This window comes from Oncorhynchus kisutch, unplaced genomic scaffold (genome assembly GCF_002021735.2).
Source record: "Oncorhynchus kisutch isolate 150728-3 unplaced genomic scaffold, Okis_V2 scaffold900, whole genome shotgun sequence".
NCBI classification, from domain to species: Eukaryota; Metazoa; Chordata; class Actinopteri; order Salmoniformes; family Salmonidae; genus Oncorhynchus; species Oncorhynchus kisutch.
The window spans coordinates 5,444-76,605 of record NW_022262845.1 but is presented as its reverse complement, the minus strand read 5'-3'; the positions used below and the strand labels follow the sequence as shown (position 1 = coordinate 76,605).

General features: G+C 47.2%; 3 protein-coding genes, 1 long non-coding RNA gene and 1 pseudogene across 7 annotated transcripts in view; 1 reads left to right on the top strand and 4 right to left on the bottom strand.

Moving 5' to 3' along the window:
• LOC116362910 (polysialoglycoprotein-like) overlaps positions 1–17,650 on the bottom strand; it is a 26,240-nt gene extending 8,590 nt beyond the window's left edge. The window contains exons 1-5 of one of the 4 annotated variants that reach the window (XM_031816922.1): positions 17,518–17,650; positions 17,278–17,343; positions 17,044–17,127; positions 16,678–16,908; positions 2,805–3,023 (exon numbers count right to left, since the gene is read on the bottom strand). In XM_031816922.1, the coding sequence (XP_031672782.1) occupies positions 2,893–3,023; positions 16,678–16,908; positions 17,044–17,127; positions 17,278–17,343; positions 17,518–17,617 (612 nt within the window). In that variant the 5' untranslated portion in view covers positions 17,618–17,650 and the 3' untranslated portion in view covers positions 2,805–2,892. Of the gene's footprint in view, positions 1–2,804; positions 3,063–3,102; positions 3,169–16,649; positions 16,909–17,043; positions 17,128–17,277; positions 17,344–17,517 lie in introns of those variants that run through there. The other 3 variants (XM_031816923.1, XM_031816924.1, XM_031816921.1) reach the window with 3 other exon arrangements.
• A 9,757-nt stretch (positions 17,651–27,407) lies between these two features.
• LOC116362908 (polysialoglycoprotein-like) lies at positions 27,408–30,244 on the bottom strand. The gene is made up of 5 exons (XM_031816919.1): positions 30,112–30,244; positions 29,872–29,937; positions 29,636–29,719; positions 28,556–29,500; positions 27,408–28,202 (listed from the first exon to the last, which is right to left on the bottom strand). Exons 1-5 carry the CDS (start codon positions 30,209–30,211, stop codon positions 27,499–27,501), a joined length of 1,899 nt encoding a protein of 632 aa, XP_031672779.1. The 5' UTR covers positions 30,212–30,244; the 3' UTR covers positions 27,408–27,498.
• Positions 30,245–45,957: 15,713 nt separating this feature from the next.
• Positions 45,958–48,315, bottom strand: LOC116362909 (polysialoglycoprotein). The gene is made up of 5 exons (XM_031816920.1): positions 48,183–48,315; positions 47,943–48,008; positions 47,707–47,790; positions 46,192–47,571; positions 45,958–46,080 (listed from the first exon to the last, which is right to left on the bottom strand). The coding sequence occupies exons 1-5, from the start codon at positions 48,280–48,282 to the stop codon at positions 46,040–46,042; spliced, it is 1,671 nt and encodes a 556-aa protein (XP_031672780.1). The 5' UTR covers positions 48,283–48,315; the 3' UTR covers positions 45,958–46,039.
• A 1,492-nt stretch (positions 48,316–49,807) lies between these two features.
• Positions 49,808–65,514, top strand: LOC116362912 (uncharacterized). Its single transcript, XR_004207804.1, has 8 exons — positions 49,808–50,496; positions 51,144–51,578; positions 51,783–51,986; positions 61,688–61,840; positions 62,640–62,698; positions 63,210–63,400; positions 64,048–64,482; positions 64,687–65,514. It is a non-coding gene; the product is annotated as an uncharacterized LOC116362912 (long non-coding RNA).
• LOC116362907 (polysialoglycoprotein-like) lies at positions 58,692–61,219 on the bottom strand (annotated as a pseudogene).
• Positions 65,515–71,162: the final 5,648 nt, after the last annotated feature.

Genomic DNA, 71,162 nt, shown 5'->3' with positions numbered 1-71,162 from the left:
CAGATTATTCGTTGCAATTGCAAATGTAATAAAATGGTGGTCCGATAGTCCAGGATTATGAGGAAAAACATTAAGATCCACAACATTTATCCCATGGGACAAAACTAGGCCCAGAGTATGACTGTGACAGTGAGTAGGTCCAGAGACATGTTGGACAAAACCCACTGAGTCGATGATGAAAGCCTTTTGGAGTGGGTCTGTGGACTTTTTCATGTGAATATTAAAGTCACCAAAAATTTGAATATTATCTGCTATGACTACAAGGTCCGATAGGAATTCAGGGAACTCAATGAGGAACGCTGTATATGGCCCAGGAGGCCTGTAAACAGTAGCTAAAAAAAAGTTATTGAGTAGGCTACATAGATTTCATGACTAGAAGCTCAAAAGATGAAAACGTCTTTTTTGTTTGTTTGTACATTTCAATTTGCTATCGTAAATGTTAGCAACACCTCCGCGGGATGCACGAGGGATATGGTCACTAGTGTAGCCAGGAGGTGAGGCCTCATTTAACACAGTAAATTCATCAGGCTAAAGCCATGTTTCAATCAGGCCAATCACATCAAGATTATGATCAGTTCATTGACTATAATTGCCTTTGAAGTAAGGGATATGACATTAAGTAGCCCTATTTTGAGATGTGAGGTATCATGATCTCTTTCAATAATGACAGGAATGGAGGAGGTCTTTATCCTAGTGAGATTGCTAAGGCGAACACCGCCACGTTTAGTTTTGTCCAACCTAGGTCGAGGCACAGACACGGTCTCAATGGAGATAGCTGAGCTGACTACACTGACTGTGCTAGTGGCAGACTGGCTAACAGCCTGCTGCCTGGCCTGCACCCTATTTCATTGTGGTGCTAGAGGAGTTAGAGCCCTGTCTATGTTGGTAGATAAGATGAGAGCACCCCTCCAGCTAGGATGGAGTCCGTCACTCCTCCGCAGGTCAGGCTTGGTCCTGTTTGTGGGTGAGTCCCAGAAAGAGGGCCAATTATATACAAAATTCTATCTTTTGGGAGGGGCAGAAACCAGTTTTCATCCAGCGATTGAGTTGTGAGACTCTGCTGTAGAGCTCATCACTCCCCCTAACTGGGAGGGGGCCAGAGACAATTACTCAATGCCGACACATCTTTCTAGCTGATTTACACGCTGAAGCTATGTGGTGATCTCTGACTGTTTCATCCTAATATCGTTGGTGCCGACGTGGATAACAATATCTCTATACTCGCCAGTTTGAGCTTTAGCCAGCACCATCTTCAGATTAGCCTTAACGTCGGTTGCCCTGCCGCCTGGTAAACAGTGTATGATCGCTGGATGATTCGTTTTAAGTCTAATACTGCGGGTAATGGAGTCGCCAATGACGAGAGTTTTCAATTTGTCAGAGCTAATGGTGGGAAGCTTCGGCGTCTCAGACCCCGTAACGGGAGGAGTAGAGACAAGAGAAGGCTCGGCCTCTGACTCCGACTCGTTGCTTAATGGGGAAAACCGGTTGAAAGTTTGTCGGCTGAATGAGCGACACCGGTTGAGCATTCCTACAGCATTACCCTCCAGAAACCGTGAGAAAGTTGTCCGGCTGCGGGGACCGTGCGAGGGGATTTATACTAACGTTACTATCTGTACTTACTGGTGGCACAGACGCTGTTTCATCCTTTCCTACACAGAAATTACCCTTGCCTAACGATTGCGTCTGAAGCTGGGCTTGTAGCACAGTTGTATCCTCACCGTAAGGCGATCGTTCTCCTGTATGAGTACAGCGACTGCAATTAGAAGGCATCATGTTAATGTTACTTAGCTTCGGCTGTTGGAGGTCCTGACGAACCATGTCCAGATAAAGCGTCCGGAGTATGAGGATTCTGTGTTATGCACTATAGCCCGTTACCATATGTGATTTAATATTATCTGCTGTTGGCTTGTGTGGATGTATGTATGTGTTATGCAACATAGCTGACTTGAACCCTTGTTAACAGTTTCAGGGCCATGGGCCTTTCTCATGATGGAAAAATACATAACATGAAGGCCGGACCTGTGCAATGAGTTGGGGGGGGCACATTCAGAACGTAGTGTTGCGAGAACAGTCTTGTTAGATAACAGGAGCCAGGTGCCTGATAACTGCATATCTACACAGCTACAACGACTGACCGCTGAAGCGCTTAGAGGGCTGGGACCAGCCTCTGCGCCAACAATCAACGATTGGGCGTGGTTTAGACTCACCCAGCCTAGTCTCTACTCTGACAGGCCGGCTCGGAAGCAGGAACTACTTCTGTCAGAGTATATTAAATATCTTTGTCAGGAACAAGTCAGTTCTGTTTTGCCCTGCGAGGTGGGACAGAGAGCCCGTATATACGAAAATTGCATTTACCACTTACTGCTTAGCTAATAAAAAATACATAGCATACGTCGGTGCCTCATTTTTATATTTTTCCTGATACCAGATTCGAATTGACGCAACCCTGACACGAGGGGAAAAACCAAAAATATAAACGGTAATTATAAAGTAAAAACCGTAAAGTTGTCATGTAGCAAAGTAGGCAACAAAACACAGCAACACGTAAACAAGTCTGCAAGTTGTGACCGGAAATGGCGTCAAAATGCTGTGTGAGGTATCATGTGATGCTACTAGCATAAATGGACCAACACTGAGCAAATGTAGCTTAAGTCAAATGGTAATTTAAAAAACAGGGGTCAGAGTAATATTGCTGGCGCATGGATATAATGCAAAATAAATGTTGCCATCAACCCAGTTACTCAAGTCAGGTCATAGACCTCAGCTCCAAGTAGGAACCACCAAAACAATACAGAGGACACAAGTATTACAGTTAATGTTTATTTGAGCCAAAACAAGCAAATGCAGTTACACACTGGACTAGAGTACCCGTTAACTATTGCATGTCCCACGTCAGATATCCATGGCGTCGTCGCCAGACGGGCCGGTGGCAGCTTCAGAGGTGGCGTCGTCAGAGGACGGGCCGGTGGCAGCTTCAGAGGTGGCGTCGTCGCCAGACGGGCCGGTGGCAGCTTCAGAGGTGGCGTCGTCGCCAGAGGACGGGCCGGTGGCAGCTACAGAGGTGGCGTCGTCGCCAGAGGACGGGCCGGTGGCAGCTACAGACAGAGGACGGGCCGGTGGCAGCTTCAGAGGTGGCGTCGTCCAGACGGGCCGGTGGCAGCTTCAGAGCGTGGCCGGTGGCAGCTTCAGAGGTGGCGTCGACGGGCCGGTGGCAGTCAGAGGTGGCGTCGTCAGAGGAGGTGGCAGCTTCGTGGCGTCGTCAGACGGGCCGGTGGCAGCTTCAGAGGTGGCGTCGAGGACGGGCCGGTGGCAGCTACAGAGGTGGCGTCGTCGCCGGACGGGCCGGTGGCAGCTTCAGAGGTGGCGTCGTCGCCGGACGGCCGGTGGCAGCTTCAGAGGTGGCGTCGTGGCCGGTGGCAGCTTCAGAGGTGGCGTCGTCGGGACGGGCCGGTGGCAGCTTCAGAGGTGGCGTCGTCGAGGACGGGCCGGTGGCAGCTTCAGAGGTGGCGTCGTCGAGGACGGGCCGGTGGCAGCTTCAGAGGTGGCGTCGTCGCCGGACGGGCCGGTGGCAGCTTCAGAGGTGGCGTCGTGGCAGCTGGCAGCTTCAGAGGTGGCGTCGTCGCCGGACGGCCGGTGCAGCTTCAGAGGTGGCGTCGTCGCCGGACGGGCCGGTGGCAGCTTCAGAGGTGGCGTCGTCGCCGGACGGGGCCGGGTGGCAGCTTCAGAGTGTGCGTCGTCGCCGGACGGGCCGGTGGCAGCTTCAGAGGTGGCGTCGTCGCCGGACGGGCCGGTGGCAGCTTCAGAGGTGGCGTCGTCGCCGGACGGGCCGGTGGCAGCTTCAGAGTGGCGTCGTCGCCGGACGGGCCGGTGGCAGCTTCAGACGGTGGGCGTCTCGCCGGACGGCCGGTGGCAGCTTCAGAGGTGGCGTCGTCGCCGGACGGGCCGGTGGCAGCTTCAGAGGTGGCGTCGTCGCCGGACGGGCCGGTTGCAGCTTCAGAGGTGGCGTCGTCGCCGGACGGGCCGGTGGCAGCTTCAGAGGTGGCGTCGTCGCCGGACGGGCCGGTGGCAGCTTCAGAGGGTGGCGTCGTCCGCCGGACGGGCCGGTGGCAGCTTCAGAGGTGGCGTCGTCGCCGGACGGGCCGGTGGCAGCTTCAGAGGTGGCGTCGTCGCCGGACGGGCCGGTGGCAGCTTCAGAGGTGGCGTCGTCGCCGGACGGGCCGGTGGCAGCTTCAGAGGTGGCGTCGTCGCGGACGGGCCGGTGGCAGCTTCAGAGGTGGCGTCGTCAGCGGACGGGCCGGTGGCAGCTTCAGAGGTGGCGTCGTCAGAGGACGGGCCGGTGGCAGCTTCAGAGGTGGCGTCGTCAGCGGACGGGCCGGTGGCAGCTTCAGAGGTGGCGTCGTCAGAGGACGGGCCGGTGGCAGCTTCAGAGGTGGCGTCGTCAGAGGACGGGCCGGTGGCAGCTTCAGAGGTGGCGTCGTCAGAGGACATGTGCCTCAGCTTCTCCTCAGAGGACAGGGCATCATTTGCCGGAGAACTACCATGGTTTGGAGAAGCTTGGGATTCTACTTCATTGGTCTCTAAATACTCTTGAGAAAAAACAAAAGGAACAGTTGGGTATTCTACAGCAACACATCTGTTCTACACGGTCTAGGCCAAATTGCTAATCGAATTTTGAGCAACATGAAGCCAACAGTTTTCAAAGTATATGTTTCAGGCCGTACCTTCTCTGGTTTGTTTCGCGTCAGACCCTATGGATCGGAGCAAGGCCAGGGCATGCACAATGGAGACGTCATTTGATGACAGCTCTGAAAAATTTAGGTTTAGGTACACAAGCAAAAGGTTTGACAACATTATTTAGACTGAGTTACTCTATGCTGTTGAATGAGTGTCAAACACAGCAGCACCATAGACAGTGACAAAGAACATAGCTAGAAGGGTTGTGGAAAGAAACACTTACCTCCAAGTCTCCTCTGCAGAGAGACTTGATCTTGCTTCTGGGACTTTCCAACAGGGTAACAAGAAACTGAGGAGAAAGTGTTGACAGAAGTTGAGTTCACACAAAATAGCTACATATATTAATAGCAGTGAAGAATAAAAGATGACCAACGCGGAAGATACAGACAGTCAAATATTAATACCCAACTTATAAAGTTAAGCATATTTACCAAACAAATCCCTTAAACATTAGTGAACCAACCTTTGACAACCCCCACAGTCATCACAACGAGCAGCAATTCTCTCACACCTCCCATGATCATGAAAATAGTCTGTGTTATCAACAGGTAATGTCTTCCCATGGCCTGTATGAGGCTTATATAGGCCACTAATGACCGTTTACCTGACAAACATGGCTTAACGATCAATTAACAAGCTTGATTGAGTTGTTACGTTCAGATAGAAATAGACCATGTAGAACACATGTTGATTCTTATCAAGTTGGTGGGCAGGCAATCTTTTCTACTCCATATATTGCATTTATATCTGTAATGATTAACCCTAATGGTCTCAGATCAGCAGTAGAAAGAAGTAGGCCTAATTATTTTAGGTGTAATCTTCAAAGATATTAGGGGGAAATAAACACTGTACCCAAATCCACGTTTTACAATGCTCCTGGGAAATGGGTAGGCCTCCACCTATAGTCCTTCACAGTTTTACAGCTGTGATATATTTATTTATTTACATAGATCACATACATAAATAAATATGATAGCTGTAGGTAGCGTTGAGATAAAATTCCCATATTCTATTGCTACTAACATAAATCCTAATATATCATGTTTTCCTCATTTGCTCTGTAGGAGGTTCGTCATATGAAGGACATTCAAGTGGATGTGACCCCTAACCTGCAATAGGGGCTCAGTGAGGTGACAGACATCCTGTAATGGATCTCCAGCTAGTGTCTGAGGACCTGGAGAAGGCTGTGTCTACAGCTGTGGGGCAGGACAAGCATGGTAACCTAACCTCACTGTATGAAGGATTTTATTGTTATGGATAGTCATCTCCAATCTGTTCAAATATCACTGTTGTTGATAACACACATTACCAAAATGATTCACACTTGTCTTCCTATTTCCACATAATCTGTCATGGTTCCCCACCCCAACAGGGCATAAAACCAACCTCTCTTTATTGCTACTGCTAATACACCCAAATCCAACAGCGTTCGAGAACCCTGCTCGCAGTGCCAACTGTTAGGTTCTAATTCTCAGAGTAAAAACTCGACGGACACTATGAATGCTTGAACCAAGTTTATTCTTCCCAGAGGGTCAAGACAGCTGCATTAGACAAAAAACATATTCACACAAGCACTGATATTTAATCCTCTCTCCTATGCTGAGTCTCCTCCTACACATCTAAACAGTCAATGCATCTCTGTTGCTAGACAGAACCTTAGTGATATCTGTTCTTCCTCACTTCATCTGACCTGACCGCTACCCCAAAGTGCTCACTCCTCCCCAACTCAAGGCTGACATGGTGATTGGTACCAGACTGTGTCTCTTCTCATCCCAGAGGATCCCACCCATAGGATGCCTGATGGCTAACAAAAACATATCCTGACATAATGTAAACGTTATACATTAAGCTCTCTCCCTCAGTGACATGAATTCGTAGATTTCATATTCTCAGAACCCAACAGTAGGTTTTAAGGTGTGGCTGCATGTTTGTCGTGGACGCATCGTCACTCTTGATGTTCTTTTTCCAAGTCTGAACTGGCCGTTCTTCTCTTTCCTCGACTAATTGAAACCTCAGGGACAGACATCCTGAACGAATCTGATGTCAGAGCTCCCATCAGCCCTCTACACCTCGCTGTGAGTAAAGCCTACCTGCTCCTGTAGTGGTCTCCATATGACAAATGGCACCCTATTCCCTATTTAGTACACTACGTTTGATCAGATCCTTATAGGCCCTGATCAAAAGTAGTTCACTACATAGGGAATAGGGTGCTATCTGGGATGCAAGCATGGTGTAGATTTTCCACAGGAAGTTGACTGTCCAGACAGACTCACACACCATATTCCGATCTATTCCTGATTAGTGTAAAATACATGCATATTCTACACAGTGATGATGAGGATGATTTCCTTATTTTGCCATTTGAGTTAATCAACCTCAGAGGAGAAGTAGAGTGTTTGTTTCTCAATCCCACGCTTGACAGGAACCTCCGATGTTTATGCTGGGCAGGAGCAAAAATGGGCTCCCGATTGAAAGACTCTGGTCTACTTTAGAGGTCTAGCACTGTATTTCTGTTCAGGTGTACCACTGGTCTACTCTAGGACATTGATTATATTAAGAGTGAATATCTATTCATGCGTACCACAGTCACCACCATGCTATGGAGGTCCTGGTTCAGTCTCTGCTGGATCTAGACGTGAGGGACAGCCAGGGGCGCACCCCTCTGGACCTGGCTGCCTTAAAAAGCCTTGTGGAGTGTGTTGACGTCCTCATCAACCAGGAAGCCTCCATCCTGGTTAAAGACTTCACTCTGAAGAGGACCCCCATCCACGCTGCAGGTAGACATAAGGATATCACATAGAGCTTCTGTAATTAAAAAGTTTTCCTGACCAAGATGGCCATTTGTTTGGTCATGTTGCTAGGACGACTATGTCCACTCTAGGGATGGTATCGTGTGAAAATGCCCACGAGACACTGATCTAAGGTCATTTTTTGTCATGTTCTCCACTAATGATTGAGGATCTAGGGAGGGTAAGCTGATCCTAGATCAGTGCACAGGGGAGACTTCTATCCAGAGCCAGGTACACAGCTAGCAAGTGACAGGCTTCAATGGCCTCAGCCCCAAAATTCTTTATTATCTGCTGTGTTAACATCATGAGGATGTCATCTACCAACACCACTGTTCTTGAAATCTGTCTGTTCATGTGAAGGTTATAGTCGTCCAGCAATCTGCTCATATCCTCTCTGTTGATCCTCCTCTAGCTACCAATGGTCAATCATCTGACATTCTTATATCCTCTTGTTGATCCTCCTCTAGCTACCAATGGTCAATCATCTGACATTCTTATATTCTCTCTGTTTATCCTCCTCTCGCTACCAATGGTCAATCATCTCACATTCTTATATCTTCTCAGTTTTTCCATCTCTAGCTACTGAAGGTCAATCATCTCACATTGTTATATCCTCTCTGTTTATCTTCCTCTAGCAACCAACGGACATTCGGAGTGTTTGCGTTTGCTGATTGGAAATGCTGACATCCAGAGTACAGTGGACATTCAAGACGGAATAGTCACTTGGGTTTTGGATACAATTCCTGAAATAAAGAGATTTTGAAACTGGGGCTGCATCCAAAATGGCAACCTGTACCCTACTTGGTACAGTACTTTAAACCAAAGTCCTATGGGCTCAGGTCAAGAGTAGTGTACCATATAGGGAATAGGTTGCCATTTGGGACTCAGCCTGGTTACTACCAGTTTGTAATATGACCTGTTGTCTTGTGTATCAGAACCCCTCTGATGCTGTCGGTGCTGAGCGGACACAGACTGTGTGTACTCCCTGTTCAACAAGGGAGCAAGCGTAGAAGCCAAAGACAAATGGCACAGAACAGCTCTACACAGAAGGGTTGTGAGGAGAGTTGGCTGTACGCGCTCACACACAGAAAGAGAGGGGGAGGCTTGTTCTGATCTAGGGATGGGGCCATTGAAATACTAGGGATGGCTTTGGTGTGGGATCTAGCATGGAATATAAATTATGCCCAAATATACCTATTATGATTCCTTATTATTTAATTGATTATAAATTATTCAAATCCATTCTTGTCTCCCCTCCCTTCCCTTCCTCCTAGGCGGTGACTTTTCACGAGGAGTGCAGCACAGTGCCAGCTTCCTGGTTCGGGAAGGTAAGGGGCGGAGCCATGTCCACCTGGTGGCGGCGTCCGGACACATCGGGATACTGGGGTGGCTCCTACACACCGCCCAGTCAGTGTGGACCCTCCCCGTCATCACAGACAACCAGGGCTACACGCCACTACACTTGGCCTGCTACAACGGTATGTACTGGACAGAGGGACAGCGAAGTGGGCCAGAGGCCACAAACAAATACACACATAAACATAGCGTGTCTTAAATCACCACAGCCAGCTTCAGGAGGGCACGAACCGAGACAGTCCGCACAGGAACCTTAAGAGTCCCTCAGACAGAGAGAGAGAAGAGGGAGGGATAGGGGGAGGCACAACAGGCCCACACTCATCCTCTCATACCACCAGGTTCCCTTCCAGCAGATACTGCACTTCAGAGGAACTGCTGCTGCTATACCCCATCTTTACCTTTACCCACAAAGGTCCTAAACGGTAGAAAGTGTCCGGCCAACAGACAGACGCACACCTTATGACGGCAATAACCTGTAGTCCAAGGGGATAGTAGCACTTCACTGAGAGCAAAACAGACAGGGACCAAAAGATGTGGAAGAAGCATTTTCAAAACCTGTTTTGACTGTAGAAATTGGGCTGAGTGTTTGTGCTGAGAAAAGACATAAGGAGTGATGTTTCATTTAAGTTTCATGAGAGTGATTGTCATGTTTATCCGCACACTAAGACAGTCAGAACGCACCTAGCCTCTTGTCTGTAATCCATGTGGGAGGAGGGGAAATCATACATTCTGTATGAACAAATATTTTTATAAAATCATTCATGTCTTTTTTTATTCCCACAGGCTCTGTGGGAATAAAAAAAATGGTAGCATTTGCTCTGATGAGTAATTGTAAAGATTTAATGCATCCCAAAAGGAACCCTATACTGAATAGTACACTACTGTTGAACAGGGTCCATAGGGTTCTGGTCAAAAGCAGTGCCATTTAGGATGCTGGTATGTGAACAACAGGACTTTTTGATGGGACATATTACATTATTAAACCTACCTGTCCTTTGGCCTCTAGAAAGTAAATGATTCATTAATGTATTCTTTCTTGTGATATTTATGTCATCATTTTGTGCCTTCGTTAGTTACTGAGGGGAGGTTAGGAGAGTAGGGGCACCTGTATGAGCGACGAGAGCTGGTTTTACATGTAAGTATTCACTAATAGGAAACCAAGTCAGTTAGGAGAGAAGACTAGTAGACACCCAGCAGAGTAATTGAAATGCAAGTTGTCAACCGTGATATTAGTTAGCACTGACACCATACCCCGATTCTAGCAACATCCTCATATGTACCAACCCCAAACACTCAGTTACACAACCATCAAGTTAAAATGAACTAGAACCCATTCCACATCATGTCAAATCAAAATAACATCAAATGTATTTATATAGCCCTTCGTACATCAGCTGATATCTCAAAGTGCTGTACAGAAACCCAGCCTAAAACCCCAAACAGCAAGCAATGCAGGTGTAGAAGCACGGTGGCTAGGAAAAACTCCCTAGAAAGGCCAAAACCTAGGAAGAAACCTAGAGTGGAACCAGGCTATGTGGGGTGGCCAGTCCTCTTCTGGCTGTGCCGTGTGGAGATTATAACAGAACATGGCCAAGATGTTCATAAATGACCAGCATGGTCAAATAATAATAATCACAGGCAGAACAGTTGAAACTGGAGCAGCAGCACGGCCAGGTGGACTGGGGACAGCAAGGAGTCATCATGCCAGGTAGTCCTGAAGCATGGTCCTAGGGCTCAGGTCCTCCGAGAGAGAGAGAGAAAGAAAGAGAGAAAGAGAAAATTAGAGAGAGCATACTTAAATTCACACAGGACACCGGATAGGACAGGAGAAGTACTCCAGATATAACAAACTGACCCTTGCCCCCCGACACATAAACTACTGCAGCATAAATACTGGAGGCTGAGACAGGAGGGGTCAGGAGACACTGTGGCCCCATCCGATGACACCCCCGGACAGGGCCAAACAGTAAGGATATAACCCCACCCACTTTGCCAAAGCACAGCCCCCACACCACTAGAGGGATATCTTCAACCACCAACTTACCATCCTGAGACAAGGCCCGAGTGTAGCCCACAAAGATCTCCGCCACGGCACAACCCAAGGGAGGGCGCCAACCCAGACAGGAAGATCACATCACCCCTCCTAGGCACGGTATGAAAGAGCCCTAGTAAGCCAGTAACTCAGCCCCTGTTAATAGGGTTAGAGGCAGAGAATCCCAGTGGAAAGAGGGGAGCCGGCCAGGCAGAGACAGCAAGGGCGGTTCGTTGCTCCAGAGCCTTTCCGTTCACCTTCACACTCCTGGGCCAGACTACACTCCATCATATGACCCACTGAAGAGAAGGTTGAGACCGGGTTTGCGTCTCTCACATGGGTAGGCAGACCATTCCATAAAAATGGAGCTCTATAGGAGAAAGCCCTGCCTCCAGCTGTTTGCTTAGAAATTCTAGGGACGATTAGGAGGCCTGCGTCTTGTGACCGTGTAGGTATGTATGGCAGGACCAAATCAGAGAGATAGCAGTAAAACCTTGAAATCAGCCCTTGCCTTGACAGGAGGCCAGTGTAGGGAGGCTAGCACTGGAGTAATATGATATATTTTTTGGGTTCTAGTCAGGATCCTATTTAGCACTAACTGAAGTTTATTTAGTGCTTTATCCGGGTAGCCGGAAAGTAGAGCAGTAGTGCATTGCAGTAGTCTAACCTAGAAGTGACAAAAGCATGGATACATTTTTCGGCATCATTTTTGGACAGAAAGTTTGATTTTTGCAATGTTACGTAGATGGAAAAAAGCTGTCCTTGAAACAGTCTTGATATGTTCTTCAAAAGAGAGATCAGGGTCCAGAGTAACGCCGAGGGCCTTCGCAGTTTTATTTGAGACGACTGTACAGCCATTAAGATTAATTGTCAGATTCAACAGAAGATCTCTTTGTTTCTTGGGACCTAGAACAAGCATCTCTGTTTTGTCCGAGTTTAAAAGTAGAAAGTTTGCAGCCATCCACTTCCTTATGTCTGAAACACATGCTTCTAGCGAGGGCAATTTTGTGGCTTCACCATGTTTCATTGAAATGTTCAGCTGTGTGTCATCTGCATAGCAGTGAAAGTTAACATTATGTTTTCGAATGACATCCCCAAGAGGTAAAATATATAGTGAAATCAATCGTGGTCCTAAAAACGGAACCTTGAGGAACATCGAAATTTACAGTTGATTTGTCAGAGGACAAACAATTCAGAGAGACAAACTGATATCTTTCCGACAGATAAGATCTAAACCAGGCCAGAACTTGTCCGTATGGACCAATTTGGGTTTCCAATCTCTCCAAAAGAATGTGGTGATCGATGGTATCAAAAGCAGCACTAAGGTCTAGGAGCACGAGAACAGATGCAGAGCCCCGGTCTGATGCCATTAAAAGGTCATTTACCACCTTCACAAGTGCAGTCTCAGTGCTATGATGGGGTCTAAAACCAGACTGAAGCATTTCGTATACATTGTTTGTCTTCAGGAAGGCAGTGAGTTGCTGCGCAACAGCCTTTTCTAAAAATGTTGAGAGGAATGGAAGATTCGATATAGGCCGATAGTTTTTTATATTTTCTGGGTCAAGGTTTGGCTTTTTCAAGAGAGGCTTTATTACTGCCACTTTTAGTGAGTTTGGTACACATCCGGTGGATAGAGATCTGTTTATTATGTTCAACATAGGAGGGCCAAGCACAGGAAGCAGCTCTTTCAGTAGTTTAGTTGGAATAGGGTCCAGTATGGATCTTGAAGGTTTAGAGGCCATGATCATTTTCATCGTTGTGTCAAGAGATATAGTACTAAAACACTTGAGTGTCTCTCTTGATGCTAGGTCCTGGCAGAGTTGTGCAGACTCAGGACAAATGAGCTTTGAAGGAATACGCAGATTTAAAGAGGAGTCCGTAATTTGCTTTCTAATAATCATCTTTTCCTCAAAGAGGTTCATGAATTTATTACTGCTGAGGTGAAAGCCATCCTCTCTTGGGGAATGCTGCTTTGTAGTTAGCTTTGCTTTGCGACAGTATCAAAAAGGAATTTCGGATTGTTCTTATTTTCCTCAATTAAGTTGGAAAAATAGGATGATCGAGCAGCAGCAAGGGCTCTTCGATACTGCACGGTACTGTCTTTCCAAGCTAGTCGGAAGACTTCCAGTTTGGTGTGGCGTCATTTCCGTTCCAATTTTCTGGAAGCTTGCTTCAGAGCTCGGGTATTTTCTATATGCCAGGGAGCTAGTTTCTTATGAGAAATGTTTTTAGTTTTTAGGGTTGCAACTGCATCTAGGGTATTGCGCAAGGTTAAATTGAGTTCCTCAGTTAGGTGGTTAACTGATTTTTGTCCTCTGGCGTCCTTGGGTAGACAGAGGGAGTCTGGAAGGACATCAAATAATCTTTGTGTCATCTGTGAATTTATAGCATGACTTTTGATGTTCCTTGGTTGCGGTCTGAGCAGATTATTTGTTGCAATTGCAAATGTAATAAAATGGTGGTCCGATAGTCCAGGATTATGAGGAAAAACATTAAGATCCACAACATTTATCCCATGGGACAAAACTAGGCCCAGAGTATGACTGTGACAGTGAGTAGGTCCAGAGACATGTTGGACAAAACCCACTGAGTCGATGATGAAAGCCTTTTGGAATGGGTCTGTGGACTTTTCCATGTCAATATTAAAGTCACCAAAAATTTGAAGTAGGCTACATAGATTTCATGACTAGAAGCTCAAAAGATGAAAACGTCTTTTTTGTTTGTTTGTACATTTCAATTTGCTATCGTAAATGTTAGCAACACCTCCGCGGGATGCACGAGGGATATGGTCACTAGTGTAGCCAGGAGGTGAGGCCTCATTTAACACAGTAAATTCATCAGGCTAAAGCCATGTTTCAATCAGGCCAATCACATCAAGATTATGATCAGTTCATTGACTATAATTGCCTTTGAAGTAAGGGATATGACATTAAGTAGCCCTATTTTGAGATGTGAGGTATCATGATCTCTTTCAATAATGACAGGAATGGAGGAGGTCTTTATCCTAGTGAGATTGCTAAGGCGAACACCGCCACGTTTAGTTTTGTCCAACCTAGGTCGAGGCACAGACACGGTCTCAATGGAGATAGCTGAGCTGACTACACTGACTGTGCTAGTGGCAGACTGGCTAACAGCCTGCTGCCTGGCCTGCACCCTATTTCATTGTGGTGCTAGAGGAGTTAGAGCCCTGTCTATGTTGGTAGATAAGATGAGAGCACCCCTCCAGCTAGGATGGAGTCCGTCACTCCTCCGCAGGTCAGGCTTGGTCCTGTTTGTGGGTGAGTCCCAGAAAGAGGGCCAATTATATACAAAATTCTATCTTTTGGGAGGGGCAGAAACCAGTTTTCATCCAGCGATTGAGTTGTGAGACTCTGCTGTAGAGCTCATCACTCCCCCTAACTGGGAGGGGGCCAGAGACAATTACTCAATGCCGACACATCTTTCTAGCTGATTTACACGCTGAAGCTATGTGGTGATCTCTGACTGTTTCATCCTAATATCGTTGGTGCCGACGTGGATAACAATATCTCTATACTCGCCAGTTTGAGCTTTAGCCAGCACCATCTTCAGATTAGCCTTAACGTCGGTTGCCCTGCCGCCTGGTAAACAGTGTATGATCGCTGGATGATTCGTTTTAAGTCTAATACTGCGGGTAATGGAGTCGCCAATGACGAGAGTTTTCAATTTGTCAGAGCTAATGGTGGGAAGCTTCGGCGTCTCAGACCCCGTAACGGGAGGAGTAGAGACAAGAGAAGGCTCGGCCTCTGACTCCGACTCGTTGCTTAATGGGGAAAACCGGTTGAAAGTTTGTCGGCTGAATGAGCGACACCGGTTGAGCATTCCTACAGCATTACCCTCCAGAAACCGTGAGAAAGTTGTCCGGCTGCGGGGACCGTGCGAGGGGATTTATACTAACGTTACTATCTGTACTTACTGGTGGCACAGACGCTGTTTCATCCTTTCCTACACAGAAATTACCCTTGCCTAACGATTGCGTCTGAAGCTGGGCTTGTAGCACAGTTGTATCCTCACCGTAAGGCGATCGTTCTCCTGTATGAGTACAGCGACTGCAATTAGAAGGCATCATGTTAATGTTACTTAGCTTCGGCTGTTGGAGGTCCTGACGAACCATGTCCAGATAAAGCGTCCGGAGTATGAGGATTCTGTGTTATGCACTATAGCCCGTTACCATATGTGATTTAATATTATCTGCTGTTGGCTTGTGTGGATGTATGTATGTGTTATGCAACATAGCTGACTTGAACCCTTGTTAACAGTTTCAGGGCCATGGGCCTTTCTCATGATGGAAAAATACATAACATGAAGGCCGGACCTGTGCAATGAGTTGGGGGGGGCACATTCAGAACGTAGTGTTGCGAGAACAGTCTTGTTAGATAACAGGAGCCAGGTGCCTGATAACTGCATATCTACACAGCTACAACGACTGACCGCTGAAGCGCTTAGAGGGCTGGGACCAGCCTCTGCGCCAACAATCAACGATTGGGCGTGGTTTAGACTCACCCAGCCTAGTCTCTACTCTGACAGGCCGGCTCGGAAGCAGGAACTACTTCTGTCAGAGTATATTAAATATCTTTGTCAGGAACAAGTCAGTTCTGTTTTGCCCTGCGAGGTGGGACAGAGAGCCCGTATATACGAAAATTGCATTTACCACTTACTGCTTAGCTAATAAAAAATACATAGCATACGTCGGTGCCTCATTTTTATATTTTTCCTGATACCAGATTCGAATTGACGCAACCCTGACACGAGGGGAAAAACCAAAAATATAAACGGTAATTATAAAGTAAAAACCGTAAAGTTGTCATGTAGCAAAGTAGGCAACAAAACACACAGCAACACGTAAACAAGTCTGCAAGTTGTGACCGGAAATGGCGTCAAAATGCTGTGTGAGGTATCATGTGATGCTACTAGCATAAATGGACCAACACTGAGCAAATGTAGCTTAAGTCAAATGGTAATTTAAAACACAGGGGTCAGAGTAATATTGCTGGCGCATGGATATAATGCAAAATAAATGTTGCCATCACCCCAGTTACTCAAGTCAGGTCATAGACCTCAGCTCCAAGTAGGAACCACCAAAACAATACAGAGGACACAAGTATTACAGTTAATGTTTATTTGAGCCAAAACAAGCAAATGCAGTTACACACTGGACTAGAGTACCACGTCAGATATCCATGGCGTCGTCGCCGGACGGGCCGGTGGCAGCTTCAGAGGTGGCGTCGTCGCCGGACGGGCCGGTGGCAGCTTCAGAGGTGGCGTCGTCGCCGGACGGGCCGGTGGCAGCTTCAGAGGTGGCGTCGTCGCCGGACGGGCCGGTGGCAGCTTCAGAGGTGGCGTCGTCGCCGGACGGGCCGGTGGCAGCTTCAGAGGTGGCGTCGTCGCCGGACGGGCCGGTGGCAGCTTCAGAGGTGGCGTCGTCGCCGGACGGGCCGGTGGCAGCTTCAGAGGTGGCGTCGTCGCCGGACGGGCCGGTGGCAGCTTCAGAGGTGGCGTCGTCGCCGGACGGGCCGGTGGCAGCTTCAGAGGTGGCGTCGTCGCCGGACGGGCCGGTGGCAGCTTCAGAGGTGGCGTCGTCGCCGGACGGGCCGGTGGCAGCTTCAGAGGTGGCGTCGTCGCCGGACGGGCCGGTGGCAGCTTCAGAGGTGGCGTCGTCGCCGGACGGGCCGGTGGCAGCTTCAGAGGTGGCGTCGTCGGGCGGTGGCAGCTTCAGACGGACGGGCCCGGTGGCAGCTTCAGAGGTGGCGTCGTCAGAGGACGGGCCGGTGGCAGCTTCAGAGGTGGCGTCGTCAGAGGACGGGCCGGTGGCAGCTTCAGAGGTGGCGTCGTCAGAGGACGGGCCGGTGGCAGCTTCAGAGGTGGCGTCGTCAGAGGACATGTGCCTCAGCTTCTCCTCAGAGGACAGGGCATCATTTGCCGGAGAACTACCATGGTTTGGAGAAGCTTGGGATTCTACTTCATTGGTCTCTAAATACTCTTGAGAAAAAACAAAAGGAACAGTTGGGTATTCTACAGCAACACATCTGTTCTACACAGTCTAGGCCAAATTGCTAATCGAATTTTGAGCAACATGAAGCCAACAGTTTTCAAAGTATATGTTTCAGGCCGTACCTTCTCTGGTTTGTTTCGCGTCAGACCCTATGGATCGGAGCAAGGCCAGGGCATGCACAATGGAGACGTCATTTGATGACAGCTCTGAAAAATTTAGGTTTAGGTACACAAGCAAAAGGTTTGACAACATTATTTAGACTGAGTTACTCTGCTGTTGAATGAGTGTCAAACACAGCAGCACCATAGACAGTGACAAAGAACATAGCTAGAAGGGTTGTGGAAAGAAACACTTACCTCCAAGTCTCCTCTGCAGAGAGACTTGATCTTGCTTCTGGGACTTTCCAACAGGGTAACAAGAAACTGAGGAGAAAGTGTTGACAGAAGTTGAGTTCACACAAAATAGCTACATATATTAATAGCAGTGAAGAATAAAAGATGACCAACGCGGAAGATACAGACAGTCAAATATTAATACCCAACTTATAAAGTTAAGCATATTTACCAAACAAATCCCTTAAACATTAGTGAACCAACCTTTGACAACCCCCACAGTCATCACAACGAGCAGCAATTCTCTCACACCTCCCATGATCATGAAAATAGTCTGTGTTATCAACAGGTAATGTCTTCCCATGGCCTGTATGAGGCTTATATAGGCCACTAATGACCGTTTACCTGACAAACATGGCTTAACGATCAATTAACAAGCTTGATTGAGTTGTTACGTTCAGATAGAAATAGACCATGTAGAACACATGTTGATTCTTATCAAGTTGGTGGGCAGGCAATCTTTTCTACTCCATATATTGCATTTATATCTGTAATGATTAACCCTAATGGTCTCAGATCAGCAGTAGAAAGAAGTAGGCCTAATTATTTTAGGTGTAATCTTCAAAGATATTAGGGGGAAATAAACACTGTACCCAAATCCACGTTTTACAATGCTCCTGGGAAATGGGTAGGCCTCCACCTATAGTCCTTCACAGTTTTACAGCTGTGATATATTTATTTATTTACATAGATCACATACATAAATAAATATGATAGCTGTAGGTAGCGTTGAGATAAAATTCCCATATTCTATTGCTACTAACATAAATCCTAATATATCATGTTTTCCTCATTTGCTCTGTAGGAGGTTCGTCATATGAAGGACATTCAAGTGGATGTGACCCCTAACCTGCAATAGGGGCTCAGTGAGGTGACAGACATCCTGTAATGGATCTCCAGCTAGTGTCTGAGGACCTGGAGAAGGCTGTGTCTACAGCTGTGGGGCAGGACAAGCATGGTAACCTAACCTCACTGTATGAAGGATTTTATTGTTATGGATAGTCATCTCCAATCTGTTCAAATATCACTGTTGTTGATAACACACATTACCAAAATGATTCACACTTGTCTTCCTATTTCCACATAATCTGTCATGGTTCCCCACCCCAACAGGGCATAAAACCAACCTCTCTTTATTGCTACTGCTAATACACCCAAATCCAACAGCGTTCGAGTATCTTATTGCTTTTCTTCTAACCCTGAATGGCAACATTTTATCCTAGTACACAAGCATGTCACTTTATCAATCCACACCCACTCTACTGCCGCATGGCCACTGCGGCTGAGACTTTCACCCTCTCGTTACAGGTATAGCAGGTAACCAACCCCACCCGGGTCTTACCCCCTAGGACTTACCCTTTGCAGGTACCTGCCTGCTCGGGCTTACCTTCTGGGACTCAACCTATTCCGGGACTCGACCGGTCGTAATACAATGGGACTACTGAATAAGCTCAGGCTTTCTAGGTTCGTACCCTATAATTGGTTCAGCCTACGACTCTCATCTCCCCAAGATGCCAGAATTAGTGATAACGGGTGTAGGAACTGTGCCTACCTTGTTTCTGTTTCACTGATTCGGAATCTCTAGTTCGACTGCAAATCGCGGTGAACCCTGCTCGCAGTGCCAACTGTTAGGTTCTAATTCTCAGAGTAAAAACTCGACGGACACTATGAATGCTTGAACCAAGTTTATTCTTCCCAGAGGGTCAAGACAGCTGCATTAGACAAAAAACATATTCACACAAGCACTGATATTTAATCCTCTCTCCTATGCTGAGTCTCCTCCTACACATCTAAACAGTCAATGCATCTCTGTTGCTAGACAGAACCTTAGTGATATCTGTTCTTCCTCACTTCATCTGACCTGACCGCTACCCCAAAGTGCTCACTCCTCCCCAACTCAAGGCTGACATGGTGATTGGTACCAGACTGTGTCTCTTCTCATCCCAGAGGATCCCACCCATAGGATGCCTGATGGCTAACAAAAACATATCCTGACATAATGTAAACGTTATACATTAAGCTCTCTCCCTCAGTGACATGAATTCGTAGATTTCATATTCTCAGAACCCAACAGTAGGTTTTAAGGTGTGGCTGCATGTTTGTCGTGGACGCATCGTCACTCTTGATGTTCTTTTTCCAAGTCTGAACTGGCCGGTCTTCTCTTTCCTCGACTAATTGAAACCTCAGGGACAGACATCCTGAACGAATCTGATGTCAGAGCTCCCATCAGCCCTCTACACCTCGCTGTGAGTAAAGCCTACCAGCTCCTGTAGTGGTCTCCATATGACAAATGGCACCCTATTCCCTATTTAGTACACTACGTTTGATCAGATCCTTATAGGCCCTGATCAAAAGTAGTTCACTACATAGGGAATAGGGTGCTATCTGGGATGCAAGCATGGTGTAGATTTTCCACAGGAAGTTGACTGTCCAGACAGACTCACACACCATATTCCGATCTATTCCTGATTAGTGTAAAATACATGCATATTCCACACAGTGATGATGAGGATGATTTCCTTATTTTGCCATTTGAGTTAATCGTAATTGGCTGTACGCGCTCACACACAGAAAGAGAGGGGGAGGCTTGTTCTGATCTAGGGATGGGGCCATTGAAATACTAGGGATGGCTTTGGTGTGGGATCTAGCATGGAATATAAATTATGCCCAAATATACCTATTATGATTCCTTATTATTTAATTGATTATAAATTATTCAAATCCATTCTTGTCTCCCCTCCCTTCCCTTCCTCCTAGGCGGTGACTTTTCACGAGGAGTGCAGCACAGTGCCAGCTTCCTGGTTCGGGAAGGTAAGGGGCGGAGCCATGTCCACCTGGTGGCGGCGTCCGGACACATCGGGATACTGGGGTGGCTCCTACACACCGCCCAGTCAGTGTGGACCCTCCCCGTCATCACAGACAACCAGGGCTACACGCCACTACACTTGGCCTGCTACAACGGTATGTACTGGACAGAGGGACAGCGAAGTGGGCCAGAGGCCACAAACAAATACACACATAAACATAGCGTGTCTTAAATCACCACAGCCAGCTTCAGGAGGGCACGAACCGAGACAGTCCGCACAGGAACCTTAAGAGTCCCTCAGACAGAGAGAGAGAAGAGGGAGGGATAGGGGGAGGCACAACAGGCCCACACTCATCCTCTCATACCACCAGGTTCCCTTCCAGCAGATACTGCACTTCAGAGGAACTGCTGCTGCTATACCCCATCTTTACCTTTACCCACAAAGGTCCTAAACGGTAGAAAGTGTCCGGCCAACAGACAGACGCACACCTTATGACGGCAATAACCTGTAGTCCAAGGGGATAGTAGCACTTCACTGAGAGCAAAACAGACAGGGACCAAAAGATGTGGAAGAAGCATTTTCAAAACCTGTTTTGACTGTAGAAATTGGGCTGAGTGTTTGTGCTGAGAAAAGACATAAGGAGTGATGTTTCATTTAAGTTTCATGAGAGTGATTGTCATGTTTATCCGCACACTAAGACAGTCAGAACGCACCTAGCCTCTTGTCTGTAATCCATGTGGGAGGAGGGGAAATCATACATTCTGTATGAACAAATATTTTTATAAAATCATTCATGTCTTTTTTTATTCCCACAGGCTCTGTGGGAATAAAAAAATGGTAGCATTTGCTCTGATGAGTAATTGTAAAGATTTAATGCATCCCAAAAGGAACCCTATACTGAATAGTACACTACTGTTGAACAGGGTCCATAGGGTTCTGGTCAAAAGCAGTGCCATTTAGGATGCTGGTATGTGAACAACAGGACTTTTTGATGGGACATATTACATTATTAAACCTACCTGTCCTTTGGCCTCTAGAAAGTAAATGATTCATTAATGTATTCTTTCTTGTGATATTTATGTCATCATTTTGTGCCTTCGTTAGTTACTGAGGGGAGGTTAGGAGAGTAGGGGCACCTGTATGAGCGACGAGAGCTGGTTTTACATGTAAGTATTCACTAATAGGAAACCAAGTCAGTTAGGAGAGAAGACTAGTAGACACCCAGCAGAGTAATTGAAATGCAAGTTGTCAACCGTGATATTAGTTAGCACTGACACCATTAACCCCGATTCTAGCAACATCCTCATATGTACCAACCCCAAACACTCAGTTACACAACCATCAAGTTAAAATGAACTAGAACCCATTCCACATCATGTCAAATCAAAATAACATCAAATGTATTTATATAGCCCTTCGTACATCAGCTGATATCTCAAAGTGCTGTACAGAAACCCAGCCTAAAACCCCAAACAGCAAGCAATGCAGGTGTAGAAGCACGGTGGCTAGGAAAAACTCCCTAGAAAGGCCAAAACCTAGGAAGAAACCTAGAGTGGAACCAGGCTATGTGGGGTGGCCAGTCCTCTTCTGGCTGTGCCGTGTGGAGATTATAACAGAACATGGCCAAGATGTTCATAAATGACCAGCATGGTCAAATAATAATAATCACAGGCAGAACAGTTGAAACTGGAGCAGCAGCACGGCCAGGTGGACTGGGGACAGCAAGGAGTCATCATGCCAGGTAGTCCTGAAGCATGGTCCTAGGGCTCAGGTCCTCCGAGAGAGAGAGAGAAAGAAAGAGAGAAAGAGAAAATTAGAGAGAGCATACTTAAATTCACACAGGACACCGGATAGGACAGGAGAAGTACTCCAGATATAACAAACTGACCCTTGCCCCCCGACACATAAACTACTGCAGCATAAATACTGGAGGCTGAGACAGGAGGGGTCAGGAGACACTGTGGCCCCATCCGATGACACCCCCGGACAGGGCCAAACAGTAAGGATATAACCCCACCCACTTTGCCAAAGCACAGCCCCCACACCACTAGAGGGATATCTTCAACCACCAACTTACCATCCTAAGACAAGGCCCGAGTGTAGCCCACAAAGATCTCCGCCACGGCACAACCCAAGGGAGGGCGCCAACCCAGACAGGAAGATCACATCACCCCTCCTAGGCACGGTATGAAAGAGCCCTAGTAAGCCAGTAACTCAGCCCCTGTTAATAGGGTTAGAGGCAGAGAATCCCAGTGGAAAGAGGGGAGCCGGCCAGGCAGAGACAGCAAGGGCGGTTCGTTGCTCCAGAGCCTTTCCGTTCACCTTCACACTCCTGGGCCAGACTACACTCCATCATATGACCCACTGAAGAGAAGGTTGAGACCGGGTTTGCGTCTCTCACATGGGTAGGCAGACCATTCCATAAAAATGGAGCTCTATAGGAGAAAGCCCTGCCTCCAGCTGTTTGCTTAGAAATTCTAGGGACGATTAGGAGGCCTGCGTCTTGTGACCGTGTAGGTATGTATGGCAGGACCAAATCAGAGAGATAGCAGTAAAACCTTGAAATCAGCCCTTGCCTTGACAGGAGGCCAGTGTAGGGAGGCTAGCACTGGAGTAATATGATATATTTTTTGGGTTCTAGTCAGGATCCTATTTAGCACTAACTGAAGTTTATTTAGTGCTTTATCCGGGTAGCCGGAAAGTAGAGCAGTAGTGCATTGCAGTAGTCTAACCTAGAAGTGACAAAAGCATGGATACATTTTTCGGCATCATTTTTGGACAGAAAGTTAGATTTTTGCAATGTTACGTAGATGGAAAAAAGCTGTCCTTGAAACAGTCTTGATATGTTCTTCAAAAGAGAGATCAGGGTCCAGAGTAACGCCGAGGGCCTTCGCAGTTTTATTTGAGACGACTGTACAGCCATTAAGATTAATTGTCAGATTCAACAGAAGATCTCTTTGTTTCTTGGGACCTAGAACAAGCATCTCTGTTTTGTCCGAGTTTAAAAGTAGAAAGTTTGCAGCCATCCACTTCCTTATGTCTGAAACACATGCTTCTAGCGAGGGCAATTTTGGGGCTTCACCATGTTTCATTGAAATGTTCAGCTGTGTGTCATCTGCATAGCAGTGAAAGTTAACATTATGTTTTCGAATGACATCCCCAAGAGGTAAAATATATAGTGAAATCAATCGTGGTCCTAAAAACGGAACCTTGAGGAACATCGAAATTTACAGTTGATTTGTCAGAGGACAAACAATTCAGAGAGACAAACTGATATCTTTCCGACAGATAAGATCTAAACCAGGCCAGAACTTGTCCGTATGGACCAATTTGGGTTTCCAATCTCTCCAAAAGAATGTGGTGATCGATGGTATCAAAAGCAGCACTAAGGTCTAGGAGCACGAGAACAGATGCAGAGCCCCGGTCTGATGCCATTAAAAGGTCATTTACCACCTTCACAAGTGCAGTCTCAGTGCTATGATGGGGTCTAAAACCAGACTGAAGCATTTCGTATACATTGTTTGTCTTCAGGAAGGCAGTGAGTTGCTGCGCAACAGCCTTTTCTAAAAATGTTGAGAGGAATGGAAGATTCGATATAGGCCGATAGTTTTTTATATTTTCTGGGTCAAGGTTTGGCTTTTTCAAGAGAGGCTTTATTACTGCCACTTTTAGTGAGTTTGGTACACATCCGGTGGATAGAGATCTGTTTATTATGTTCAACATAGGAGGGCCAAGCACAGGAAGCAGCTCTTTCAGTAGTTTAGTTGGAATAGGGTCCAGTATGGATCTTGAAGGTTTAGAGGCCATGATCATTTTCATCGTTGTGTCAAGAGATATAGTACTAAAACACTTGAGTGTCTCTCTTGATCCTAGGTCCTGGCAGAGTTGTGCAGACTCAGGACAAATGAGCTTTGAAGGAATACGCAGATTTAAAGAGGAGTCCGTAATTTGCTTTCTAATAATCATCTTTTCCTCAAAGAGGTTCATGAATTTATTACTGCTGAGGTGAAAGCCATCCTCTCTTGGGGAATGCTGCTTTGTAGTTAGCTTTGCTTTGCGACAGTATCAAAAAGGAATTTCGGATTGTTCTTATTTTCCTCAATTAAGTTGGAAAAATAGGATGATCGAGCAGCAGCAAGGGCTCTTCGATACTGCACGGTACTGTCTTTCCAAGCTAGTCGGAAGACTTCCAGTTTGGTGTGGCGTCATTTCCGTTCCAATTTTCTGGAAGCTTGCTTCAGAGCTCGGGTATTTTCTATATGCCAGGGAGCTAGTTTCTTATGAGAAATGTTTTTAGTTTTTAGGGTTGCAACTGCATCTAGGGTATTGCGCAAGGTTAAATTGAGTTCCTCAGTTAGGTGGTTAACTGATTTTTGTCCTCTGGCGTCCTTGGGTAGACAGAGGGAGTCTGGAAGGACATCAAAGAATCTTTGTGTCATCTGTGAATTTATAGCATGACTTTTGATGTTCCTTGGTTGCGGTCTGAGCAGATTATTTGTTGCAATTGCAAATGTAATAAAATGGTGGTCCGATAGTCCAGGATTATGAGGAAAAACATTAAGATCCACAACATTTATCCCATGGGACAAAACTAGGCCCAGAGTATGACTGTGACAGTGAGTAGGTCCAGAGACATGTTGGACAAAACCCACTGAGTCGATGATGAAAGCCTTTTGGAATGGGTCTGTGGACTTTTCCATGTCAATATTAAAGTCACCAAAAATTTGAATATTATCTGCTATGACTACAAGGTCCGATAGGAATTCAGGGAACTCAATGAGGAACGCTGTATATGGCCCAGGAGGCCTGTAAACAGTAGCTAAAAAAAAGTTATTGAGTAGGCTACATAGATTTCATGACTAGAAGCTCAAAAGATGAAAACGTCTTTTTTGTTTGTTTGTACATTTCAATTTGCTATCGTAAATGTTAGCAACACCTCCGCGGGATGCACGAGGGATATGGTCACTAGTGTAGCCAGGAGGTGAGGCCTCATTTAACACAGTAAATTCATCAGGCTAAAGCCATGTTTCAATCAGGCCAATCACATCAAGATTATGATCAGTTCATTGACTATAATTGCCTTTGAAGTAAGGGATATGACATTAAGTAGCCCTATTTTGAGATGTGAGGTATCATGATCTCTTTCAATAATGACAGGAATGGAGGAGGTCTTTATCCTAGTGAGATTGCTAAGGCGAACACCGCCACGTTTAGTTTTGTCCAACCTAGGTCGAGGCACAGACACGGTCTCAATGGAGATAGCTGAGCTGACTACACTGACTGTGCTAGTGGCAGACTGGCTAACAGCCTGCTGCCTGGCCTGCACCCTATTTCATTGTGGTGCTAGAGGAGTTAGAGCCCTGTCTATGTTGGTAGATAAGATGAGAGCACCCCTCCAGCTAGGATGGAGTCCGTCACTCCTCCGCAGGTCAGGCTTGGTCCTGTTTGTGGGTGAGTCCCAGAAAGAGGGCCAATTATATACAAAATTCTATCTTTTGGGAGGGGCAGAAACCAGTTTTCATCCAGCGATTGAGTTGTGAGACTCTGCTGTAGAGCTCATCACTCCCCCTAACTGGGAGGGGGCCAGAGACAATTACTCAATGCCGACACATCTTTCTAGCTGATTTACACGCTGAAGCTATGTGGTGATCTCTGACTGTTTCATCCTAATATCGTTGGTGCCGACGTGGATAACAATATCTCTATACTCGCCAGTTTGAGCTTTAGCCAGCACCATCTTCAGATTAGCCTTAACGTCGGTTGCCCTGCCGCCTGGTAAACAGTGTATGATCGCTGGATGATTCGTTTTAAGTCTAATACTGCGGGTAATGGAGTCGCCAATGACGAGAGTTTTCAATTTGTCAGAGCTAATGGTGGGAAGCTTCGGCGTCTCAGACCCCGTAACGGGAGGAGTAGAGACAAGAGAAGGCTCGGCCTCTGACTCCGACTCGTTGCTTAATGGGGAAAACCGGTTGAAAGTTTGTCGGCTGAATGAGCGACACCGGTTGAGCATTCCTACAGCATTACCCTCCAGAAACCGTGAGAAAGTTGTCCGGCTGCGGGGACCGTGCGAGGGGATTTATACTAACGTTACTATCTGTACTTACTGGTGGCACAGACGCTGTTTCATCCTTTCCTACACAGAAATTACCCTTGCCTAACGATTGCGTCTGAAGCTGGGCTTGTAGCACAGTTGTATCCTCACCGTAAGGCGATCGTTCTCCTGTATGAGTACAGCGACTGCAATTAGAAGGCATCATGTTAATGTTACTTAGCTTCGGCTGTTGGAGGTCCTGACGAACCATGTCCAGATAAAGCGTCCGGAGTATGAGGATTCTGTGTTATGCACTATAGCCCGTTACCATATGTGATTTAATATTATCTGCTGTTGGCTTGTGTGGATGTATGTATGTGTTATGCAACATAGCTGACTTGAACCCTTGTTAACAGTTTCAGGGCCATGGGCCTTTCTCATGATGGAAAAATACATAACATGAAGGCCGGACCTGTGCAATGAGTTGGGGGGGGCACATTCAGAACGTAGTGTTGCGAGAACAGTCTTGTTAGATAACAGGAGCCAGGTGCCTGATAACTGCATATCTACACAGCTACAACGACTGACCGCTGAAGCGCTTAGAGGGCTGGGACCAGCCTCTGCGCCAACAATCAACGATTGGGCGTGGTTTAGACTCACCCAGCCTAGTCTCTACTCTGACAGGCCGGCTCGGAAGCAGGAACTACTTCTGTCAGAGTATATTAAATATCTTTGTCAGGAACAAGTCAGTTCTGTTTTGCCCTGCGAGGTGGGACAGAGAGCCCGTATATACGAAAATTGCATTTACCACTTACTGCTTAGCTAATAAAAAATACATAGCATACGTCGGTGCCTCATTTTTATATTTTTCCTGATACCAGATTCGAATTGACGCAACCCTGACACGAGGGGAAAAACCAAAAATATAAACGGTAATTATAAAGTAAAAACCGTAAAGTTGTCATGTAGCAAAGTAGGCAACAAAACACACAGCAACACGTAAACAAGTCTGCAAGTTGTGACCGGAAATGGCGTCAAAATGCTGTGTGAGGTATCATGTGATGCTACTAGCATAAATGGACCAACACTGAGCAAATGTAGCTTAAGTCAAATGGTAATTTAAAACAGGGGTCAGAGTAATATTGCTGGCGCATGGATATAATGCAAAATAAATGTTGCCATCACCCCAGTTACTCAAGTCAGGTCATAGACCTCAGCTCCAAGTAGGAACCACCAAAACAATACAGAGGACACAAGTATTACAGTTAAGTTTATTTGAGCCAAAACAAGCAAATGCAGTTACACACTGGACTAGAGTACCCGTTAACTATTGCATGTCCCACGTCAGATATCCATGGCGTCGTCGCCGGACGGGCCGGTGGCAGCTTCAGAGGTGGCGTCGTCGCCGGACGGGCCGGTGGCAGCTTCAGAGGTGGCGTCGTCGCCGGACGGGCCGGTGGCAGCTTCAGAGGTGGCGTCGTCGGAGGACGGGCCGGTGGCAGCTTCAGAGGTGGCGTCGTCAGAGGACGGGCCGGTGGCAGCTACAGAGGTGGCGTCGTCAGAGGACGGGCCGGTGGCAGCTACAGAGGTGGCGTCGTCAGAGGACGGGCCGGTGGCAGCTACAGAGGTGGCGTCGTCAGAGGACGGGCCGGTGGCAGCTACAGAGGTGGCGTCGTCAGAGGACGGGCCGGTGGCAGCTACAGAGGTGGCGTCGTCAGAGGACGGGCCGGTGGCAGCTACAGAGGTGGCGTCGTCAGAGGACGGGCCGGTGGCAGCTACAGAGGTGGCGTCGTCAGAGGACGGGCCGGTGGCAGCGTCAGAGGTGGCGTCGTCAGAGGACGGGCCGGTGGCAGCGTCAGAGGTGGCGTCGTCAGAGGACGGGCCGGTGGCAGCGTCAGAGGTGGCGTCGTCAGAGGACGGGCCGGTGGCAGCTTCAGAGGTGGCGTCGTCAGAGGACGGGCCGGTGGCAGCTTCAGAGGTGGCGTCGTCAGAGGACGGGCCGGTGGCAGCTTCAGAGGTGGCGTCGTCAGAGGACGGGCCGGTGGCAGCTACAGAGGTGGCGTCGTCAGAGGACGGGCCGGTGGCAGCTACAGAGGTGGCGTCGTCAGAGGACGGGCCGGTGGCAGCTACAGAGGTGGCGTCGTCAGAGGACGGGCCGGTGGCAGCTACAGAGGTGGCGTCGTCAGAGGACGGGCCGGTGGCAGCGTACAGAGGTGGCGTCGTCAGAGGACGGGCCGGTGGCAGCGTCAGAGGTGGCGTCGTCAGAGGACGGGCCGGTGGCAGCGTCAGAGGTGGCGTCGTCAGAGGACGGGCCGGTGGCAGCGTCAGAGGTGGCGTCGTCAGAGGACGGGCCGGTGGCAGCGTCAGAGGTGGCGTCGTCAGAGGACGGGCCGGTGGCAGCTTACAGAGGTGGCGTCGTCAGAGGACGGGCCGGTGGCAGCTTCAGAGGTGGCGTCGTCAGAGGACGGGCCGGTGGCAGCTACAGAGGTGGCGTCGTCAGAGGACGGGCCGGTGGCAGCTACAGAGGTGGCGTCGTCAGAGGACGGGCCGGTGGCAGCTACAGAGGTGGCGTCGTCAGAGGACGGGCCGGTGGCAGCTACAGAGGTGGCGTCGTCAGAGGACGGGCCGGTGGCAGCTACAGAGGTGGCGTCGTCAGAGGACGGGCCGGTGGCAGCTTCAGAGGTGGCGTCGTCAGAGGACGGGCCGGTGGCAGCTTCAGAGGTGGCGTCGTCAGAGGACGGGCCGGTGGCAGCTTCAGAGGTGGCGTCGTCAGAGGACGGGCCGGTGGCAGCTTCAGAGGTGGCGTCGTCAGAGGACGGGCCGGTGGCAGCTTCAGAGGTGGCGTCGTCAGAGGACGGGCCGGTGGCAGCTTCAGAGGTGGCGTCGTCAGAGGACGGGCCGGTGGCAGCTTCAGAGGTGGCGTCGTCAGAGGACGGGCCGGTGGCAGCTTCAGAGGTGGCGTCGTCAGAGGACGGGCCGGTGGCAGCTTCAGAGGTGGCGTCGTCAGAGGACGGGCCGGTGGCAGCTTCAGAGGTGGCGTCGTCAGAGGACGGGCCGGTGGCAGCTTCAGAGGTGGCGTCGTCAGAGGACGGGCCGGTGGCAGCTTCAGAGGTGGCGTCGTCAGAGGACGGGCCGGTGGCAGCTTCAGAGGTGGCGTCGTCAGAGGACGGGCCGGTGGCAGCTTCAGAGGTGGCGTCGTCAGAGGACGGGCCGGTGGCAGCTTCAGAGGTGGCGTCGTCAGAGGACATGTGCCTCAGCTTCTCCTCAGAGGACAGGGCATCATTTGCCGGAGAACTACCATGGTTTGGAGAAGCTTGGGATTCTACTTCATTGGTCTCTAAATACTCTTGAGAAAAAACAAAAGGAACAGTTGGGTATTCTACAGCAACACATCTGTTCTACACAGTCTAGGCCAAATTGCTAATCGAATTTTGAGCAACATGAAGCCAACAGTTTTCAAAGTATATGTTTCAGGCCGTACCTTCTCTGGTTTGTTTCGCGTCAGACCCTATGGATCGGAGCAAGGCCAGGGCATGCACAATGGAGACGTCATTTGATGACAGCTCTGAAAAATTTAGGTTTAGGTACACAAGCAAAAGGTTTGACAACATTATTTAGACTGAGTTACTCTATGCTGTTGAATGAGTGTCAAACACAGCAGCACCATAGACAGTGACAAAGAACATAGCTAGAAGGGTTGTGGAAAGAAACACTTACCTCCAAGTCTCCTCTGCAGAGAGACTTGATCTTGCTTCTGGGACTTTCCAACAGGGTAACAAGAAACTGAGGAGAAAGTGTTGACAGAAGTTGAGTTCACACAAAATAGCTACATATATTAATAGCAGTGAAGAATAAAAGATGACCAACGCGGAAGATACAGACAGTCAAATATTAATACCCAACTTATAAAGTTAAGCATATTTACCAAACAAATCCCTTAAACATTAGTGAACCAACCTTTGACAACCCCCACAGTCATCACAACGAGCAGCAATTCTCTCACACCTCCCATGATCATGAAAATAGTCTGTGTTATCAACAGGTAATGTCTTCCCATGGCCTGTATGAGGCTTATATAGGCCACTAATGACCGTTTACCTGACAAACATGGCTTAACGATCAATTAACAAGCTTGATTGAGTTGTTACGTTCAGATAGAAATAGACCATGTAGAACACATGTTGATTCTTATCAAGTTGGTGGGCAGGCAATCTTTTCTACTCCATATATTGCATTTATATCTGTAATGATTAACCCTAATGGTCTCAGATCAGCAGTAGAAAGAAGTAGGCCTAATTATTTTAGGTGTAATCTTCAAAGATATTAGGGGGAAATAAACACTGTACCCAAATCCACGTTTTACAATGCTCCTGGGAAATGGGTAGGCCTCCACCTATAGTCCTTCACAGTTTTACAGCTGTGATATATTTATTTATTTACATAGATCACATACATAAATAAATATGATAGCTGTAGGTAGCGTTGAGATAAAATTCCCATATTCTATTGCTACTAACATAAATCCTAATATATCATGTTTTCCTCATTTGCTCTGTAGGAGGTTCGTCATATGAAGGACATTCAAGTGGATGTGACCCCTAACCTGCAATAGGGGCTCAGTGAGGTGACAGACATCCTGTAATGGATCTCCAGCTAGTGTCTGAGGACCTGGAGAAGGCTGTGTCTACAGCTGTGGGGCAGGACAAGCATGGTAACCTAACCTCACTGTATGAAGGATTTTATTGTTATGGATAGTCATCTCCAATCTGTTCAAATATCACTGTTGTTGATAACACACATTACCAAAATGATTCACACTTGTCTTCCTATTTCCACATAATCTGTCATGGTTCCCCACCCCAACAGGGCATAAAACCAACCTCTCTTTATTGCTACTGCTAATACACCCAAATCCAACAGCGTTCGAGTATCTTATTGCTTTTCTTCTAACCCTGAATGGCAACATTTTATCCTAGTACACAAGCATGTCACTTTATCAATCCACACCCACTCTACTGCCGCATGGCCACTGCGGCTGAGACTTTCACCCTCTCGTTACAGGTATAGCAGGTAACCAACCCCACCCGGGTCTTACCCCCTAGGACTTACCCTTTGCAGGTACCTGCCTGCTCGGGCTTACCTTCTGGGACTCAACCTATTCCGGGACTCGACCGGTCGTAATACAATGGGACTACTGAATAAGCTCAGGCTTTCTAGGTTCGTACCCTATAATTGGTTCAGCCTACGACTCTCATCTCCCCAAGATGCCAGAATTAGTGATAACGGGTGTAGGAACTGTGCCTACCTTGTTTCTGTTTCACTGATTCGGAATCTCTAGTTCGACTGCAAATCGCGGTGAACCCTGCTCGCAGTGCCAACTGTTAGGTTCTAATTCTCAGAGTAAAAACTCGACGGACACTATGAATGCTTGAACCAAGTTTATTCTTCCCAGAGGGTCAAGACAGCTGCATTAGACAAAAAACATATTCACACAAGCACTGATATTTAATCCTCTCTCCTATGCTGAGTCTCCTCCTACACATCTAAACAGTCAATGCATCTCTGTTGCTAGACAGAACCTTAGTGATATCTGTTCTTCCTCACTTCATCTGACCTGACCGCTACCCCAAAGTGCTCACTCCTCCCCAACTCAAGGCTGACATGGTGATTGGTACCAGACTGTGTGTCTTCTCATCCCAGAGGATCCCACCCATAGGATGCCTGATGGCTAACAAAAACATATCCTGACATAATGTAAACGTTATACATTAAGCTCTCTCCCTCAGTGACATGAATTCGTAGATTTCATATTCTCAGAACCCAACAGTAGGTTTTAAGGTGTGGCTGCATGTTTGTCGTGGACGCATCGTCACTCTTGATGTTCTTTTTCCAAGTCTGAACTGGCCGTTCTTCTCTTTCCTCGACTAATTGAAACCTCAGGGACAGACATCCTGAACGAATCTGATGTCAGAGCTCCCATCAGCCCTCTACACCTCGCTGTGAGTAAAGCCTACCAGCTCCTGTAGTGGTCTCCATATGACAAATGGCACCCTATTCCCTATTTAGTACACTACGTTTGATCAGATCCTTATAGGCCCTGATCAAAAGTAGTTCACTACATAGGGAATAGGGTGCTATCTGGGATGCAAGCATGGTGTAGATTTTCCACAAGAAGTTGACTGTCCAGACAGACTCACACACCATATTCCGATCTATTCCTGATTAGTGTAAAATACATGCATATTCCACACAGTGATGATGAGGATGATTTCCTTATTTTGCCATTTGAGTTAATCGTAGTTGGCTGTACGCGCTCACACACAGAAAGAGAGGGGGAGGCTTGTTCTGATCTAGGGATGGGGCCATTGAAATACTAGGGATGGCTTTGGTGTGGGATCTAGCATGGAATATAAATTATGCCCAAATATACCTATTATGATTCCTTATTATTTAATTGATTATAAATTATTCAAATCCATTCTTGTCTCCCCTCCCTTCCCTTCCTCCTAGGCGGTGACTTTTCACGAGGAGTGCAGCACAGTGCCAGCTTCCTGGTTCGGGAAGGTAAGGGGCGGAGCCATGTCCACCTGGTGGCGGCGTCCGGACACATCGGGATACTGGGGTGGCTCCTACACACCGCCCAGTCAGTGTGGACCCTCCCCGTCATCACAGACAACCAGGGCTACACGCCACTACACTTGGCCTGCTACAACGGTATGTACTGGACAGAGGGACAGCGAAGTGGGCCAGAGGCCACAAACAAATACACACATAAACATAGCGTGTCTTAAATCACCACAGCCAGCTTCAGCAGGGCACGAACCGAGACAGTCCGCACAGGAACCTTAAGAGTCCCTCAGACAGAGAAAGAGAAGAGGGAGGGATAGGGGGAGGCACAACAGGCCCACACTCATCCTCTCATACCACCAGGTTCCCTTCCAGCAGATACTGCACTTCAGAGGAACTGCTGCTGCTATACCCCATCTTTACCTTTACCCACAAAGGTCCTAAACGGTAGAAAGTGTCCGGCCAACAGACAGACGCACACCTTATGACGGCAATAACCTGTAGTCCAAGGGGATAGTAGCACTTCACTGAGAGCAAAACAGACAGGGACCAAAAGATGTGGAAGAAGCATTTTCAAAACCTGTTTTGACTGTAGAAATTGGGCTGAGTGTTTGTGCTGAGAAAAGACATAAGGAGTGATGTTTCATTTAAGTTTCATGAGAGTGATTGTCATGTTTATCCGCACACTAAGACAGTCAGAACGCACCTAGCCTCTTGTCTGTAATCCATGTGGGAGGAGGGGAAATCATACATTCTGTATGAACAAATATTTTTATAAAATCATTCATGTCTTTTTTTATTCCCACAGGCTCTGTGGGAATAAAAAAAATGGTAGCATTTGCTCTGATGAGTAATTGTAAAGATTTAATGCATCCCAAAAGGAACCCTATACTGAATAGTACACTACTGTTGAACAGGGTCCATAGGGTTCTGGTCAAAAGCAGTGCCATTTAGGATGCTGGTATGTGAACAACAGGACTTTTTGATGGGACATATTACATTATTAAACCTACCTGTCCTTTGGCCTCTAGAAAGTAAATGATTCATTAATGTATTCTTTCTTGTGATATTTATGTCATCATTTTGTGCCTTCGTTAGTTACTGAGGGGAGGTTAGGAGAGTAGGGGCACCTGTATGAGTGACGAGAGCTGGTTTTACATGTAAGCATTCACTAATAGGAAACCAAGTCAGTTAGGAGAGAAGACTAGTAGACACCCAGCAGAGTAATTGAAATGCAAGTTGTCAACCGTGATATTAGTTAGCACTGACACCATTAACCCCGATTCTAGCAACATCCTCATATGTACCAACCCCAAACACTCAGTTACACAACCATCAAGTTAAAATGAACTAGAACCCATTCCACATCATGTCAAATCAAAATAACATCAAATGTATTTATATAGCCCTTCGTACATCAGATGATATCTCAAAGTGCTGTACAGAAACCCAGCCTAAAACCCCAAACAGCAAGCAATGCAGGTGTAGAAGCACGGTGGCTAGGAAAAACTCCCTAGAAAGGCCAAAACCTAGGAAGAAACCTAGAGTGGAACCAGGCTATGTGGGGTGGCCAGTCCTCTTCTGGCTGTGCCGTGTGGAGATTATAACAGAACATGGCCAAGATGTTCATAAATGACCAGCATGGTCAAATAATAATAATCACAGGCAGAACAGTTGAAACTGGAGCAGCAGCACGGCCAGGTGGACTGGGGACAGCAAGGAGTCATCATGCCAGGTAGTCCTGAAGCATGGTCCTAGGGCTCAGGTCCTCCGAGAGAGAGAGAGAAAGAAAGAGAGAAAGAGAAAATTAGAGAGAGCATACTTAAATTCACACAGGACACCGGATAGGACAGGAGAAGTACTCCAGATATAACAAACTGACCCTTGCCCCCCGACACATAAACTACTGCAGCATAAATACTGGAGGCTGAGACAGGAGGGGTCAGGAGACACTGTGGCCCCATCCGATGACACCCCCGGACAGGGCCAAACAGTAAGGATATAACCCCACCCACTTTGCCAAAGCACAGCCCCCACACCACTAGAGGGATATCTTCAACCACCAACTTACCATCCTGAGACAAGGCCCGAGTGTAGCCCACAAAGATCTCCGCCACGGCACAACCCAAGGGAGGGCGCCAACCCAGACAGGAAGATCACATCACCCCTCCTAGGCACGGTATGAAAGAGCCCTAGTAAGCCAGTAACTCAGCCCCTGTTAATAGGGTTAGAGGCAGAGAATCCCAGTGGAAAGAGGGGAGCCGGCCAGGCAGAGACAGCAAGGGCGGTTCGTTGCTCCAGAGCCTTTCCGTTCACCTTCACACTCCTGGGCCAGACTACACTCCATCATATGACCCACTGAAGAGAAGGTTGAGACCGGGTTTGCGTCTCTCACATGGGTAGGCAGACCATTCCATAAAAATGGAGCTCTATAGGAGAAAGCCCTGCCTCCAGCTGTTTGCTTAGAAATTCTAGGGACGATTAGGAGGCCTGCGTCTTGTGACCGTGTAGGTATGTATGGCAGGACCAAATCAGAGAGATAGCAGTAAAACCTTGAAATCAGCCCTTGCCTTGACAGGAGGCCAGTGTAGGGAGGCTAGCACTGGAGTAATATGATATATTTTTTGGGTTCTAGTCAGGATCCTATTTAGCACTAACTGAAGTTTATTTAGTGCTTTATCCGGGTAGCCGGAAAGTAGAGCAGTAGTGCATTGCAGTAGTCTAACCTAGAAGTGACAAAAGCATGGATACATTTTTCGGCATCATTTTTGGACAGAAAGTTTGATTTTTGCAATGTTACGTAGATGGAAAAAAGCTGTCCTTGAAACAGTCTTGATATGTTCTTCAAAAGAGAGATCAGGGTCCAGAGTAACGCCGAGGGCCTTCGCAGTTTTATTTGAGACGACTGTACAGCCATTAAGATTAATTGTCAGATTCAACAGAAGATCTCTTTGTTTCTTGGGACCTAGAACAAGCATCTCTGTTTTGTCCAAGTTTAAAAGTAGAACGTTTGCAGCCATCCACTTCCTTATGTCTGAAACACATGCTTCTAGCGAGGGCAATTTTGGGGCTTCACCATGTTTCATTGAAATGTTCAGCTGTGTGTCATCTGCATAGCAGTGAAAGTTAACATTATGTTTTCGAATGACATCCCCAAGAGGTAAAATATATAGTGAAATCAATCGTGGTCCTAAAAACGGAACCTTGAGGAACATCGAAATTTACAGTTGATTTGTCAGAGGACAAACAATTCAGAGAGACAAACTGATATCTTTCCGACAGATAAGATCTAAACCAGGCCAGAACTTGTCCGTATGGACCAATTTGGGTTTCCAATCTCTCCAAAAGAATGTGGTGATCGATGGTATCAAAAGCAGCACTAAGGTCTAGGAGCACGAGAACAGATGCAGAGCCCCGGTCTGATGCCATTAAAAGGTCATTTACCACCTTCACAAGTGCAGTCTCAGTGCTATGATGGGGTCTAAAACCAGACTGAAGCATTTCGTATACATTGTTTGTCTTCAGGAAGGCAGTGAGTTGCTGCGCAACAGCCTTTTCTAAAAATGTTGAGAGGAATGGAAGATTCGATATAGGCCGATAGTTCTTTATATTTTCTGGGTCAAGGTTTGGCTTTTTCAAGAGAGGCTTTATTACTGCCACTTTTAGTGAGTTTGGTACACATCCGGTGGATAGAGATCTGTTTATTATGTTCAACATAGGAGGGCCAAGCACAGGAAGCAGCTCTTTCAGTAGTTTAGTTGGAATAGGGTCCAGTATGGATCTTGAAGGTTTAGAGGCCATGATAATTTTCATCGTTGTGTCAAGAGATATAGTACTAAAACACTTGAGTGTCTCTCTTGATCCTAGGTCCTGGCAGAGTTGTGCAGACTCAGGACAAATGAGCTTTGAAGGAATACGCAGATTTAAAGAGGAGTCCGTAATTTGCTTTCTAATAATCATCTTTTCCTCAAAGAAGTTCATGAATTTATTACTGCTGAGGTGAAAGCCATCCTCTCTTGGGGAATGCTGCTTTGTAGTTAGCTTTGCTTTGCGACAGTATCAAAAAGGAATTTCGGATTGTTCTTATTTTCCTCAATTAAGTTGGAAAAATAGGATGATCGAGCAGCAGCAAGGGCTCTTCGATACTGCACGGTACTGTCTTTCCAAGCTAGTCGGAAGACTTCCAGTTTGTTGTGGCGCCATTTCCGTTCCAATTTTCTGGAAGCTTGCTTCAGAGCTCGGGTATTTTCTGTATACCAGGGAGCTAGTTTCTTATGAGAAATGTTTTTAGTTTTTAGGGTTGCAACTGCATCTAGGGTATTGCGCAAGGTTAAATTGAGTTCCTCAGTTAGGTGGTTAACTGATTTTTGTCCTCTGGCATCCTTGGGTAGACAGAGGGAGTCTGGAAGGACATCAAAGAATCTTTGTGTCATCTGTGAATTTATAGCACGACTTTTGATGTTCCTTGGTTGCGGTCTGAGCAGATTATTCGTTGCAATTGCAAATGTAATAAAATGGTGGTCCGATAGTCCAGGATTATGAGGAAAAACATTAAGATCCACAACATTTATCCCATGGGACAAAACTAGGCCCAGAGTATGACTGTGACAGTGAGTAGGTCCAGAGACATGTTGGACAAAACCCACTGAGTCGATGATGAAAGCCTTTTGGAGTGGGTCTGTGGACTTTTTCATGTGAATATTAAAGTCACCAAAAATTTGAATATTATCTGCTATGACTACAAGGTCCGATAGGAATTCAGGGAACTCAATGAGGAACGCTGTATATGGCCCAGGAGGCCTGTAAACAGTAGCTAAAAAAAAGTTATTGAGTAGGCTACATAGATTTCATGACTAGAAGCTCAAAAGATGAAAACGTCTTTTTTGTTTGTTTGTACATTTCAATTTGCTATCGTAAATGTTAGCAACACCTCCGCGGGATGCACGAGGGATATGGTCACTAGTGTAGCCAGGAGGTGAGGCCTCATTTAACACAGTAAATTCATCAGGCTAAAGCCATGTTTCAATCAGGCCAATCACATCAAGATTATGATCAGTTCATTGACTATAATTGCCTTTGAAGTAAGGGATATGACATTAAGTAGCCCTATTTTGAGATGTGAGGTATCATGATCTCTTTCAATAATGACAGGAATGGAGGAGGTCTTTATCCTAGTGAGATTGCTAAGGCGAACACCGCCACGTTTAGTTTTGTCCAACCTAGGTCGAGGCACAGACACGGTCTCAATGGAGATAGCTGAGCTGACTACACTGACTGTGCTAGTGGCAGACTGGCTAACAGCCTGCTGCCTGGCCTGCACCCTATTTCATTGTGGTGCTAGAGGAGTTAGAGCCCTGTCTATGTTGGTAGATAAGATGAGAGCACCCCTCCAGCTAGGATGGAGTCCGTCACTCCTCCGCAGGTCAGGCTTGGTCCTGTTTGTGGGTGAGTCCCAGAAAGAGGGCCAATTATATACAAAATTCTATCTTTTGGGAGGGGCAGAAACCAGTTTTCATCCAGCGATTGAGTTGTGAGACTCTGCTGTAGAGCTCATCACTCCCCCTAACTGGGAGGGGGCCAGAGACAATTACTCAATGCCGACACATCTTTCTAGCTGATTTACACGCTGAAGCTATGTGGTGATCTCTGACTGTTTCATCCTAATATCGTTGGTGCCGACGTGGATAACAATATCTCTATACTCGCCAGTTTGAGCTTTAGCCAGCACCATCTTCAGATTAGCCTTAACGTCGGTTGCCCTGCCGCCTGGTAAACAGTGTATGATCGCTGGATGATTCGTTTTAAGTCTAATACTGCGGGTAATGGAGTCGCCAATGACGAGAGTTTTCAATTTGTCAGAGCTAATGGTGGGAAGCTTCGGCGTCTCAGACCCCGTAACGGGAGGAGTAGAGACAAGAGAAGGCTCGGCCTCTGACTCCGACTCGTTGCTTAATGGGGAAAACCGGTTGAAAGTTTGTCGGCTGAATGAGCGACACCGGTTGAGCATTCCTACAGCATTACCCTCCAGAAACCGTGAGAAAGTTGTCCGGCTGCGGGGACCGTGCGAGGGGATTTATACTAACGTTACTATCTGTACTTACTGGTGGCACAGACGCTGTTTCATCCTTTCCTACACAGAAATTACCCTTGCCTAACGATTGCGTCTGAAGCTGGGCTTGTAGCACAGTTGTATCCTCACCGTAAGGCGATCGTTCTCCTGTATGAGTACAGCGACTGCAATTAGAAGGCATCATGTTAATGTTACTTAGCTTCGGCTGTTGGAGGTCCTGACGAACCATGTCCAGATAAAGCGTCCGGAGTATGAGGATTCTGTGTTATGCACTATAGCCCGTTACCATATGTGATTTAATATTATCTGCTGTTGGCTTGTGTGGATGTATGTATGTGTTATGCAACATAGCTGACTTGAACCCTTGTTAACAGTTTCAGGGCCATGGGCCTTTCTCATGATGGAAAAATACATAACATGAAGGCCGGACCTGTGCAATGAGTTGGGGGGGGCACATTCAGAACGTAGTGTTGCGAGAACAGTCTTGTTAGATAACAGGAGCCAGGTGCCTGATAACTGCATATCTACACAGCTACAACGACTGACCGCTGAAGCGCTTAGAGGGCTGGGACCAGCCTCTGCGCCAACAATCAACGATTGGGCGTGGTTTAGACTCACCCAGCCTAGTCTCTACTCTGACAGGCCGGCTCGGAAGCAGGAACTACTTCTGTCAGAGTATATTAAATATCTTTGTCAGGAACAAGTCAGTTCTGTTTTGCCCTGCGAGGTGGGACAGAGAGCCCGTATATACGAAAATTGCATTTACCACTTACTGCTTAGCTAATAAAAAATACATAGCATACGTCGGTGCCTCATTTTTATATTTTTCCTGATACCAGATTCGAATTGACGCAACCCTGACACGAGGGGAAAAACCAAAAATATAAACGGTAATTATAAAGTAAAAACCGTAAAGTTGTCATGTAGCAAAGTAGGCAACAAAACACAGCAACACGTAAACAAGTCTGCAAGTTGTGACCGGAAATGGCGTCAAAATGCTGTGTGAGGTATCATGTGATGCTACTAGCATAAATGGACCAACACTGAGCAAATGTAGCTTAAGTCAAATGGTAATTTAAAAAACAGGGGTCAGAGTAATATTGCTGGCGCATGGATATAATGCAAAATAAATGTTGCCATCAACCCAGTTACTCAAGTCAGGTCATAGACCTCAGCTCCAAGTAGGAACCACCAAAACAATACAGAGGACACAAGTATTACAGTTAATGTTTATTTGAGCCAAAACAAGCAAATGCAGTTACACACTGGACTAGAGTACCCGTTAACTATTGCATGTCCCACGTCAGATATCCATGGCGTCGTCGCCAGACGGGCCGGTGGCAGCTTCAGAGGTGGCGTCGTCGCCGGACGGGCCGGTGGCAGCTTCAGAGGTGGCGTCGTCGCCAGAGGACGGGCCGGTGGCAGCTACAGAGGTGGCGTCGTCGCCAGAGGACGGGCCGGTGGCAGCTACAGAGGTGGCGTCGTCGCCGGACGGGCCGGTGGCAGCTTCAGAGGTGGCGTCGTCGCCGGACGGGCCGGTGGCAGCTTCAGAGGTGGCGTCGTCGCCGGACGGGCCGGTGGCAGCTTCAGAGGTGGCGTCGTCGCCGGACGGGCCGGTGGCAGCTTCAGAGGTGGCGTCGTCGCCGGACGGGCCGGTGGCAGCTTCAGAGGTGGCGTCGTCGTTAGAGAGAGCATACTTAAATTCACACAGGACACCGGATAGGACAGGAGAAGTACTCCAGATATAACAAACTGACCCTTGCCCCCCGACACATAAACTACTGCAGCATAAATACTGGAGGCTGAGACAGGAGGGGTCAGGAGACACTGTGGCCCCATCCGATGACACCCCCGGACAGGGCCAAACAGTAAGGATATAACCCCACCCACTTTGCCAAAGCACAGCCCCCACACCACTAGAGGGATATCTTCAACCACCAACTTACCATCCTGAGACAAGGCCCGAGTGTAGCCCACAAAGATCTCCGCCACGGCACAACCCAAGGGAGGGCGCCAACCCAGACAGGAAGATCACATCACCCCTCCTAGGCACGGTATGAAAGAGCCCTAGTAAGCCAGTAACTCAGCCCCTGTTAATAGGGTTAGAGGCAGAGAATCCCAGTGGAAAGAGGGGAGCCGGCCAGGCAGAGACAGCAAGGGCGGTTCGTTGCTCCAGAGCCTTTCCGTTCACCTTCACACTCCTGGGCCAGACTACACTCCATCATATGACCCACTGAAGAGAAGGTTGAGACCGGGTTTGCGTCTCTCACATGGGTAGGCAGACCATTCCATAAAAATGGAGCTCTATAGGAGAAAGCCCTGCCTCCAGCTGTTTGCTTAGAAATTCTAGGGACGATTAGGAGGCCTGCGTCTTGTGACCGTGTAGGTATGTATGGCAGGACCAAATCAGAGAGATAGCAGTAAAACCTTGAAATCAGCCCTTGCCTTGACAGGAGGCCAGTGTAGGGAGGCTAGCACTGGAGTAATATGATATATTTTTTGGGTTCTAGTCAGGATCCTATTTAGCACTAACTGAAGTTTATTTAGTGCTTTATCCGGGTAGCCGGAAAGTAGAGCAGTAGTGCATTGCAGTAGTCTAACCTAGAAGTGACAAAAGCATGGATACATTTTTCGGCATCATTTTTGGACAGAAAGTTTGATTTTTGCAATGTTACGTAGATGGAAAAAAGCTGTCCTTGAAACAGTCTTGATATGTTCTTCAAAAGAGAGATCAGGGTCCAGAGTAACGCCGAGGGCCTTCGCAGTTTTATTTGAGACGACTGTACAGCCATTAAGATTAATTGTCAGATTCAACAGAAGATCTCTTTGTTTCTTGGGACCTAGAACAAGCATCTCTGTTTTGTCCAAGTTTAAAAGTAGAACGTTTGCAGCCATCCACTTCCTTATGTCTGAAACACATGCTTCTAGCGAGGGCAATTTTGGGGCTTCACCATGTTTCATTGAAATGTTCAGCTGTGTGTCATCTGCATAGCAGTGAAAGTTAACATTATGTTTTCGAATGACATCCCCAAGAGGTAAAATATATAGTGAAATCAATCGTGGTCCTAAAAACGGAACCTTGAGGAACATCGAAATTTACAGTTGATTTGTCAGAGGACAAACAATTCAGAGAGACAAACTGATATCTTTCCGACAGATAAGATCTAAACCAGGCCAGAACTTGTCCGTATGGACCAATTTGGGTTTCCAATCTCTCCAAAAGAATGTGGTGATCGATGGTATCAAAAGCAGCACTAAGGTCTAGGAGCACGAGAACAGATGCAGAGCCCCGGTCTGATGCCATTAAAAGGTCATTTACCACCTTCACAAGTGCAGTCTCAGTGCTATGATGGGGTCTAAAACCAGACTGAAGCATTTCGTATACATTGTTTGTCTTCAGGAAGGCAGTGAGTTGCTGCGCAACAGCCTTTTCTAAAAATGTTGAGAGGAATGGAAGATTCGATATAGGCCGATAGTTCTTTATATTTTCTGGGTCAAGGTTTGGCTTTTTCAAGAGAGGCTTTATTACTGCCACTTTTAGTGAGTTTGGTACACATCCGGTGGATAGAGATCTGTTTATTATGTTCAACATAGGAGGGCCAAGCACAGGAAGCAGCTCTTTCAGTAGTTTAGTTGGAATAGGGTCCAGTATGGATCTTGAAGGTTTAGAGGCCATGATAATTTTCATCGTTGTGTCAAGAGATATAGTACTAAAACACTTGAGTGTCTCTCTTGATCCTAGGTCCTGGCAGAGTTGTGCAGACTCAGGACAAATGAGCTTTGAAGGAATACGCAGATTTAAAGAGGAGTCCGTAATTTGCTTTCTAATAATCATCTTTTCCTCAAAGAAGTTCATGAATTTATTACTGCTGAGGTGAAAGCCATCCTCTCTTGGGGAATGCTGCTTTGTAGTTAGCTTTGCTTTGCGACAGTATCAAAAAGGAATTTCGGATTGTTCTTATTTTCCTCAATTAAGTTGGAAAAATAGGATGATCGAGCAGCAGCAAGGGCTCTTCGATACTGCACGGTACTGTCTTTCCAAGCTAGTCGGAAGACTTCCAGTTTGTTGTGGCGCCATTTCCGTTCCAATTTTCTGGAAGCTTGCTTCAGAGCTCGGGTATTTTCTGTATACCAGGGAGCTAGTTTCTTATGAGAAATGTTTTTAGTTTTTAGGGTTGCAACTGCATCTAGGGTATTGCGCAAGGTTAAATTGAGTTCCTCAGTTAGGTGGTTAACTGATTTTTGTCCTCTGGCATCCTTGGGTAGACAGAGGGAGTCTGGAAGGACATCAAAGAATCTTTGTGTCATCTGTGAATTTATAGCACGACTTTTGATGTTCCTTGGTTGCGGTCTGAGCAGATTATTCGTTGCAATTGCAAATGTAATAAAATGGTGGTCCGATAGTCCAGGATTATGAGGAAAAACATTAAGATCCACAACATTTATCCCATGGGACAAAACTAGGCCCAGAGTATGACTGTGACAGTGAGTAGGTCCAGAGACATGTTGGACAAAACCCACTGAGTCGATGATGAAAGCCTTTTGGAGTGGGTCTGTGGACTTTTTCATGTGAATATTAAAGTCACCAAAAATTTGAATATTATCTGCTATGACTACAAGGTCCGATAGGAATTCAGGGAACTCAATGAGGAACGCTGTATATGGCCCAGGAGGCCTGTAAACAGTAGCTAAAAAAAAGTTATTGAGTAGGCTACATAGATTTCATGACTAGAAGCTCAAAAGATGAAAACGTCTTTTTTGTTTGTTTGTACATTTCAATTTGCTATCGTAAATGTTAGCAACACCTCCGCGGGATGCACGAGGGATATGGTCACTAGTGTAGCCAGGAGGTGAGGCCTCATTTAACACAGTAAATTCATCAGGCTAAAGCCATGTTTCAATCAGGCCAATCACATCAAGATTATGATCAGTTCATTGACTATAATTGCCTTTGAAGTAAGGGATATGACATTAAGTAGCCCTATTTTGAGATGTGAGGTATCATGATCTCTTTCAATAATGACAGGAATGGAGGAGGTCTTTATCCTAGTGAGATTGCTAAGGCGAACACCGCCACGTTTAGTTTTGTCCAACCTAGGTCGAGGCACAGACACGGTCTCAATGGAGATAGCTGAGCTGACTACACTGACTGTGCTAGTGGCAGACTGGCTAACAGCCTGCTGCCTGGCCTGCACCCTATTTCATTGTGGTGCTAGAGGAGTTAGAGCCCTGTCTATGTTGGTAGATAAGATGAGAGCACCCCTCCAGCTAGGATGGAGTCCGTCACTCCTCCGCAGGTCAGGCTTGGTCCTGTTTGTGGGTGAGTCCCAGAAAGAGGGCCAATTATATACAAAATTCTATCTTTTGGGAGGGGCAGAAACCAGTTTTCATCCAGCGATTGAGTTGTGAGACTCTGCTGTAGAGCTCATCACTCCCCCTAACTGGGAGGGGGCCAGAGACAATTACTCAATGCCGACACATCTTTCTAGCTGATTTACACGCTGAAGCTATGTGGTGATCTCTGACTGTTTCATCCTAATATCGTTGGTGCCGACGTGGATAACAATATCTCTATACTCGCCAGTTTGAGCTTTAGCCAGCACCATCTTCAGATTAGCCTTAACGTCGGTTGCCCTGCCGCCTGGTAAACAGTGTATGATCGCTGGATGATTCGTTTTAAGTCTAATACTGCGGGTAATGGAGTCGCCAATGACGAGAGTTTTCAATTTGTCAGAGCTAATGGTGGGAAGCTTCGGCGTCTCAGACCCCGTAACGGGAGGAGTAGAGACAAGAGAAGGCTCGGCCTCTGACTCCGACTCGTTGCTTAATGGGGAAAACCGGTTGAAAGTTTGTCGGCTGAATGAGCGACACCGGTTGAGCATTCCTACAGCATTACCCTCCAGAAACCGTGAGAAAGTTGTCCGGCTGCGGGGACCGTGCGAGGGGATTTATACTAACGTTACTATCTGTACTTACTGGTGGCACAGACGCTGTTTCATCCTTTCCTACACAGAAATTACCCTTGCCTAACGATTGCGTCTGAAGCTGGGCTTGTAGCACAGTTGTATCCTCACCGTAAGGCGATCGTTCTCCTGTATGAGTACAGCGACTGCAATTAGAAGGCATCATGTTAATGTTACTTAGCTTCGGCTGTTGGAGGTCCTGACGAACCATGTCCAGATAAAGCGTCCGGAGTATGAGGATTCTGTGTTATGCACTATAGCCCGTTACCATATGTGATTTAATATTATCTGCTGTTGGCTTGTGTGGATGTATGTATGTGTTATGCAACATAGCTGACTTGAACCCTTGTTAACAGTTTCAGGGCCATGGGCCTTTCTCATGATGGAAAAATACATAACATGAAGGCCGGACCTGTGCAATGAGTTGGGGGGGGCACATTCAGAACGTAGTGTTGCGAGAACAGTCTTGTTAGATAACAGGAGCCAGGTGCCTGATAACTGCATATCTACACAGCTACAACGACTGACCGCTGAAGCGCTTAGAGGGCTGGGACCAGCCTCTGCGCCAACAATCAACGATTGGGCGTGGTTTAGACTCACCCAGCCTAGTCTCTACTCTGACAGGCCGGCTCGGAAGCAGGAACTACTTCTGTCAGAGTATATTAAATATCTTTGTCAGGAACAAGTCAGTTCTGTTTTGCCCTGCGAGGTGGGACAGAGAGCCCGTATATACGAAAATTGCATTTACCACTTACTGCTTAGCTAATAAAAAATACATAGCATACGTCGGTGCCTCATTTTTATATTTTTCCTGATACCAGATTCGAATTGACGCAACCCTGACACGAGGGGAAAAACCAAAAATATAAACGGTAATTATAAAGTAAAAACCGTAAAGTTGTCATGTAGCAAAGTAGGCAACAAAACACAGCAACACGTAAACAAGTCTGCAAGTTGTGACCGGAAATGGCGTCAAAATGCTGTGTGAGGTATCATGTGATGCTACTAGCATAAATGGACCAACACTGAGCAAATGTAGCTTAAGTCAAATGGTAATTTAAAACACAGGGGTCAGAGTAATATTGCTGGCGCATGGATATAATGCAAAATAAATGTTGCCATCACCCCAGTTACTCAAGTCAGGTCATAGACCTCAGCTCCAAGTAGGAACCACCAAAACAATACAGAGGACACAAGTATTACAGTTAATGTTTATTTGAGCCAAAACAAGCAAATGCAGTTACACACTGGACTAGAGTACCCGTTAACTATTGCATGTCCCACGTCAGATATCCATGGCGTCGTCGCCAGACGGGCCGGTGGCAGCTTCAGAGGTGGCGTCGTCAGACGGACGGGCCGGTGGCAGCTTCAGAGGTGGCGTCGTCGCCAGGACGGGCCGGTGGCAGCTACAGAGGTGGCGTCGTCGCCAGGACGGGCCGGTGGCAGCTTCAGAGGTGGCGTCGTCGCCGGACGGGCCGGTGGCAGCTTCAGAGGTGGCGTCGTCGCCGGACGGGCCGGTGGCAGCTTCAGAGGTGGCGTCGTCGCCGGACGGGCCGGTGGCAGCTTCAGAGGTGGCGTCGTCGCCGGACGGGCCGGTGGCAGCTTCAGAGGTGGCGTCGTCGCCGGACGGGCCGGTGGCAGCTTCAGAGGTGGCGTCGTCGCCGGACGGGCCGGTGGCAGCTTCAGAGGTGGCGTCGTCGCCGGACGGGCCGGTGGCAGCTTCAGAGGTGGCGTCGTCGCCGGACGGGCCGGTGGCAGCTTCAGAGGTGGCGTCGTCGCCGGACGGGCCGGTGGCAGCTTCAGAGGTGGCGTCGTCGCCGGACGGGCCGGTGGCAGCTTCAGAGGTGGCGTCGTCGCCGGACGGGCCGGTGGCAGCTTCAGAGGTGGCGTCGTCGCCGGACGGGCCGGTGGCAGCTTCAGAGGTGGCGTCGTCGCCGGACGGGCCGGTGGCAGCTTCAGAGGTGGCGTCGTCGCCGGACGGGCCGGTGGCAGCTTCAGAGGTGGCGTCGTCGCCGGACGGGCCGGTGGCAGCTTCAGAGGTGGCGTCGTCGCCGGACGGGCCGGTGGCAGCTTCAGAGGTGGCGTCGTCGCCGGACGGGCCGGTGGCAGCTTCAGAGGTGGCGTCGTCGCCGGACGGGCCGGTGGCAGCTTCAGAGGTGGCGTCGTCGCCGGACGGGCCGGTGGCAGCTTCAGAGGTGGCGTCGTCGCCGGACGGGCCGGTGGCAGCTTCAGAGGTGGCGTCGTCGCCGGACGGGCCGGTGGCAGCTTCAGAGGTGGCGTCGTCGCCGGACGGGCCGGTGGCAGCTTCAGAGGTGGCGTCGTCGCCGGACGGGCCGGTGGCAGCTTCAGAGGTGGCGTCGTCGCCGGACGGGCCGGTGGCAGCTTCAGAGGTGGCGTCGTCGCCGGACGGGCCGGTGGCAGCTTCAGAGGTGGCGTCGTCGCCGGACGGGCCGGTGGCAGCTTCAGAGGTGGCGTCGTCGCCGGACGGGCCGGTGGCAGCTTCAGAGGTGGCGTCGTCGCCGGACGGGCCGGTGGCAGCTTCAGAGGTGGCGTCGTCGCCGGACGGGCCGGTGGCAGCTTCAGAGGTGGCGTCGTCGGACGGGCCGGTGGCAGCTTCAGAGGTGGCGTCGTCGCCGGACGGGCCGGTGGCAGCTTCAGAGGTGGCGTCGTCGCCGGACGGGCCGGTGGCAGCTTCAGAGGTGGCGTCGTCAGAGGACATGTGCCTCAGCTTCTCCTCAGAGGACAGGGCATCATTTGCCGGAGAACTACCATGGTTTGGAGAAGCTTGGGATTCTACTTCATTGGTCTCTAAATACTCTTGAGAAAAAACAAAAGGAACAGTTGGGTATTCTACAGCAACACATCTGTTCTACACGGTCTAGGCCAAATTGCTAATCGAATTTTGAGCAACATGAAGCCAACAGTTTTCAAAGTATATGTTTCAGGCCGTACCTTCTCTGGTTTGTTTCGCGTCAGACCCTATGGATCGGAGCAAGGCCAGGGCATGCACAATGGAGACGTCATTTGATGACAGCTCTGAAAAATTTAGGTTTAGGTACACAAGCAAAAGGTTTGACAACATTATTTAGACTGAGTTACTCTATGCTGTTGAATGAGTGTCAAACACAGCAGCACCATAGACAGTGACAAAGAACATAGCTAGAAGGGTTGTGGAAAGAAACACTTACCTCCAAGTCTCCTCTGCAGAGAGACTTGATCTTGCTTCTGGGACTTTCCAACAGGGTAACAAGAAACTGAGGAGAAAGTGTTGACAGAAGTTGAGTTCACACAAAATAGCTACATATATTAATAGCAGTGAAGAATAAAAGATGACCAACGCGGAAGATACAGACAGTCAAATATTAATACCCAACTTATAAAGTTAAGCATATTTACCAAACAAATCCCTTAAACATTAGTGAACCAACCTTTGACAACCCCCACAGTCATCACAACGAGCAGCAATTCTCTCACACCTCCCATGATCATGAAAATAGTCTGTGTTATCAACAGGTAATGTCTTCCCATGGCCTGTATGAGGCTTATATAGGCCACTAATGACCGTTTACCTGACAAACATGGCTTAACGATCAATTAACAAGCTTGATTGAGTTGTTACGTTCAGATAGAAATAGACCATGTAGAACACATGTTGATTCTTATCAAGTTGGTGGGCAGGCAATCTTTTCTACTCCATATATTGCATTTATATCTGTAATGATTAACCCTAATGGTCTCAGATCAGCAGTAGAAAGAAGTAGGCCTAATTATTTTAGGTGTAATCTTCAAAGATATTAGGGGGAAATAAACACTGTACCCAAATCCACGTTTTACAATGCTCCTGGGAAATGGGTAGGCCTCCACCTATAGTCCTTCACAGTTTTACAGCTGTGATATATTTATTTATTTACATAGATCACATACATAAATAAATATGATAGCTGTAGGTAGCGTTGAGATAAAATTCCCATATTCTATTGCTACTAACATAAATCCTAATATATCATGTTTTCCTCATTTGCTCTGTAGGAGGTTCGTCATATGAAGGACATTCAAGTGGATGTGACCCCTAACCTGCAATAGGGGCTCAGTGAGGTGACAGACATCCTGTAATGGATCTCCAGCTAGTGTCTGAGGACCTGGAGAAGGCTGTGTCTACAGCTGTGGGGCAGGACAAGCATGGTAACCTAACCTCACTGTATGAAGGATTTTATTGTTATGGATAGTCATCTCCAATCTGTTCAAATATCACTGTTGTTGATAACACACATTACCAAAATGATTCACACTTGTCTTCCTATTTCCACATAATCTGTCATGGTTCCCCACCCCAACAGGGCATAAAACCAACCTCTCTTTATTGCTACTGCTAATACACCCAAATCCAACAGCGTTCGAGAACCCTGCTCGCAGTGCCAACTGTTAGGTTCTAATTCTCAGAGTAAAAACTCGACGGACACTATGAATGCTTGAACCAAGTTTATTCTTCCCAGAGGGTCAAGACAGCTGCATTAGACAAAAAACATATTCACACAAGCACTGATATTTAATCCTCTCTCCTATGCTGAGTCTCCTCCTACACATCTAAACAGTCAATGCATCTCTGTTGCTAGACAGAACCTTAGTGATATCTGTTCTTCCTCACTTCATCTGACCTGACCGCTACCCCAAAGTGCTCACTCCTCCCCAACTCAAGGCTGACATGGTGATTGGTACCAGACTGTGTCTCTTCTCATCCCAGAGGATCCCACCCATAGGATGCCTGATGGCTAACAAAAACATATCCTGACATAATGTAAACGTTATACATTAAGCTCTCTCCCTCAGTGACATGAATTCGTAGATTTCATATTCTCAGAACCCAACAGTAGGTTTTAAGGTGTGGCTGCATGTTTGTCGTGGACGCATCGTCACTCTTGATGTTCTTTTTCCAAGTCTGAACTGGCCGTTCTTCTCTTTCCTCGACTAATTGAAACCTCAGGGACAGACATCCTGAACGAATCTGATGTCAGAGCTCCCATCAGCCCTCTACACCTCGCTGTGAGTAAAGCCTACCTGCTCCTGTAGTGGTCTCCATATGACAAATGGCACCCTATTCCCTATTTAGTACACTACGTTTGATCAGATCCTTATAGGCCCTGATCAAAAGTAGTTCACTACATAGGGAATAGGGTGCTATCTGGGATGCAAGCATGGTGTAGATTTTCCACAGGAAGTTGACTGTCCAGACAGACTCACACACCATATTCCGATCTATTCCTGATTAGTGTAAAATACATGCATATTCTACACAGTGATGATGAGGATGATTTCCTTATTTTGCCATTTGAGTTAATCAACCTCAGAGGAGAAGTAGAGTGTTTGTTTCTCAATCCCACGCTTGACAGGAACCTCCGATGTTTATGCTGGGCAGGAGCAAAAATGGGCTCCCGATTGAAAGACTCTGGTCTACTTTAGAGGTCTAGCACTGTATTTCTGTTCAGGTGTACCACTGGTCTACTCTAGGACATTGATTATATTAAGAGTGAATATCTATTCATGCGTACCACAGTCACCACCATGCTATGGAGGTCCTGGTTCAGTCTCTGCTGGATCTAGACGTGAGGGACAGCCAGGGGCGCACCCCTCTGGACCTGGCTGCCTTAAAAAGCCTTGTGGAGTGTGTTGACGTCCTCATCAACCAGGAAGCCTCCATCCTGGTTAAAGACTTCACTCTGAAGAGGACCCCCATCCACGCTGCAGGTAGACATAAGGATATCACATAGAGCTTCTGTAATTAAAAAGTTTTCCTGACCAAGATGGCCATTTGTTTGGTCATGTTGCTAGGACGACTATGTCCACTCTAGGGATGGTATCGTGTGAAAATGCCCACGAGACACTGATCTAAGGTCATTTTTTGTCATGTTCTCCACTAATGATTGAGGATCTAGGGAGGGTAAGCTGATCCTAGATCAGTGCACAGGGGAGACTTCTATCCAGAGCCAGGTACACAGCTAGCAAGTGACAGGCTTCAATGGCCTCAGCCCCAAAATTCTTTATTATCTGCTGTGTTAACATCATGAGGATGTCATCTACCAACACCACTGTTCTTGAAATCTGTCTGTTCATGTGAAGGTTATAGTCGTCCAGCAATCTGCTCATATCCTCTCTGTTGATCCTCCTCTAGCTACCAATGGTCAATCATCTGACATTCTTATATCCTCTTGTTGATCCTCCTCTAGCTACCAATGGTCAATCATCTGACATTCTTATATTCTCTCTGTTTATCCTCCTCTCGCTACCAATGGTCAATCATCTCACATTCTTATATCTTCTCAGTTTTTCCATCTCTAGCTACTGAAGGTCAATCATCTCACATTGTTATATCCTCTCTGTTTATCTTCCTCTAGCAACCAACGGACATTCGGAGTGTTTGCGTTTGCTGATTGGAAATGCTGACATCCAGAGTACAGTGGACATTCAAGACGGAATAGTCACTTGGGTTTTGGATACAATTCCTGAAATAAAGAGATTTTGAAACTGGGGCTGCATCCAAAATGGCAACCTGTACCCTACTTGGTACAGTACTTTAAACCAAAGTCCTATGGGCTCAGGTCAAGAGTAGTGTACCATATAGGGAATAGGTTGCCATTTGGGACTCAGCCTGGTTACTACCAGTTTGTAATATGACCTGTTGTCTTGTGTATCAGAACCCCTCTGATGCTGTCGGTGCTGAGCGGACACAGACTGTGTGTACTCCCTGTTCAACAAGGGAGCAAGCGTAGAAGCCAAAGACAAATGGCACAGAACAGCTCTACACAGAAGGGTTGTGAGGAGAGTTGGCTGTACGCGCTCACACACAGAAAGAGAGGGGGAGGCTTGTTCTGATCTAGGGATGGGGCCATTGAAATACTAGGGATGGCTTTGGTGTGGGATCTAGCATGGAATATAAATTATGCCCAAATATACCTATTATGATTCCTTATTATTTAATTGATTATAAATTATTCAAATCCATTCTTGTCTCCCCTCCCTTCCCTTCCTCCTAGGCGGTGACTTTTCACGAGGAGTGCAGCACAGTGCCAGCTTCCTGGTTCGGGAAGGTAAGGGGCGGAGCCATGTCCACCTGGTGGCGGCGTCCGGACACATCGGGATACTGGGGTGGCTCCTACACACCGCCCAGTCAGTGTGGACCCTCCCCGTCATCACAGACAACCAGGGCTACACGCCACTACACTTGGCCTGCTACAACGGTATGTACTGGACAGAGGGACAGCGAAGTGGGCCAGAGGCCACAAACAAATACACACATAAACATAGCGTGTCTTAAATCACCACAGCCAGCTTCAGGAGGGCACGAACCGAGACAGTCCGCACAGGAACCTTAAGAGTCCCTCAGACAGAGAGAGAGAAGAGGGAGGGATAGGGGGAGGCACAACAGGCCCACACTCATCCTCTCATACCACCAGGTTCCCTTCCAGCAGATACTGGACTTCAGAGGAACTGCTGCTGCTATACCCCATCTTTACCTTTACCCACAAAGGTCCTAAACGGTAGAAAGTGTCCGGCCAACAGACAGACGCACACCTTATGACGGCAATAACCTGTAGTCCAAGGGGATAGTAGCACTTCACTGAGAGCAAAACAGACAGGGACCAAAAGATGTGGAAGAAGCATTTTCAAAACCTGTTTTGACTGTAGAAATTGGGCTGAGTGTTTGTGCTGAGAAAAGACATAAGGAGTGATGTTTCATTTAAGTTTCATGAGAGTGATTGTCATGTTTATCCGCACACTAAGACAGTCAGAACGCACCTAGCCTCTTGTCTGTAATCCATGTGGGAGGAGGGGAAATCATACATTCTGTATGAACAAATATTTTTATAAAATCATTCATGTCTTTTTTTATTCCCACAGGCTCTGTGGGAATAAAAAAATGGTAGCATTTGCTCTGATGAGTAATTGTAAAGATTTAATGCATCCCAAAAGGAACCCTATACTGAATAGTACACTACTGTTGAACAGGGTCCATAGGGTTCTGGTCAAAAGCAGTGCCATTTAGGATGCTGGTATGTGAACAACAGGACTTTTTGATGGGACATATTACATTATTAAACCTACCTGTCCTTTGGCCTCTAGAAAGTAAATGATTCATTAATGTATTCTTTTTTGTGATATTTATGTCATCATTTTGTGCCTTCGTTAGTTACTGAGGGGAGGTTAGGAGAGTAGGGGCACCTGTATGAGTGACGAGAGCTGGTTTTACATGTAAGCATTCACTAATAGGAAACCAAGTCAGTTAGGAGAGAAGACTAGTAGACACCCAGCAGAGTAATTGAAATGCAAGTTGTCAACCGTGATATTAGTTAGCACTGACACCATACCCCGATTCTAGCAACATCCTCATATGTACCAACCCCAAACACTCAGTTACACAACCATCAAGTTAAAATGAACTAGAACCCATTCCACATCATGTCAAATCAAAATAATATCAAATGTATTTATATAGCCCTTCGTACATCAGCTGATATCTCAAAGTGCTGTACAGAAACCCAGCCTAAAACCCCAAACAGCAAGCAATGCAGGTGTAGAAGCACGGTGGCTAGGAAAAACTCCCTAGAAAGGCCAAAACCTAGGAAGAAACCTAGAGTGGAACCAGGCTATGTGGGGTGGCCAGTCCTCTTCTGGCTGTGCCGTGTGGAGATTATAACAGAACATGGCCAAGATGTTCATAAATGACCAGCATGGTCAAATAATAATAATCACAGGCAGAACAGTTGAGTCATCATGCCAGGTAGTCCTGAAGCATGGTCCTAGGGCTCAGGTCCTCCGAGAGAGAGAAAGAAAGAGAGAAAGAGAAAATTAGAGAGAGCATACTTAAATTCACACAGGACACCGGATAGGACAGGATAAATACTCCAGATATAACAAACTGACCCTTGCCCCCCGACACATAAACTACTGCAGCATAAATACTGGAGGCTGAGACAGGAGGGGTCAGGAGACACTGTGGCCCCATCCGATGACACCCCCGGACAGGGCCAAACAGTAAGGATATAACCCCACCCACTTTGCCAAAGCACAGCCCCCACACCACTAGAGGGATATCTTCAACCACCAACTTACCATCCTGAGACAAGGCCCGAGTGTAGCCCACAAAGATCTCCGCCACGGCACAACCCAAGGGAGGGCGCCAACCCAGACAGGAAGATCACATCACCCCTCCTAGGCACGGTATGAAAGAGCCCTAGTAAGCCAGTAACTCAGCCCCTGTTCATAGGGTTAGAGGCAGGAAGCCAGTGTAGGGAGGCTAGCACTGGAGTAATATGATATATTTTTGGGGTTCTAGTCAGGATCCTATTTAGCACTAACTGAAGTTTATTTAGTGCTTTATCCGGGTAGCCGGAAAGTAGAGCAGTAGTGCATTGCAGTAGTCTAACCTAGAAGTGACAAAAGCATGGCTACATTTTTCGGCATAATTTTTGGACAGAAAGTTTGATTTTTGCAATGTTACGTAGATGGAAAAAAGCTGTCCTTGAAACAGTCTTGATATGTTCTTCAAATGAGAGATCAGGGTCCAGAGTAACGCCGAGGGCCTTCGCAGTTTTATTTGAGACGACTGTACAGCCATTAAGATTAATTGTCAGATTCAACAGAAGATCTCTTTGTTTCTTGGGACCTAGAACAAGCATCTCTGTTTTGTCCGAGTTTAAAAGTAGAACGTTTCCTTATGTCTGAAACACATGCTTCTAGCGAGGGCAATTTTGGGGCTTCACCATGTTTCATTGAAATGTTCAGCTGTGTGTCATCTGCATAGCAGTGAAAGTTAACATTATGTTTTCAAATGACATCCCCAAGAGGTAAAATATATAGTGAAATCAATCGTGGTCCTAAAAACAGAACCTTGAGGAACATCGAAATTTACAGTTGATTTGTCAGAGGACAAACAATTCAGAGAGACAAACTGATATCTTTCCGACAGATAAGATCTAAACCAGGCCAGAACTTGTCCGTATGGACCAATTTGGGTTTCCAATCTCTCCAAAAGAATGTGGTGATCGATGGTATCAAAAGCAGCACTAAGGTCTAGGAGCACGAGAACAGATGCAGAGCCCCGGTCTGATGCCATTAAAAGGTCATTTACCACCTTCACAAGTGCAGTCTCAGTGCTATGATGGGGTCTAAAACCAGACTGAAGCATTTCGTATACATTGTTTGTCTTCAGGAAGGCAGTGAGTTGCTGCGCAACAGCCTTTTCTAAAAATGTTGAGAGGAATGGAAGATTCGATATAGGCCGATAGTTTTTTATATTTTCTGGGTCAAGGTTTGGCTTTTTCAAGAGAGGCTTTATTACTGCCACTTTTAGTGAGTTTGGTACACATCCGGTGGATAGAGATCTGTTTATTATGTTCAACATAGCTCTTTCAGTAGTTTAGTTGGAATAGGGTCCAGTATGGATCTTGAAGGTTTAGAGGCCATGATAATTTTCATCGTTGTGTCAAGAGATATAGTACTAAAACACTTGAGTGTCTCTCTTGATCCTAGGTCCTGGCAGAGTTGTGCAGACTCAGGACAAATGAGCTTTGAAGGAATACGCAGATTTAAAGAGGAGTCCGTAATTTGCTTTCTAATAATCATCTTTTCCTCAAAGAAGTTCATGAATTTATTACTGCTGAGGTGAAAGCCATCCTCTCTTGGGGAATGCTGCTTTGTAGTTAGCTTTGCGACAGTATCAAAAAGGAATTTCGGATTGTTCTTATTTTCCTCAATTAAGTTGGAAAAATAGGATGATCGAGCAGCAGCAAGGGCTCTTCGATACTGCACGGTACTGTCTTTCCAAGCTAGTCGGAAGACTTCCAGTTTGTTGTGGCGCCATTTCCGTTCCAATTTTCTGGAAGCTTGCTTCAGAGCTCGGGTATTTTCTGTATACCAGGGAGCTAGTTTCTTATGAGAAATGTTTTTAGTTTTTAGGGTTGCAACTGCATCTAGGGTATTGCGCAAGGTTAAATTGAGTTCCTCAGTTAGGTGGTTAACTGATTTTTGTCCTCTGGCATCCTTGGGTAGACAGAGGGAGTCTGGAAGGACATCAAAGAATCTTTGTGTCATCTGTGAATTTATAGCACGACTTTTGATGTTCCTTGGTTGCGGTCTGAGCAGATTATTCGTTGCAATTGCAAATGTAATAAAATGGTGGTCCGATAGTCCAGGATTATGAGGAAAAACATTAAGATCCACAACATTTATCCCATGGGACAAAACTAGGCCCAGAGTATGACTGTGACAGTGAGTAGGTCCAGAGACATGTTGGACAAAACCCACTGAGTCGATGATGAAAGCCTTTTGGAGTGGGTCTGTGGACTTTTTCATGTGAATATTAAAGTCACCAAAAATTTGAATATTATCTGCTATGACTACAAGGTCCGATAGGAATTCAGGGAACTCAATGAGGAACGCTGTATATGGCCCAGGAGGCCTGTAAACAGTAGCTAAAAAAAAGTTATTGAGTAGGCTACATAGATTTCATGACTAGAAGCTCAAAAGATGAAAACGTCTTTTTTGTTTGTTTGTACATTTCAATTTGCTATCGTAAATGTTAGCAACACCTCCGCGGGATGCACGAGGGATATGGTCACTAGTGTAGCCAGGAGGTGAGGCCTCATTTAACACAGTAAATTCATCAGGCTAAAGCCATGTTTCAATCAGGCCAATCACATCAAGATTATGATCAGTTCATTGACTATAATTGCCTTTGAAGTAAGGGATATGACATTAAGTAGCCCTATTTTGAGATGTGAGGTATCATGATCTCTTTCAATAATGACAGGAATGGAGGAGGTCTTTATCCTAGTGAGATTGCTAAGGCGAACACCGCCACGTTTAGTTTTGTCCAACCTAGGTCGAGGCACAGACACGGTCTCAATGGAGATAGCTGAGCTGACTACACTGACTGTGCTAGTGGCAGACTGGCTAACAGCCTGCTGCCTGGCCTGCACCCTATTTCATTGTGGTGCTAGAGGAGTTAGAGCCCTGTCTATGTTGGTAGATAAGATGAGAGCACCCCTCCAGCTAGGATGGAGTCCGTCACTCCTCCGCAGGTCAGGCTTGGTCCTGTTTGTGGGTGAGTCCCAGAAAGAGGGCCAATTATATACAAAATTCTATCTTTTGGGAGGGGCAGAAACCAGTTTTCATCCAGCGATTGAGTTGTGAGACTCTGCTGTAGAGCTCATCACTCCCCCTAACTGGGAGGGGGCCAGAGACAATTACTCAATGCCGACACATCTTTCTAGCTGATTTACACGCTGAAGCTATGTGGTGATCTCTGACTGTTTCATCCTAATATCGTTGGTGCCGACGTGGATAACAATATCTCTATACTCGCCAGTTTGAGCTTTAGCCAGCACCATCTTCAGATTAGCCTTAACGTCGGTTGCCCTGCCGCCTGGTAAACAGTGTATGATCGCTGGATGATTCGTTTTAAGTCTAATACTGCGGGTAATGGAGTCGCCAATGACGAGAGTTTTCAATTTGTCAGAGCTAATGGTGGGAAGCTTCGGCGTCTCAGACCCCGTAACGGGAGGAGTAGAGACAAGAGAAGGCTCGGCCTCTGACTCCGACTCGTTGCTTAATGGGGAAAACCGGTTGAAAGTTTGTCGGCTGAATGAGCGACACCGGTTGAGCATTCCTACAGCATTACCCTCCAGAAACCGTGAGAAAGTTGTCCGGCTGCGGGGACCGTGCGAGGGGATTTATACTAACGTTACTATCTGTACTTACTGGTGGCACAGACGCTGTTTCATCCTTTCCTACACAGAAATTACCCTTGCCTAACGATTGCGTCTGAAGCTGGGCTTGTAGCACAGTTGTATCCTCACCGTAAGGCGATCGTTCTCCTGTATGAGTACAGCGACTGCAATTAGAAGGCATCATGTTAATGTTACTTAGCTTCGGCTGTTGGAGGTCCTGACGAACCATGTCCAGATAAAGCGTCCGGAGTATGAGGATTCTGTGTTATGCACTATAGCCCGTTACCATATGTGATTTAATATTATCTGCTGTTGGCTTGTGTGGATGTATGTATGTGTTATGCAACATAGCTGACTTGAACCCTTGTTAACAGTTTCAGGGCCATGGGCCTTTCTCATGATGGAAAAATACATAACATGAAGGCCGGACCTGTGCAATGAGTTGGGGGGGGCACATTCAGAACGTAGTGTTGCGAGAACAGTCTTGTTAGATAACAGGAGCCAGGTGCCTGATAACTGCATATCTACACAGCTACAACGACTGACCGCTGAAGCGCTTAGAGGGCTGGGACCAGCCTCTGCGCCAACAATCAACGATTGGGCGTGGTTTAGACTCACCCAGCCTAGTCTCTACTCTGACAGGCCGGCTCGGAAGCAGGAACTACTTCTGTCAGAGTATATTAAATATCTTTGTCAGGAACAAGTCAGTTCTGTTTTGCCCTGCGAGGTGGGACAGAGAGCCCGTATATACGAAAATTGCATTTACCACTTACTGCTTAGCTAATAAAAAATACATAGCATACGTCGGTGCCTCATTTTTATATTTTTCCTGATACCAGATTCGAATTGACGCAACCCTGACACGAGGGGAAAAACCAAAAATATAAACGGTAATTATAAAGTAAAAACCGTAAAGTTGTCATGTAGCAAAGTAGGCAACAAAACACAGCAACACGTAAACAAGTCTGCAAGTTGTGACCGGAAATGGCGTCAAAATGCTGTGTGAGGTATCATGTGATGCTACTAGCATAAATGGACCAACACTGAGCAAATGTAGCTTAAGTCAAATGGTAATTTAAAACACAGGGGTCAGAGTAATATTGCTGGCGCATGGATATAATGCAAAATAAATGTTGCCATCACCCCAGTTACTCAAGTCAGGTCATAGACCTCAGCTCCAAGTAGGAACCACCAAAACAATACAGAGGACACAAGTATTACAGTTAATGTTTATTTGAGCCAAAACAAGCAAATGCAGTTACACACTGGACTAGAGTACCCGTTAACTATTGCATGTCCCACGTCAGATATCCATGGCGTCGTCGCCAGACGGGCCGGTGGCAGCTTCAGAGGTGGCGTCGTCAGAGGACGGGCCGGTGGCAGCTTCAGAGGTGGCGTCGTCGCCAGACGGGCCGGTGGCAGCTTCAGAGGTGGCGTCGTCGCCAGACGGGCCGGTGGCAGCTACAGAGGTGGCGTCGTCGCCAGAGGACGGGCCGGTGGCAGCTACAGAGGTGGCGTCGTCGCCAGAGGACGGGCCGGTGGCAGCTACAGAGGTGGCGTCGTCGCCAGGACGGGCCGGTGGCAGCTACAGAGGTGGCGTCGTCAGAGGACGGGCCGGTGGCAGCTTCAGAGGTGGCGTCGTCAGAGGACGGGCCGGTGGCAGCTTCAGAGGTGGCGTCGTCAGAGGACGGGCCGGTGGCAGCTTCAGAGGTGGCGTCGTCAGCGGACGGGCCGGTGGCAGCTTCAGAGGTGGCGTCGTCGCCGGACGGGCCGGTGGCAGCTTCAGAGGTGGCGTCGTCGCCGGACGGGCCGGTGGCAGCTTCAGAGGTGGCGTCGTCGCCGGACGGGCCGGTGGCAGCTTCAGAGGTGGCGTCGTCGCCGGACGGGCCGGTGGCAGCTTCAGAGGTGGCGTCGTCGCCGGACGGGCCGGTGGCAGCTTCAGAGGTGGCGTCGTCGCCGGACGGGCCGGTGGCAGCTTCAGAGGTGGCGTCGTCGCCGGACGGGCCGGTGGCAGCTTCAGAGGTGGCGTCGTCGCCGGACGGGCCGGTGGCAGCTTCAGAGGTGGCGTCGTCGCCGGACGGGCCGGTGGCAGCTTCAGAGGTGGCGTCGTCGCCGGACGGGCCGGTGGCAGCTTCAGAGGTGGCGTCGTCGCCGGACGGGCCGGTGGCAGCTTCAGAGGTGGCGTCGTCGCCGGACGGGCCGGTGGCAGCTTCAGAGGTGGCGTCGTCGCCGGACGGGCCGGTGGCAGCTTCAGAGGTGGCGTCGTCGCCGGACGGGCCGGTGGCAGCTTCAGAGGTGGCGTCGTCGCCGGACGGGCCGGTGGCAGCTTCAGAGGTGGCGTCGTCGCCGGACGGGCCGGTGGCAGCTTCAGAGGTGGCGTCGTCGCCGGACGGGCCGGTGGCAGCTTCAGAGGTGGCGTCGTCGCCAGGACGGGCCGGTGGCAGCTTCAGAGGTGGCGTCGTCGCCAGACGGGCCGGTGGCAGCTTCAGAGGTGGCGTCGTCGCCAGACGGGCCGGTGGCAGCTTCAGAGGTGGCGTCGTCGCCAGACGGGCCGGTGGCAGCTTCAGAGGTGGCGTCGTCAGAGGACGGGCCGGTGGCAGCTTCAGAGGTGGCGTCGTCAGAGGACGGGCCGGTGGCAGCTTCAGAGGTGGCGTCGTCAGAGGACGGGCCGGTGGCAGCTTCAGAGGTGGCGTCGTCAGAGGACGGGCCGGTGGCAGCTTCAGAGGTGGCGTCGTCAGAGGACGGGCCGGTGGCAGCTTCAGAGGTGGCGTCGTCAGAGGACGGGCCGGTGGCAGCTTCAGAGGTGGCGTCGTCAGAGGACGGGCCGGTGGCAGCTTCAGAGGTGGCGTCGTCAGAGGACGGGCCGGTGGCAGCTTCAGAGGTGGCGTCGTCAGAGGACATGTGCCTCAGCTTCTCCTCAGAGGACAGGGCATCATTTTCCGGAGAACTACCATGGTTTGGAGAAGCTTGGGATTCTACTTCATTGGTCTCTAAATACTCTTGAGAAAAAACAAAAGGAACAGTTGGGTATTCTACAGCAACACATCTGTTCTACACGGTCTAGGCCAAATTGCTAATCGAATTTTGAGCAACATGAAGCCAACAGTTTTCAAAGTATATGTTTCAGGCCGTACCTTCTCTGGTTTGTTTCGCGTCAGACCCTATGGATCGGAGCAAGGCCAGGGCATGCACAATGGAGACGTCATTTGATGACAGCTCTGAAAAATTTAGGTTTAGGTACACAAGCAAAAGGTTTGACAACATTATTTAGACTGAGTTACTCTATGCTGTTGAATGAGTGTCAAACACAGCAGCACCATAGACAGTGACAAAGAACATAGCTAGAAGGGTTGTGGAAAGAAACACTTACCTCCAAGTCTCCTCTGCAGAGAGACTTGATCTTGCTTCTGGGACTTTCCAACAGGGTAACAAGAAACTGAGGAGAAAGTGTTGACAGAAGTTGAGTTCACACAAAATAGCTACATATATTAATAGCAGTGAAGAATAAAAGATGACCAACGCGGAAGATACAGACAGTCAAATATTAATACCCAACTTATAAAGTTAAGCATATTTACCAAACAAATCCCTTAAACATTAGTGAACCAACCTTTGACAACCCCCACAGTCATCACAACGAGCAGCAATTCTCTCACACCTCCCATGATCATGAAAATAGTCTGTGTTATCAACAGGTAATGTCTTCCCATGGCCTGTATGAGGCTTATATAGGCCACTAATGACCGTTTACCTGACAAACATGGCTTAACGATCAATTAACAAGCTTGATTGAGTTGTTACGTTCAGATAGAAATAGACCATGTAGAACACATGTTGATTCTTATCAAGTTGGTGGGCAGGCAATCTTTTCTACTCCATATATTGCATTTATATCTGTAATGATTAACCCTAATGGTCTCAGATCAGCAGTAGAAAGAAGTAGGCCTAATTATTTTAGGTGTAATCTTCAAAGATATTAGGGGGAAATAAACACTGTACCCAAATCCACGTTTTACAATGCTCCTGGGAAATGGGTAGGCCTCCACCTATAGTCCTTCACAGTTTTACAGCTGTGATATATTTATTTATTTACATAGATCACATACATAAATAAATATGATAGCTGTAGGTAGCGTTGAGATAAAATTCCCATATTCTATTGCTACTAACATAAATCCTAATATATCATGTTTTCCTCATTTGCTCTGTAGGAGGTTCGTCATATGAAGGACATTCAAGTGGATGTGACCCCTAACCTGCAATAGGGGCTCAGTGAGGTGACAGACATCCTGTAATGGATCTCCAGCTAGTGTCTGAGGACCTGGAGAAGGCTGTGTCTACAGCTGTGGGGCAGGACAAGCATGGTAACCTAACCTCACTGTATGAAGGATTTTATTGTTATGGATAGTCATCTCCAATCTGTTCAAATATCACTGTTGTTGATAACACACATTACCAAAATGATTCACACTTGTCTTCCTATTTCCACATAATCTGTCATGGTTCCCCACCCCAACAGGGCATAAAACCAACCTCTCTTTATTGCTACTGCTAATACACCCAAATCCAACAGCGTTCGAGAACCCTGCTCGCAGTGCCAACTGTTAGGTTCTAATTCTCAGAGTAAAAACTCGACGGACACTATGAATGCTTGAACCAAGTTTATTCTTCCCAGAGGGTCAAGACAGCTGCATTAGACAAAAAACATATTCACACAAGCACTGATATTTAATCCTCTCTCCTATGCTGAGTCTCCTCCTACACATCTAAACAGTCAATGCATCTCTGTTGCTAGACAGAACCTTAGTGATATCTGTTCTTCCTCACTTCATCTGACCTGACCGCTACCCCAAAGTGCTCACTCCTCCCCAACTCAAGGCTGACATGGTGATTGGTACCAGACTGTGTCTCTTCTCATCCCAGAGGATCCCACCCATAGGATGCCTGATGGCTAACAAAAACATATCCTGACATAATGTAAACGTTATACATTAAGCTCTCTCCCTCAGTGACATGAATTCGTAGATTTCATATTCTCAGAACCCAACAGTAGGTTTTAAGGTGTGGCTGCATGTTTGTCGTGGACGCATCGTCACTCTTGATGTTCTTTTTCCAAGTCTGAACTGGCCGTTCTTCTCTTTCCTCGACTAATTGAAACCTCAGGGACAGACATCCTGAACGAATCTGATGTCAGAGCTCCCATCAGCCCTCTACACCTCGCTGTGAGTAAAGCCTACCTGCTCCTGTAGTGGTCTCCATATGACAAATGGCACCCTATTCCCTATTTAGTACACTACGTTTGATCAGATCCTTATAGGCCCTGATCAAAAGTAGTTCACTACATAGGGAATAGGGTGCTATCTGGGATGCAAGCATGGTGTAGATTTTCCACAGGAAGTTGACTGTCCAGACAGACTCACACACCATATTCCGATCTATTCCTGATTAGTGTAAAATACATGCATATTCTACACAGTGATGATGAGGATGATTTCCTTATTTTGCCATTTGAGTTAATCAACCTCAGAGGAGAAGTAGAGTGTTTGTTTCTCAATCCCACGCTTGACAGGAACCTCCGATGTTTATGCTGGGCAGGAGCAAAAATGGGCTCCCGATTGAAAGACTCTGGTCTACTTTAGAGGTCTAGCACTGTATTTCTGTTCAGGTGTACCACTGGTCTACTCTAGGACATTGATTATATTAAGAGTGAATATCTATTCATGCGTACCACAGTCACCACCATGCTATGGAGGTCCTGGTTCAGTCTCTGCTGGATCTAGACGTGAGGGACAGCCAGGGGCGCACCCCTCTGGACCTGGCTGCCTTAAAAAGCCTTGTGGAGTGTGTTGACGTCCTCATCAACCAGGAAGCCTCCATCCTGGTTAAAGACTTCACTCTGAAGAGGACCCCCATCCACGCTGCAGGTAGACATAAGGATATCACATAGAGCTTCTGTAATTAAAAAGTTTTCCTGACCAAGATGGCCATTTGTTTGGTCATGTTGCTAGGACGACTATGTCCACTCTAGGGATGGTATCGTGTGAAAATGCCCACGAGACACTGATCTAAGGTCATTTTTTGTCATGTTCTCCACTAATGATTGAGGATCTAGGGAGGGTAAGCTGATCCTAGATCAGTGCACAGGGGAGACTTCTATCCAGAGCCAGGTACACAGCTAGCAAGTGACAGGCTTCAATGGCCTCAGCCCCAAAATTCTTTATTATCTGCTGTGTTAACATCATGAGGATGTCATCTACCAACACCACTGTTCTTGAAATCTGTCTGTTCATGTGAAGGTTATAGTCGTCCAGCAATCTGCTCATATCCTCTCTGTTGATCCTCCTCTAGCTACCAATGGTCAATCATCTGACATTCTTATATCCTCTTGTTGATCCTCCTCTAGCTACCAATGGTCAATCATCTGACATTCTTATATTCTCTCTGTTTATCCTCCTCTCGCTACCAATGGTCAATCATCTCACATTCTTATATCTTCTCAGTTTTTCCATCTCTAGCTACTGAAGGTCAATCATCTCACATTGTTATATCCTCTCTGTTTATCTTCCTCTAGCAACCAACGGACATTCGGAGTGTTTGCGTTTGCTGATTGGAAATGCTGACATCCAGAGTACAGTGGACATTCAAGACGGAATAGTCACTTGGGTTTTGGATACAATTCCTGAAATAAAGAGATTTTGAAACTGGGGCTGCATCCAAAATGGCAACCTGTACCCTACTTGGTACAGTACTTTAAACCAAAGTCCTATGGGCTCAGGTCAAGAGTAGTGTACCATATAGGGAATAGGTTGCCATTTGGGACTCAGCCTGGTTACTACCAGTTTGTAATATGACCTGTTGTCTTGTGTATCAGAACCCCTCTGATGCTGTCGGTGCTGAGCGGACACAGACTGTGTGTACTCCCTGTTCAACAAGGGAGCAAGCGTAGAAGCCAAAGACAAATGGCACAGAACAGCTCTACACAGAAGGGTTGTGAGGAGAGTTGGCTGTACGCGCTCACACACAGAAAGAGAGGGGGAGGCTTGTTCTGATCTAGGGATGGGGCCATTGAAATACTAGGGATGGCTTTGGTGTGGGATCTAGCATGGAATATAAATTATGCCCAAATATACCTATTATGATTCCTTATTATTTAATTGATTATAAATTATTCAAATCCATTCTTGTCTCCCCTCCCTTCCCTTCCTCCTAGGCGGTGACTTTTCACGAGGAGTGCAGCACAGTGCCAGCTTCCTGGTTCGGGAAGGTAAGGGGCGGAGCCATGTCCACCTGGTGGCGGCGTCCGGACACATCGGGATACTGGGGTGGCTCCTACACACCGCCCAGTCAGTGTGGACCCTCCCCGTCATCACAGACAACCAGGGCTACACGCCACTACACTTGGCCTGCTACAACGGTATGTACTGGACAGAGGGACAGCGAAGTGGGCCAGAGGCCACAAACAAATACACACATAAACATAGCGTGTCTTAAATCACCACAGCCAGCTTCAGGAGGGCACGAACCGAGACAGTCCGCACAGGAACCTTAAGAGTCCCTCAGACAGAGAGAGAGAAGAGGGAGGGATAGGGGGAGGCACAACAGGCCCACACTCATCCTCTCATACCACCAGGTTCCCTTCCAGCAGATACTGCACTTCAGAGGAACTGCTGCTGCTATACCCCATCTTTACCTTTACCCACAAAGGTCCTAAACGGTAGAAAGTGTCCGGCCAACAGACAGACGCACACCTTATGACGGCAATAACCTGTAGTCCAAGGGGATAGTAGCACTTCACTGAGAGCAAAACAGACAGGGACCAAAAGATGTGGAAGAAGCATTTTCAAAACCTGTTTTGACTGTAGAAATTGGGCTGAGTGTTTGTGCTGAGAAAAGACATAAGGAGTGATGTTTCATTTAAGTTTCATGAGAGTGATTGTCATGTTTATCCGCACACTAAGACAGTCAGAACGCACCTAGCCTCTTGTCTGTAATCCATGTGGGAGGAGGGGAAATCATACATTCTGTATGAACAAATATTTTTATAAAATCATTCATGTCTTTTTTTATTCCCACAGGCTCTGTGGGAATAAAAAAAATGGTAGCATTTGCTCTGATGAGTAATTGTAAAGATTTAATGCATCCCAAAAGGAACCCTATACTGAATAGTACACTACTGTTGAACAGGGTCCATAGGGTTCTGGTCAAAAGCAGTGCCATTTAGGATGCTGGTATGTGAACAACAGGACTTTTTGATGGGACATATTACATTATTAAACCTACCTGTCCTTTGGCCTCTAGAAAGTAAATGATTCATTAATGTATTCTTTCTTGTGATATTTATGTCATCATTTTGTGCCTTCGTTAGTTACTGAGGGGAGGTTAGGAGAGTAGGGGCACCTGTATGAGCGACGAGAGCTGGTTTTACATGTAAGTATTCACTAATAGGAAACCAAGTCAGTTAGGAGAGAAGACTAGTAGACACCCAGCAGAGTAATTGAAATGCAAGTTGTCAACCGTGATATTAGTTAGCACTGACACCATACCCCGATTCTAGCAACATCCTCATATGTACCAACCCCAAACACTCAGTTACACAACCATCAAGTTAAAATGAACTAGAACCCATTCCACATCATGTCAAATCAAAATAACATCAAATGTATTTATATAGCCCTTCGTACATCAGCTGATATCTCAAAGTGCTGTACAGAAACCCAGCCTAAAACCCCAAACAGCAAGCAATGCAGGTGTAGAAGCACGGTGGCTAGGAAAAACTCCCTAGAAAGGCCAAAACCTAGGAAGAAACCTAGAGTGGAACCAGGCTATGTGGGGTGGCCAGTCCTCTTCTGGCTGTGCCGTGTGGAGATTATAACAGAACATGGCCAAGATGTTCATAAATGACCAGCATGGTCAAATAATAATAATCACAGGCAGAACAGTTGAAACTGGAGCAGCAGCACGGCCAGGTGGACTGGGGACAGCAAGGAGTCATCATGCCAGGTAGTCCTGAAGCATGGTCCTAGGGCTCAGGTCCTCCGAGAGAGAGAGAGAAAGAAAGAGAGAAAGAGAAAATTAGAGAGAGCATACTTAAATTCACACAGGACACCGGATAGGACAGGAGAAGTACTCCAGATATAACAAACTGACCCTTGCCCCCCGACACATAAACTACTGCAGCATAAATACTGGAGGCTGAGACAGGAGGGGTCAGGAGACACTGTGGCCCCATCCGATGACACCCCCGGACAGGGCCAAACAGTAAGGATATAACCCCACCCACTTTGCCAAAGCACAGCCCCCACACCACTAGAGGGATATCTTCAACCACCAACTTACCATCCTGAGACAAGGCCCGAGTGTAGCCCACAAAGATCTCCGCCACGGCACAACCCAAGGGAGGGCGCCAACCCAGACAGGAAGATCACATCACCCCTCCTAGGCACGGTATGAAAGAGCCCTAGTAAGCCAGTAACTCAGCCCCTGTTAATAGGGTTAGAGGCAGAGAATCCCAGTGGAAAGAGGGGAGCCGGCCAGGCAGAGACAGCAAGGGCGGTTCGTTGCTCCAGAGCCTTTCCGTTCACCTTCACACTCCTGGGCCAGACTACACTCCATCATATGACCCACTGAAGAGAAGGTTGAGACCGGGTTTGCGTCTCTCACATGGGTAGGCAGACCATTCCATAAAAATGGAGCTCTATAGGAGAAAGCCCTGCCTCCAGCTGTTTGCTTAGAAATTCTAGGGACGATTAGGAGGCCTGCGTCTTGTGACCGTGTAGGTATGTATGGCAGGACCAAATCAGAGAGATAGCAGTAAAACCTTGAAATCAGCCCTTGCCTTGACAGGAGGCCAGTGTAGGGAGGCTAGCACTGGAGTAATATGATATATTTTTGGGGTTCTAGTCAGGATCCTATTTAGCACTAACTGAAGTTTATTTAGTGCTTTATCCGGGTAGCCGGAAAGTAGAGCAGTAGTGCATTGCAGTAGTCTAACCTAGAAGTGACAAAAGCATGGATACATTTTTCGGCATCATTTTTGGACAGAAAGTTAGATTTTTGCAATGTTACGTAGATGGAAAAAAGCTGTCCTTGAAACAGTCTTGATATGTTCTTCAAAAGAGAGATCAGGGTCCAGAGTAACGCCGAGGGCCTTCGCAGTTTTATTTGAGACGACTGTACAGCCATTAAGATTAATTGTCAGATTCAACAGAAGATCTCTTTGTTTCTTGGGACCTAGAACAAGCATCTCTGTTTTGTCCGAGTTTAAAAGTAGAAAGTTTGCAGCCATCCACTTCCTTATGTCTGAAACACATGCTTCTAGCGAGGGCAATTTTGTGGCTTCACCATGTTTCATTGAAATGTTCAGCTGTGTGTCATCTGCATAGCAGTGAAAGTTAACATTATGTTTTCGAATGACATCCCCAAGAGGTAAAATATATAGTGAAATCAATCGTGGTCCTAAAAACGGAACCTTGAGGAACATCGAAATTTACAGTTGATTTGTCAGAGGACAAACAATTCAGAGAGACAAACTGATATCTTTCCGACAGATAAGATCTAAACCAGGCCAGAACTTGTCCGTATGGACCAATTTGGGTTTCCAATCTCTCCAAAAGAATGTGGTGATCGATGGTATCAAAAGCAGCACTAAGGTCTAGGAGCACGAGAACAGATGCAGAGCCCCGGTCTGATGCCATTAAAAGGTCATTTACCACCTTCACAAGTGCAGTCTCAGTGCTATGATGGGGTCTAAAACCAGACTGAAGCATTTCGTATACATTGTTTGTCTTCAGGAAGGCAGTGAGTTGCTGCGCAACAGCCTTTTCTAAAAATGTTGAGAGGAATGGAAGATTCGATATAGGCCGATAGTTTTTTATATTTTCTGGGTCAAGGTTTGGCTTTTTCAAGAGAGGCTTTATTACTGCCACTTTTAGTGAGTTTGGTACACATCCGGTGGATAGAGATCTGTTTATTATGTTCAACATAGGAGGGCCAAGCACAGGAAGCAGCTCTTTCAGTAGTTTAGTTGGAATAGGGTCCAGTATGGATCTTGAAGGTTTAGAGGCCATGATCATTTTCATCGTTGTGTCAAGAGATATAGTACTAAAACACTTGAGTGTCTCTCTTGATCCTAGGTCCTGGCAGAGTTGTGCAGACTCAGGACAAATGAGCTTTGAAGGAATACGCAGATTTAAAGAGGAGTCCGTAATTTGCTTTCTAATAATCATCTTTTCCTCAAAGAGGTTCATGAATTTATTACTGCTGAGGTGAAAGCCATCCTCTCTTGGGGAATGCTGCTTTGTAGTTAGCTTTGCTTTGCGACAGTATCAAAAAGGAATTTCGGATTGTTCTTATTTTCCTCAATTAAGTTGGAAAAATAGGATGATCGAGCAGCAGCAAGGGCTCTTCGATACTGCACGGTACTGTCTTTCCAAGCTAGTCGGAAGACTTCCAGTTTGGTGTGGCGTCATTTCCGTTCCAATTTTCTGGAAGCTTGCTTCAGAGCTCGGGTATTTTCTATATGCCAGGGAGCTAGTTTCTTATGAGAAATGTTTTTAGTTTTTAGGGTTGCAACTGCATCTAGGGTATTGCGCAAGGTTAAATTGAGTTCCTCAGTTAGGTGGTTAACTGATTTTTGTCCTCTGGCGTCCTTGGGTAGACAGAGGGAGTCTGGAAGGACATCAAATAATCTTTGTGTCATCTGTGAATTTATAGCATGACTTTTGATGTTCCTTGGTTGCGGTCTGAGCAGATTATTTGTTGCAATTGCAAATGTAATAAAATGGTGGTCCGATAGTCCAGGATTATGAGGAAAAACATTAAGATCCACAACATTTATCCCATGGGACAAAACTAGGCCCAGAGTATGACTGTGACAGTGAGTAGGTCCAGAGACATGTTGGACAAAACCCACTGAGTCGATGATGAAAGCCTTTTGGAGTGGGTCTGTGGACTTTTCCATGTGAATATTAAAGTCACCAAAAATTAGAATATTATCTGCTATGACTACAAGGTCCGATAGGAATTCAGGGAACTCAATGAGGAACGCTGTATATGGCCCAGGAGGCCTGTAAACAGTAGCTAAAAAAAAGTTATTGAGTAGGCTACATAGATTTCATGACTAGAAGCTCAAAAGATGAAAACGTCTTTTTTGTTTGTTTGTACATTTCAATTTGCTATCGTAAATGTTAGCAACACCTCCGCGGGATGCACGAGGGATATGGTCACTAGTGTAGCCAGGAGGTGAGGCCTCATTTAACACAGTAAATTCATCAGGCTAAAGCCATATTTCAATCAGGCCAATCACATCAAGATTATGATCAGTTCATTGACTATAATTGCCTTTGAAGTAAGGGATATGACATTAAGTAGCCCTATTTTGAGATGTGATCTCTTTCAATAATGACAGGAATGGAGGAGGTCTTTATCCTAGTGAGATTGCTAAGGCGAACACCGCCACGTTTAGTTTTGTCCAACCTAGGTCGAGGCACAGACACGGTCTCAATGGAGATAGCTGAGCTGACTACACTGACTGTGCTAGTGGCAGACTGGCTAACAGCCTGCTGCCTGGCCTGCACCCTATTTCATTGTGGTGCTAGAGGAGTTAGAGCCCTGTCTATGTTGGTAGATAAGATGAGAGCACCCCTCCAGCTAGGATGGAGTCCGTCACTCCTCCGCAGGTCAGGCTTGGTCCTGTTTGTGGGTGAGTCCCAGAAAGAGGGCCAATTATATACAAAATTCTATCTTTTGGGAGGGGCAGAAACCAGTTTTCATCCAGCGATTGAGTTGTGAGACTCTGCTGTAGAGCTCATCACTCCCCCTAACTGGGAGGGGGCCAGAGACAATTACTCAATGCCGACACATCTTTCTAGCTGATTTACACGCTGAAGCTATGTTGCGCTTGGTGATCTCTGACTGTTTCATCCTAATATCGTTGGTGCCGACGTGGATAACAATATCTCTATACTCGCCAGTTTGAGCTTTAGCCAGCACCATCTTCAGATTAGCCTTAACGTCGGTTGCCCTGCCGCCTGGTAAACAGTGTATGATCGCTGGATGATTCGTTTTAAGTCTAATACTGCGGGTAATGGAGTCGCCAATGACGAGAGTTTTCAATTTGTCAGAGCTAATGGTGGGAAGCTTCGGCGTCTCAGACCCCGTAACGGGAGGAGTAGAGACAAGAGAAGGCTCGGCCTCTGACTCCGACTCGTTGCTTAATGGGGAAAACCGGTTGAAAGTTTGTCGGCTGAATGAGCGACACCGGTTGAGCATTCCTACAGCATTACCCTCCAGAAACCGTGAGAAAGTTGTCCGGCTGCGGGGACCGTGCGAGGGGATTTATACTAACGTTACTATCTGTACTTACTGGTGGCACAGACGCTGTTTCATCCTTTCCTACACAGAAATTACCCTTGCCTAACGATTGCGTCTGAAGCTGGGCTTGTAGCACAGTTGTATCCTCACCGTAAGGCGATCGTTCTCCTGTATGAGTACAGCGACTGCAATTAGAAGGCATCATGTTAATGTTACTTAGCTTCGGCTGTTGGAGGTCCTGACGAACCATGTCCAGATAAAGCGTCCGGAGTATGAGGATTCTGTGTTATGCACTATAGCCCGTTACCATATGTGATTTAATATTATCTGCTGTTGGCTTGTGTGGATGTATGTATGTGTTATGCAACATAGCTG

Coding starts and splice junctions, on each gene's coding strand:
- LOC116362908 (XM_031816919.1), bottom strand. CDS start 30,211: ATGGGAAGACATTACCTGTTGATAACACAGACTATTTTCATGATCATG. Junction 29,501..29,635: donor CGCGAAACAAACCAGAGAAG/GTACGGCCTGAA, acceptor TTTTTTCTCAAG/AGTATTTAGAGACCAATGAA. Junction 28,203..28,555: donor TGACGACGCCACCTCTGTAA/GCTGCCACCGGC, acceptor CCACCTCTGTAG/CTGCCACCGGCCCGTCCTCT.
- LOC116362909 (XM_031816920.1), bottom strand. CDS start 48,282: ATGGGAAGACATTACCTGTTGATAACACAGACTATTTTCATGATCATG. Junction 48,009..48,182: donor GACTGTGGGGGTTGTCAAAG/GTTGGTTCACTA, acceptor CTTTCTCCTCAG/TTTCTTGTTACCCTGTTGGA. Junction 47,572..47,706: donor CGCGAAACAAACCAGAGAAG/GTACGGCCTGAA, acceptor TTTTTTCTCAAG/AGTATTTAGAGACCAATGAA.